General features: G+C 47.1%; 4 protein-coding genes across 4 annotated transcripts in view; 1 reads left to right on the top strand and 3 right to left on the bottom strand.

Annotated features, from left to right (window-relative positions):
- Positions 1-2,000, bottom strand: part of pnocb (prepronociceptin b) — a 4,202-nt gene extending 2,202 nt beyond the window's left edge. Inside the window, exon 1 of the mRNA XM_068754001.1 lies at positions 1,863-2,000. Within this exon, the coding sequence (XP_068610102.1) occupies positions 1,863-2,000 (138 nt within the window). The remainder of the gene's footprint in view (positions 1-1,862) is intronic.
- A 14,830-nt stretch (positions 2,001-16,830) lies between these two features.
- On the bottom strand, positions 16,831-27,519 carry elp3 (elongator acetyltransferase complex subunit 3). Its single transcript, XM_068753638.1, has 15 exons — positions 27,498-27,519; positions 27,068-27,167; positions 26,830-26,968; positions 26,678-26,748; positions 26,418-26,481; positions 26,146-26,214; positions 25,658-25,812; positions 23,768-23,929; positions 23,554-23,680; positions 20,871-21,064; positions 20,107-20,197; positions 19,309-19,374; positions 18,978-19,205; positions 18,785-18,866; positions 16,831-18,698 (listed from the first exon to the last, which is right to left on the bottom strand). The coding sequence occupies exons 1-15, from the start codon at positions 27,517-27,519 to the stop codon at positions 18,607-18,609; spliced, it is 1,662 nt and encodes a 553-aa protein (XP_068609739.1). The 3' UTR covers positions 16,831-18,606.
- A 1,020-nt stretch (positions 27,520-28,539) lies between these two features.
- On the top strand, positions 28,540-47,360 carry LOC137909566 (kinesin-like protein KIF13B). Its single transcript, XM_068754030.1, has 40 exons — positions 28,540-28,609; positions 29,373-29,466; positions 32,394-32,406; positions 32,522-32,582; positions 32,951-33,043; positions 33,171-33,351; positions 33,788-33,875; positions 33,989-34,123; positions 34,243-34,355; positions 34,466-34,577; positions 35,271-35,483; positions 35,571-35,681; positions 35,831-35,965; positions 36,066-36,196; positions 36,711-36,797; positions 36,908-37,098; positions 37,490-37,721; positions 37,809-37,971; positions 38,475-38,621; positions 38,714-38,863; positions 39,145-39,273; positions 39,369-39,542; positions 39,624-39,781; positions 39,854-39,986; positions 40,068-40,214; positions 40,335-40,364; positions 40,494-40,593; positions 40,793-40,919; positions 41,046-41,101; positions 41,204-41,322; positions 41,419-41,595; positions 41,702-41,794; positions 42,131-42,283; positions 42,594-42,671; positions 42,850-42,906; positions 43,305-43,398; positions 43,560-43,642; positions 44,281-44,346; positions 45,086-46,274; positions 46,355-47,360. Exons 1-40 carry the CDS (start codon positions 28,540-28,542, stop codon positions 46,597-46,599), a joined length of 5,928 nt encoding a protein of 1,975 aa, XP_068610131.1. The 3' UTR covers positions 46,600-47,360.
- A 3,180-nt stretch (positions 47,361-50,540) lies between these two features.
- Positions 50,541-57,057, bottom strand: LOC137909190 (homeobox-containing protein 1-like). The gene is made up of 9 exons (XM_068753622.1): positions 56,420-57,057; positions 54,968-55,053; positions 54,382-54,492; positions 53,046-53,199; positions 52,795-52,877; positions 52,316-52,411; positions 52,069-52,163; positions 51,277-51,360; positions 50,541-50,725 (listed from the first exon to the last, which is right to left on the bottom strand). The coding sequence occupies exons 1-9, from the start codon at positions 57,055-57,057 to the stop codon at positions 50,582-50,584; spliced, it is 1,491 nt and encodes a 496-aa protein (XP_068609723.1). The 3' UTR covers positions 50,541-50,581.
- Between the last annotated feature and the right edge of the window lie 12,773 nt (positions 57,058-69,830).

Genomic DNA, 69,830 nt, shown 5'->3' with positions numbered 1-69,830 from the left:
GGTTGGAAGTTAATGAAAATGTCAAAGTTATAGAATCTTCCCAGGTTCAGTCATTAATAAACAAAAAACAAGAGTCATCTGAGTTGGAACATGCAACCGTGGCAGAATTTATGTGGCAAATCCATTCCTCAGACAGCCCACAGCCCCACACGCTTGAATTTTGTGTGATGCATGTCGAAAAGGATTGCTACTGTGTGTGTTCATGCAACTGCAACATCATGGAACAAACCATCGAAATCCCAGCCTGAGGCACGACTGATGTCTGGTGTGTGTAAGGAAACACACAACAAGTTACACAGCTGTCCACAAAAGTGCAAAACAGCTGGTCTCCAACATCTGCTGTTTGTGTTAGAGCCGCATTATTCAGGTAACGCAGCCAAGAAAGGGATACAAGAGTAGGACATGCTTCAGACGTGTTGTCTGGGAGCATGTATGATTGTTCATGAGAGCATGTAGGCGCACTTCATAAATCCATGGGCTCATAACAAACACCGGTGGGGAAACAACGGAGTGGCTCAGTGGGTTCCATCTGCGGCTCAGCGGGAAAGCAGATAACACAATGAGGAACTGATAAAATATGTCAGCCGCCAATGGTAAGCCTGGGATGCTGATGATACTGAGCCCCAGTCAATTACAGAGTTCTATTACAACTCCCAAAAAGGGCCCAGCTGTCTCTCTCCGCATCATTATCAGCTAAATTAGCCGTCCTGCAGCTATCCATGGCCGCCCACGGATTATTTTTACCCGCTGATGTGTCTTTTGTGCTGCTTGGGAATGAGCTTGTGTGCTGCGGTGCATGGTGGCGTCTCTGTTGGTGTGCGGAGGACAACCGCATGCTCTCAGCGCAAGGCTGGCATCTTCATGTTAGTCACGAAGCATTGCACAAGTGCTGTAGATGCTTAGACGTGTGAATAACCCCCCCCCCCCCCCCCCCCCTGCTATAAAAGGGGAATAATGGTCAGTTGTGCAGCTGAAATCATTTAGCTCCAAGACAGAACACTTTTCTAATTATTAGGTAAGGTCGTCTTATTCCGTCTGTGCAACAGGTGGAACTTATACGAGAGGCTTTTTCCTTCGCTGTGGTTTTCTGTCAGTATTGATTCCTCACTATGCTGGGGAATAAATTGTTACGCATAATCTCCACGCTCTATCTATTCCGATGACAAAAATCCATGACATTTTCACCCACGGAAGTTGGAGAAAGAAAGGAATTTCCAAAGCTTTCATTCGTGGTATTTAAAGAATAAAAGCTTCCATGTAAAATGTGACTTTCATTTGCTTGTTTTGCATCTTTTAGCAGCAGGAATGGCGTATTCACATTTCAGGGCGACACCATTCATGCAAAACTGTCAAGGGTGCGGCGGACTCGCAGTCACGGAAAACGTTCCCAACATTCTAGACAGACTCATTTTCATGCCTGCTATAAATTTCCGCTACTCTGTTATCTGCCAATCAAATCACTGAGCATTACTCGCACTGATTTGATTGATCGTGACACATGCAGGCTGTGCCTTAGATATATTTCATTGATGCCAAACCACTAAGGTTTATAATCATCTATCATTGAATTATAGTGCCCCGTTTAAAAAGGAGTAGTTTTCCCAACCATGTCTGTTTGTTAGTTGATTCTTTCTTTGTTTATTCACAGGATTTCACTATTTAATGGAAGGTGTGAAATCCAAAGACTAAATCAAATGCAATCAGGTTAATTATTCTAATTAAGTAAGGAAACCCCAATATCAGGACTTCATTTTTTACCATGGCAACAAATGTTTGTTACACTTTGCATTTCAAAGAATGCAGTCCCAGAGCAAGTTAAAATATATTCTTATCACCAATGATTCACTCCTAGAAATACTCACCATGGTGTTGAAGGCTTGTTGCAGCTGCTGACGCTGCAAGAGCAGACCGCAGGCGACACACTCCCCCTGGCAGTCGCTGCATCCGGAGGTGAAGAGACATGCCAGCAGCACCACCAGGTACCAAAGAGGGATCTTCATCGCTCAGGAAAACCAGACGGGAGGGGGAAAACGGGGGGGGGCAACAGGTAGAAGGGTCTGAGCGACGGGTCAACAGCTGGAGAAACGGTGCGATTAAACCTAAATCCAAGATGAGCCTGGAGGGAAAAAGTGGACAGAATGGCAGAAACAGCCCATCAGTGCCACTTTATAGGGAACTTGGGTGGTCGGAAAACGTGAGGGTGGCGATGTGAAGTGTTCAGCCAATACCAGAAAATGGACAATGTGGGTGGGATGGAGAGAGCTGCACCTAAAGCAATAAATGTGAAAATGGGTATTTTCCAGTGGGCAGAAAGTGTCAGCTGCAGGCCGGAGGGGTGGATCGCTAATGGAACTCGTGAGCTGCAGTTATACGTTGGAGTGGAGTGGATCTGTTCTTCTTCACAGATGTGTGTGTGTGTGTGTGTGTGTGTGAGGACAGAAAAACACACAACCCCGCAGTGAAGGCGCCATATTGATGAGAGTAAATGGAGGTCTGCACGGAAAGTTATTGATGTGTGCGCTCAAGGAATAATTAAACAAGTAAGTACAAACCTGCCCACTGCGACCGTGGAGCACATTACCGCCGTCAATAGCATGTGAAACAGGTCGCGTGTGACGGCAGCCCATTTAGACATATGTAAATGGCTTCATGGGAAATCATTAGATAGACCTGTTTGTTTTGCATAGCCAGGATGTTTAGCGTAGCGGTCATTTAGCAGCTTGCTGACTAAGTCCATTTCACACTGTTATGTTGTCCCTTGAGTGGCCCTCACTAAGTGAGTTAAACAAACGAGCACAGCGTTTGTGGATTCATCGTGACAAAGATGTGGCGTTCCCACATTCATCTGGGATCGCTCTCAGCGCGCTGTCGAAATGTTTTCAAAAAGATGTGCGGCGTCCGCGTGAGCTTCGTAATCAGACAAAGACGTGTCTTTTGTCGGCCTCCACGCATTCAGAGGTTTATGTTAGAACATCGTGATTTATGTTTTTTTTTTTTTTTTGCTTTGTATTAGTGGAACACATTCAAGTTTTACGTAAGGAAAAGTTTTCATGTGAGTTGCATGAAGTTTTTCCTCTCAGTCCAGTTGACTTCATTCAACACGGAGCTCTACCGTATCCTGGATGACCTGAGAATCGCCACAGTCGGTCTGTAAAGATTGTTTTTTTTGTTTAGTGCTTGACTCAAACTCATCAAACCTTTCGTTTTTGGTACTTAGAAATATTTACACTTTTTGTTTTTGGAGCATTTCCATGGCAATTACTGTTTATAGGAGTGAGGTTACCAGAAATCTAATTCATTTTTGCTTTAATAGACTTCTCGGAGAAAGCAGTGGTCCATGATATCATCATCATTATTACTACTATTATTATTATTATTATTATTATTATATTATTACCGGTATATTTTGTCAATTCTTGCTTGTTTTTGAAGCCTTATTATTTTTTCAGAGTTCAGGAATGTCTGATGTTGCATTTATTTGTTCATTCTAGTTAGTTGAATGTTTGAAATCAGTCTTATTTAACTGCATGTAGTTTTTGATAGAATATTGGTCGAGTGATGCAAATCTCTGTAAAGACTCAGGCAATGAGCAACCAAGCTAACGCCCACCTTCATCTCCTTAGAATAGAAGCCATTATTGTTATTGAGAAACAATTGACAAGGATATTAAATCTTAATGGGCTTAAATGTCACGCAAATGTAGATGGCACAGAGAGGAGGCGGTAACGATTGGCATTTGGTCAACTCAAAGAGGGATTGAAATGATTGAACACTGATCTGTGATCTGTTTCACACCTCTCGGCCCCACAAAGCGTGGCACGCCTATTTTGTTACGACCTCAGAATGCTGAACAGTTAAGTTTACTACTCTAGAAATGCAGTGAAAGTGAATCTATATACCTTTAACCATCAAAATACGTCTACAGTATTTATACTCTATACACATGGAGAATTCTACAATACTACAAATGGGAGATCTTCTATCTGAGTTTCCAAATTTCTCTTTTGGGAATCCACAAACTGGAAGTCTCTGGCTGATTTTCATTAATAAAGAATAAGAAGGCCAAATGATATTATTTATAGTGATTAACCTGATAAATATATAGGCATTTAATTTATTTTCCTTTGTTTAGATTATGGGTAATTATTGGTTTGGGTAGATTTGTCACATCCTTTTCTGGTGGTAATATCAGAAAGTCAGAAAGACAAATGTTCCATATTGGTGTAGCTTAACTCCTCACATCTCTCGCACCTTGAGCCATGATCCAAACACTCTTCTTCTCTTCTCAGTTTCTGTAATGACTCATCTTTGGCCTTGAGATCACCACCGAACCATTAGAAAGTCACACTTGCCTGTGAATTTCCATATACCGGTACCTATTTCCCGCTATCTGTAATAATGTTTTGCATGATCAATGTTGGAGAGACGGCGGCTGACTCGGTGCTCGGGGCAGATACGGCACAGTGAGACACCCCCACCCCCCCAAAGCGCCATAAAGGCAAAGAAATACCTCAGAGAGCCTGAAAACTCATCAATGGAAGTTTCATTTCAAAATAGATCTCCATCCTTCCCAAATATAAACAGCCTTGCCCTTCTAAATGAACGGTGGCGTAAAAGCAGAGAGAACATGGAATACAGCGAAGAGCATGATGTCCTCCTGCTTTTAGATGAGACCGTTCCATTTTGCACAGATGAATGCTTTCATCCACTTCTATCCATAACAAATACTCTGCTTGTGGTTCCATTAGAGTTAACCAAGACCCTAAAAGCATTTTAAACAGAAAATGTATTTTCACTTCTGTCAAATAGAAAGACGTTGCAACTCTCAGAGAAGGACTCTGTACATTTTCTTTTGTTTTCCAAGCCTAATTTTTCTGCTGAGCCTAAAATATGTAAGAGCAGGAAAACCCGGAGTGTTGTTCCACCGGTTTATTGCCCTGTGGGGGGGCAGTTTGGAAATTATTTAAAGAAAAATCGCCTCCAAAATTATGTCAAAACCTGATTTCAAATTGTGCCTATCACATGAGAGACGTGAAATCCATTTCAATGACTGAATATCTTCTCATCGTCATGTCTCTCGCCCTCTCTGTTAACCCTCCATAAATATAAATCAAACCCATCAAATCCAGATTAGCATTCCAATTGGATCGTCCCAGTCTGGGTAGTTTTGATTTTAATCGGCCTGTTAATTCTAACTTAAAGAAAAAAATAGTCTAGAATCTGCACCAATACTTCTGTGAACCATAAAATGTAATCAGCTTCTCCTCAGCCAAAGATTCACAGCTACAAAAAAAGTAAGCAAACTCTTTAACCTATTTGTGTGTTTAATTTTTATATGATTTTATATGATACAAATGGACAAACATGAGCAGAAATTAGATTCAATCATCCTCTCAGTCTCAGGTCTTTATGCGCCACCACAAAAGCATGGCCTTTTAGCTAGCAAGTGACTGGACAGAATTCATCCAGCCTCCACGCCGTGAACAAAGTGGCTAAATGAACAGTAATGGTGAGGTAAATTAACATTCGTGTATTTATCGAAGGGTCGTGGGGAGACCGAGGTGTGAGCGGGGAAAAGAAAAGCACCGTGCTCGTCTCTGCCAAAGTGCTGTCTCATCCATTAGTCGTCTGCACAGAGCCGAAACGCACAAAGGCGTCTGCTAATGCACAGATAACCTAAAGGTCGCTCTTCTTCTGTTTCCCTCTTGATCCCGCTTCGTAGCACCTCCCCTACTCATCTCCCACTGCGTCTCCACCTCCGTGTCCCTATTCTCTAATATGGCTGCCATCTCTTTTATCCTTAATAACATGCACCGAAGAGGTCTCCAGTCTCCTCCGGTGTCTTAATTCCACTTCATTAAAGGCGAACCGGAACCAGGGGCCCCCAAAGACAGATGGAGCCAAGATGTGGTCACTTTGCGGGAGGGGAAAATGGTTGGAAATCCTGCTCTGCCCTTTTACACCTCACATCCTATTAATGGTACTTGATCAATTCTTTATAACCTGAGGAGATTGATGAGTGTTTTATCACCTTAGTCTCTGCAGTTGTGGAATAAGAGTGTGTTAATCTGATCTAATGGCCCAATAAAAGCGCTCTTGAGTGTGTGTGCATGGAGAGAGTGGAGGAAGACAAAGACCGGGTGATTCAGAATTCAAAGCTCCTGCTATCTGGTTCTGGCCCATAGCTCAGCAGGGAGTGTAAAATCGATATAGATTTGGTGTCACCATCATCATCATCATCCTTTCTCCCTCTATTTAAACAGAGCGGAGAAAGAAATAAAAGGTCAAATCCACATTTTCCTACAGACCAGTCGTCTCAGGATGCTTAATCTGGTGGAACATAATGACACCAAAATCTGTGTTGATCCAGAACAACAGAGACGATGAGTTCAACATGCAACAGATCATTTTTATTCTACCACTAAATACTAAGATCAGCAAAGATTCTTATTGTTGTCGTAGTTTGACAAAAGCTAAAAGCGGTAATGCCAAAAGTTTTTTTTTTTTTTATTACAGAAATTTCACAACCTTGTAGAGAATAGGAAGCTTTTATCTGTGCAGGAATATGATTTTAACACAAAATAGCTTCTGACATGGACAATCAAATGAAATCACCGACCCCAAAAATGACTGTAATTTGGAGACAAGCATTTGTTATCTGCAGTCAGACAGAAGTTGAGTCTCAGGCTTTTATCAAATTAATTCCTCCTCAGGTCCAATATCTGAGACCGAAGAGGAACAAGTTTCATGTGTGTTCCCGCTGCAGAAAGGAAAACACAACAGAACATTCATCTCAGGTCACATAAGTCAATCTAAAACACCACCACCGCTGTAACGCATCAAAAGCCTTCAATGCGATGAGGTTTGAGATGCTCCTCTGAAGAGTTTAGAGGAGCAGGAGGAGGAGGAGGAGATGGCAAGTTTGTGCCTTATCCTAAATTCAGGTATATAATATCAAAATGCAATAGTGTGAGATAGAAATGTTTTTAGCCCCCCCCTTATTCTGATCTTATCTGCTGGAAGAATCAAAGCCTTTAAAAAGTCTCGACTTAGACTCCAGAGCTCACAAGCAGTTTTTTCTTCTTCCCATTTCCCCCCCCGAAGGCTTCAGTCTCACATTAGCGCAGATAAAAGCAGCGATATGATAGATTCATATCTTGTTCCTTCTCGGGCTCCATCACACCAGATCAATTGAGCATATGATTAGCTTTGTTTTCCCATCACGCGCACTGGCAGGGTTTCTTTTAATTGCAGGCGCATTTTCACCTGATTGGTTGACGTCTCGTCTGAAATCATTCCCAGCATCTGACGTACAACACAAGGAAATCAAATAGCAACAATCATCTTGATTTACCCCCCCCCCCCCCCATGAAGCTGTGCTAATAGCCCCAAAATAATAACCCCCACTGCGCGGTTCAGTGATGACGGAGTAGAGCGCATCGATCCACGCGCACCGCCGCGCATGTTCGACTGATAAACTGTCATAGATGGAGGCGGGGTGAGATGCGTGGGAGATGGGTCCCTGACTCCCTGAGAGGAAAACGGGAGAGCAGGGAATTCGTCACTCTCCAGAGTTGCAGGGACGACGCGTCATGCGCTTGCGTGCGCGTGGAGGACGCGCGAAGCCCGATAATGCATTAAAAAAAAGTATAATAAAAGTAAAGATAAAATAATAATAATAATAAAAAAGTCATTAAAGCTAAATCAGTGCTTTTTGCAAAAACAAAAGTTCCAACCCGGCAGGGGCGTTAGAGCCTAAATGACGCGTTGAGTCCTGCGGGTGCTTCAGTGCAGCAGCTCTATTTTGCAGGGTGCCAGGCAGCTAATATGGTGTCATCATTGATCTGGTTACTGCGGTGACACCTGCGCTAATCCATTAGACACGGAGCCGAGAGGAAGCAGCGGCCGCGCCGCTTTTATTATAGGATGAGGCTGGAAGAAGTCATGACATTCTGGTGCGTCTGGGCGCAACAGATTTGGCAACTTCCCTTGAATTCCTCATTGGTTTATGTGCGTAAGGCGAAGCGGGGGGGTCTAAATGAAAACTGACAGGGAGGGGGGGAAAGCCTGTTAAGAGCTTAATCAGTTCGAGCGGCAGAAATCCTGAAAGCTTTTTTTATTCGCTGATTAAAAAGAGAACACCGATGACGTATAGTGGCAGCCTATTTCTGCTTCTATACTTTTTTTTAAAAAGAGAGACGAAATAAATTGCAGATGAAAGCACGACATTGGGTTCCATTAATGCGGGGCATGATTAGATTTTAATTTCAGGGAAAATGTGGAAAGAAATTAACAAAACAAAAAATGAGAGGAGTTTTTATGGCTCTTTCTTTGTATGATTTATATTGATTAAAAAAAAAACTAAAAATGTTGAACTTGGAGTTTTTTTTTTCCTTTTCATGCTAAGAATGTCTCCAGAAAATCAATAAAAGAAGAAAAGTCAATAGAAATGAGATAAATCTGGCCATTAACTCACTTAAATATATTTATGTCTAAAATACTCTCTTCTTCACCAAGCAACCCCCCAGCGTGGAGTCATTTATCTGTGAATGCAACATTAAGCATCCATTTTCTCCCCTGCACTGTGCAAAGTATCATCTTTACTGATAATGGGAAAAGATTATGCACATTCATTACCATCATCATTAAAATCGTCATTATCATGTTCTTAGCATAATAACGGCTCTGATTGACTTCTCGGGCTTTTTTGGATTGACTCTGCCGCTGCGTTAGGAAGAATTGAAACAGCTCTGGTCCATGTTGAAGCTTTCATGTGACGCGTTTAACCTGACACACAGCAGTCTGTGACTGATCAGAAGAGCAAGCCGCATGTAAGATGATTTCTGAGAGCGCTTCACTGACTTCCAGGAGTGCTGTTTAGACAAAGTAAGGCAGAATAGATGGGGAAACTCCATATTCATTATTTTATATTCTTTCACATGTTATGATTTCATCACATTTGAAGTTGATTTTTCTTAAATCCTCCAGCTTTAACCTCAGACTTTCTCTCCTGCGAACTCTTCTATTCATTGCGTACTAATCAGGTGCTTCTGATGGTGACTGTGATCCCTTTAAAAGGGGTTTAATGGAAGAAGAAGAAACCTTACTCCTCATGAAGGGGGGGGGGGTGACTTCCAGAATCACCTTCAAGGTGAAAGTACACAAAATCACAGCAGAAAGCGCTAAAGCAGCGGTGACGCTCTGGGCACAGAATGACAGAGGGAGGATCCTATCAATGGTTTTTATCAGCCATGCAGAAAACAAGTCCTCATCTCTCATTAACTGACTGGTCGCTTACACACAGGTAGCCTCAAACGCAGATGAAAGCAAGTCTTACTTCCTTACCTTGCACCTGTGACGCACTGATATTCTCCGAGTCCTCCGTCTGTGGCTACAGGAGAGTTTTGGTGTCTCAGCTCGTATCCTTAGGCTAAGGGTTTCAACCACTGAACGCATGCCTCCTGTGAGGCTTCTTATAATGGCACACCCCTTCCCTCCTGGCTCAACCCCTCCAGTGCCTCCCCCCCCCCCCTCTCCCTCCCTTCTCCTGAATATCACCATCACCACAGAGGAGAGATTGAAAGAGGGTGAATTTCCCCTTTTCTGTTGTGCACAACCGGACAGACGTTACAAACCTGGGTGGTGATGACGTAGGAAGCTTTTTTGCCCACGCCACCGGTTTCGTCTTCATTGAGTCAACTAATGGGGGTTCTAAAAATACGCATCATCCCTTATGAGATTGACCCGGGATTCTCTGAGGTGTCCATGAGACCCACAACGTCATGCAGAGAAAACAGGGGCACTTTAAATAAGAAGCTTCAATTAGATTTGTGCTCCAGAGAAGTTAAATATGAACTAGAAAATCCAATAGAGATTTTTATGGATCGATATGGTTGTTTGTGCTGGGATGGGGGGAAAAAATAAGCCTTGCTATTGTGTTGGAGGTGATGGAGGCACGCCTGAATAGTAGAACTTGTCCTTCTTGCCAAGCAGGTTGGGATGAGTCATACAGAAAAAAACACCTGAACAGGTTTCTAGGAAGGTCTTCAGTGGCCTGAGGTCTATAACGACGACGATGATGATGATGATGGTGATGATGGTGATGATGGTGATGACGATTAGAGATTGAATTAAATGGGAATAAAAGCAAATGGAAGCTGTCGATGCGCAATAAAGAGCCTAAAACAATGCTAGCAGCTCTGTTGATTGACAATCAATATTTAGAATAACAGCACATTCGTGTCAGGAGGCGGAGCTATAAGTGGAGGAGATGAAGATGCTGAGGTTCTCCTTGGGAGTGATCAGATTGGACAGGATTAGAAACGAGACAATAAGAGGGACAGTGAAGGTGAGACGTTTTGGAGACGAGGTCAGAGACCAGACTTTGATGGTTTGGACATGTCCAGAGGAGAGACGGGGACTATATCGGTAGGAGGATGCTGAGGATGGAACTGCCAGGGAGCAGGGCTAGAGGTCGACGCAGGAGAAGATACATGGACGTAGTGAGGGAGGACATGAGAGTGGCTGGTGTTGGGGAGGGACGATGCAAAGGACAGGGTGAGTTAATGATGAGCTTCAGCCAATCGCTTTGGCTTTGCCTGTTTGATTAGCCGGTAGCTCGGTGGATTCAGAGCCTGTCGAGATGGCGATGACTAGAACCACGTCGCATGACTCTTCAGAAGGTGATGAGCGATGTCACTGAGATTTGTGGAATTAACAGACATTGCTAGAATCACACCACTTTTGTGTCTCAGTTGTGGTTCAGCATCTAAACAAACCCCCCCCACTTCTACGGTCTCCAACTGGGCTTCCTGCTCTTCGTGATGTGGCAGCAGCTTTAGCTCGCTGTGAGAGAGAATGGCGGTCCCGGTCCTTGTCCTGGTCCTGGTCCTGCGTGCGGTCTGATAGTGACGGATGAATCGGGTGGACACGGACAGAGCCTTCCGTCCTGTTGAGATAAGGAGGCTGGAAGAATGGGCGGCTGTTGGGGGGGGGGGTCTGTCTGTCATTGATATCGCCGCTATCCACCGGCTGTCTGGTGTCTACAAACGTCTTCTGTGCCCCCCCCGGAGGCTGTGATTGCTGTGACGACGGGGAGCGGGTCATGCTCAACGTGGCGCCACATCACCCCAATGTGAAACCAGTAAAACGATTCGTGTTTTGTCTGCAATTTGGAGTGAATTCTATTGATTATTAATTACGAATGTGAGATGCTGATTTGTAGTAATAATGATGCATTTTATATATATATATAATTCATTTAATAACATTTCAAGACTGGAAAGTATCATCTTATTATTAAAAAAATGGAACATTATGTGTCGTTACTTTGAAAGGTCATCTTGAAAACTATACATCCAGCCTATCCCGGTGGGTACAAATCTGAGTTGTCGAAAACGAAAGCCTTCATCGTTCACGAGTTCTCTGCGAGGATTAGAACCAAACATGAGCCTGTACGGTAGAGGTGTCATTGGTTTCCAAACACTGACAGCGCGGCGTTGAAGCTGCAGAGGTCTCCTAATAAAAGCGTGACGATTTGAGTCGAGGAGAAGGTGATAAATATTTATTCTTACAATCACTTCAACTTATCTCTATGCCATGAACCAGACGATGAAGTTCAAAATGCTTTAACAAGAAATTAACATGCAACTGTTTTACAAATGAGTGACAGCTAAACCTTATTATGAGATCAGCATGAATGCATGGTTTGTCCCGAGACGGCTCACTATAATGAACTCTGTTTCCAATAAAGAGATAAGTACTTGGCAGAATGTACTCAGATTTGCATATATACGTGAATTAGCATATACGGTACGTTCCATTTTATCGGTTTAATGGCCGTGACGCCAAGTTGTACTTTTAATTCCTGCACTCACAATTAAATTGAGAGGATTTTCTTTTTTTTTTTTTTTTTTAGAAAACAAAGGTGGATAAATGCTGACTCTCTGCCAGAAGCGTTTGCAGAACTCATCGACAGCTGCAGCCTGACCAGCTCATTTCAGCTTGAATTCCACATCTCCTCTCCATCTCATCCTGCTGAGGTGTTTTACCGTCCTCCTCCACAATTAAACCCATTGATGTGAAACCGAAGGGTGTGTGTGTGTGTGTGTGTGTGAGAGAGAGAGAGCTCCAAAAGGTTTTTTACGGTTGCTCTGGATTTTTTACCTGTCGTAAGCGACTTTTATTAACTGCAGGGCCCAAAAAAATAAATAAAAAAATCAACATTTCCATTCCAAAAAAACCCACCTGAATTTTCCATGGAAGGAGAGTTACACCTCTGCTCCAAGGATCTATAGCACAGATCATCAAGAGACTTTGCGAGGATAAGATTCAGTGTTTTTTTTGTTGTTTTTTTGTATAAATCTATCTCATTTATTTTCGGTACCAGCGGCAGCTTGCAAGATACCAAGGAGCATCTGAAAGCCAGTGCATTCATACCGCTAACAACTGAAAAAGACATCGGGCTAATGACAGAAACACGAGCATGGTGGGCGGAAGCCGGGGCAGGATTTGCAAAGAAAGGCTGGATTACTGAGGATAGAAAGCAATCATTTATAAAATAGTGGCTGCTGCAATCGTGAGGAGGGGATGCTGGGAAGTTGCTTACTGATGACTAGTCGGTGTGTGAGGAGATAGATCTACGGATTAAATGCAAGGGTTTTGACCTCAATCAAGGAACTAATTACTGTTGCCCCTCCTGTTGGTGGACTCCATAATTAGCAAGCAAATACCCCCCCCCCCCCCCCCCCCCCCCCACCTGGAAACACGATTAGTCTGCAAACAGAGGTGATTACAACGATTATTCTCTTTTCACTCCTTAACATCTTTTTTTTGGGGGGGGGGGGGGGGGGTGTGCCTGGAATGCTTTATTGAATTTGTCAGGAAATTATATTCTAGCCGTCTATCTGTCAAAGCATGTGAGATATGATAATAGAATAGAGGGCATTTGCTCTGGGGTAAAAAAAAAAATAATAAAAAAAAATAAGTCAAGTGTGACTGACTCTATCTTCCTCAAGTAATGAAGACGCTGATAAAAGCGACGGATCGTGGAGGTCTGCAAACACATTCAGATGCGCGTACCCTTCAAAGATGCTTTTCTCCATCTTTTCTTTTAGAGAGTGCCCCAGTGCAAGGAATTACTGTGTTTCCTATTATATTCTCTCAGAACAACAAACACACACACACACACACACACTGTTGCCCATGCAGTCGATACTCATGCAGCAGCCACTCATTGGGTCTGAGTGCACAGGTGTCTTTTCTTCTGCCGGTCTTTGGTGAATAAATGGAACTGCAGTAATAATGGAAGTCTGGTGTTTTGTTTTTGCATTCTCAATGCTTTTAGTCAAAGGAAACGGATCGATTAGAAAACTGTCGCGGTTATTAGTGGACTATTGATTCAGATTTGGCATGTTTGTGAGACAATCTCAAGCAAACCCATCGTACAGTAACGCGCATGTCGTGTCCGTCCTCTCGGTGGCAGACTTTGGTCTCAGCAAGATGGTTGAAGGCGTGATGGACGGTGACCCCCAGCAGGACACTCTTGACCTTCACCTGCGGTTCTGCGGTTCTGGAGGTGCGGGGCGGGCTGCCCTACTCAGCCCAGGCGGACGTCTTCTCGCTGGGTGTGATGTTCTGGGCTGTGCTGGAGGGACCACGCAGGATGAACACTTGGCTAAGTGTCTGGTGGAATCAGTAAATACCTGATCCCTCCTCTCCTGAAGGGGGGGGGGGGGACTTGGATATTTTCCCTGCACGTGGGGCAGTTTTAAACGGCGTCGGATGACGGGGCAGCAGTTCTGGCATGTTGTCACCCCCCCTCTCACTGAAAGGTTGAGTGTGGTCGGGCAGGTTAACGACGCGTCACGCTGAATCGCGCTTGACTTAATTAACTGGCACCTATTAAAAATGTCACGTATTCATCATCCACACAGTCATAAATCGAAATGGCAAAGAGATGAGAGATCTATGCGATGCACTTTCTGCAACATGAACGACAGAAACTCTGCTTCTATCATTTAATCCGACGGGGCGTTGGCAGCATCAAGTGTCTTTATGTTAATCTGGCGACAGCGTACTTTATTTTGTAATCTGATTACTCACCTTTTTGCGTCTGTCGCAAGAGGATTTAATCGCATCAGCTTACTTGAAAAAAGGAGATAAACTGCATTTTGGATGGTAATGAGATGATTTTAGTTTGTCACTATTGCCTCATTAAGTGCGGGGGGGGGGGCTACCTTTTATATGTTAGATGATGGTTAACACGAGGAAAATGCTGCCATTGGTTCTGCTGTGGAGCTGTGTGTGTGTGTGCGTAGGAGTTAAGCCACGCCCACGGTTAGGAGAGGATGGGGAAGCGAGCGCCATCATGAACGTCAACATAAATAATGTATGTTTTATTTCCTCCCATTTGGGTCCGGCAGCAGGGAAAACATTGTGTTATTTTTTTGTTATTTTATGTAATAATTAGTCCTTTTTTTTTCTTGTGCACCGACTGCAAAGCTCCTGCTAATTGAACCTGAGAGAAGTGGAAGCACTTTGCTTTGCATTCTGGTGTAGCACTGCAGAGCAGCATTTAGATTCTAATCTCTAGTATTTTTTTTTATTGTCCTATTTCCTGTCCCAAACCCCCATGTGGCCACAGGATGACGGAGCGTCTTAATGGACACGGGGCTCGGCTCAGCTCTGCATCCCATTGTCCGAGACTAAAGAAACGGCTGTAATACAAATGTCTAATTTTATTCACAAAAGATGGGTCCGACCAGAGACGACCTGGAGGCAAGGGGGGGGCTATGAACCATTATCCCCCAAGTTTAGTGCACGAGGGCCTCCCTGAGTCACTGATACTCCATTAGGCTGAATGGAAATGGTTCTGATTGGAGAGACAGAGGAGTTTTCACATAATAAAAAGAAATTAAATTTAGTAGCGCCGATCACAATCGTCTTCTCTCAGTGAGAGAGGGGTTAGAGGCCGCCGGAGGCTTTTCACAGAGACATTAAAAAAAAGGTCCATTATGTCCACACACCTACACAGTTATGTGGCTGGACGGGAGGGACAGACAGGATGCTTGGGTATGGTGTCAGTCGGGGGGGGGGGGGGCTTGTTCTCTCTCGACAGACGGCGACGTGACAACAGCACTCAATTAAAATTCATTTAGAATCTGAAAAAGGGGCAAAAGAAACCTTGATGAGGCAACAATTGATGCATTTTAATGACTTTCACCGAGTCCCCTGCTAATTATTTTAGGCTGCTGCATTTTAGGGATGCGACTAATGATTTTATTCTCTTCATTAAGCCACTCATTTTTTTAAATCAATCATTCCGTCTAGAAGTTGTCAAAGATAAATGACCAATTCAGGTTTTTTTTTATCTTACTTTATTAATGATTTGCAGCCAAAATCACAAAGTATTAATTACCTCCGCCGAGGCGTCGCGTAGGTTTATGTAATCGCCGGCATTTGTCTGTCCGCCCGCCCGTCTTTTAGCAAGGTAACTCAAAGAGTTCTGGGCGGATCTGGATGAAATTTACGGGAAATGTTGGGAATGTTATCAGGAATAGGTGATTAAATTTTCGTGACAATCCATAAGAGATCCAGATTTCAATTAACATTGCAGTCAATGGAGTTTAAAAATTTGGGTTCATTATTAACCGATGTTGAAAATCCCATTTACAGATTCAAAAAAGTTGGCGTTTAAAGATACCAAGAACAATTTAGAACCTTTTGATGATGATCCAGATCACTGTGTGGACGGTGTAATTCCAATTAGGAGGGGAATGAGCTGCTTGGCGGAGGTCTGCGCTCTCAGAAATTTGCCGTCCATCAGGAACTTCCTGCCGGACGACTCGCGGTTTCGTCCCCTGTGTATTTTTTTTTCATCAGGTGCTCAACCCGATGCAAGAGTCGCTCGGGTTGGCTGATGCCGCAGGGGGGAGCCTTGTGGGAGAACGCCGACCTCCGGCTGTGCATCCCTATGAAGTTCACCCACCCCGTCCTGGTCCAGCCATGTGCATCCTGCTTTTAGACACGCTCGCCTCGAACCCTGATGCCCGGCCACCAGCTGAAGGCCAGAATGCAGTCCGCTCTGAGAGAGAATTCCCACTGACACAGCGTGGGCTTCAGAGATCCTAACGGCTAACCACTGCAGTGCTTCCCTACATGCACTAGCCTCTTTCCTGCCACAGGGAAGCATGGATAAATGAAAAGGATAATTTGGTTGTTCCTGTCACAGAAACCGAAGCTTGAATGGTTTGGAGCAAACCAAGTAGAATGAATGAAACACCAGAGGTCCTAATACAGATCCACTTTGAAGTAGACTCTCTGGAGCTGGATGTGATGGAAGCATCGTTTGTATGTGCGGCTGAAACGAAATGCTAGCGTTCACCGCCGCTGCCGTTTAGTGAACTCAGTTAATTTTGATTTGTTGATATTGATTATTTGACCTGTTTAAGAGGTTCCTACTCTTTTACTGTGCTTGCGTATATTTCCAGGCATCCAAACAAAACGGATCCAAGAGCTCAGTCTCCCAAATAGTTAACCCAAAAGACTGCAACGTTACAAACTGTTGCTCGCACAGCTGTCGCCGTACCCTGGTGTGCGCCACAGAAGATCGATGGTCCTGCGACATCTATTGATCATGAATGCTCCTGACTTGAACTCATTTTGACAGCATGTCTTTTATTAAACGACGACATCGTAGCCTGTGCTGTTTTGTCGTAAAAAATGCGAGATTGTGAAAGTTGAGTCGGACTCGCGTCGCTGTGTGAGCATCTGTGTGACCAATGATCGCTAATCTCTCATGAAGAGGAAATGAAAGCCAGGCATTAGAAACGTGGCTGATCATATCAGCAGCATTTATTACTGGTCATCGGTCTTACTGACATTCAGATCAATACCTCAGATGACATGCATATTTCAGAATGCCTTTATCACATGGGAAAAAATTATTTATATATGATATGAAGAGGTGAATTTTGTCCAGAGGGTCTTTTATTTATTAAAATCCTTGCTACCCTCTGCTACATCAGACGACCTTTGACCTTCCTTCTTCCCAAGTAGAGTAACATTTATTTAGCATTTATGTCCTTCTACCTCTGTCAAACACATCCAGATTCCTTTTTTGTGAAACTGAAAGATGAGTGAGAAAACAAGAAGCTAAATATTCACTTCCTTATATTCCACAAATCTTTCTGGAGGGGCGGGGCTTGGATTGTACGCTTCACAGATACTGTAAATTATATCACTCAAAGAAATGTCATTGATGTTTTTAGAAAGGGACTGACGGCGATTCATCTACAACAATGAACTGAAATGAGAAGCGCACCCCCCCGGTGATTGCTGCAGACGGGTTCTTTAAGAACCGTCACTGGAGCAGAGTCTAACTGGACCTGCGACACTTCAGCTCATGTTGCAGCAAGGATTAGTCAAAACCCTGCCTCCTCCTCCTCCTCCTCCTCTTCCTCCTCCTCCTCACAAATCAGCTCGGCACAAACTCAGCAAGTTTAAGGGGAGGGGAAAGTCCTTTCAGATTTCACAACTGATAGGAAGAGCAAGCAAGCATGGAGAGAAAGCCGCCCCCCCCCGATGTCGCAGCCCCGGTGGTCACGACACGAGGACCGCATCGAGGAAATGACGCACTTTCCTCGTGCAGCTGGGATCTGTGCGAGCCGTCGGTCTCTACGTGAGCTTTATTGCCTGCTGACGAACCATTTCCAGTCACGGCGAGGCAGAAGAGTTTAGTTAATGATCAATCGGCAGGTAAGTGATGACGATGTGACTGGAATGAGCCGGTAATACAGCGTCATAGGGCGATCATTAGGGGGCGCCGGCGCCCCGGACACCGAGGCGCACATTAGAGGAGCCAATCGCACAAGGTGACCTTTCATTTTTAAAGTCTTTGTGGCTCTTCCCTCATTTAGGTTTCATCATTGAGAAGCGTCCTGCGCCGCCGAGTCCCTCCGGGCACGCAGGCAGTAAACAAACAGAAATACACTTTATTCCTTGAAGAACCAATCAGGTGACGTGAGCGTCTGTAATTTACCAGAAGACACGAAGCCCGGAGAAAGCGTGACAGGAAAAACAAGAAATGGGATTAACAGCGAGGTTTTAAAAAGCAATTTATGTGACGTACGAATATTCAATTTCCTGCCCCACAAATTAAAACCGAGCAGTTACGCAACGGCTGCACGCTCGCTCGTCCACCGCCAGCGCTTCCTGAACGCTCGGCTCATGAAGAGTTTCCAATTTGCAACAGCGAAAAGATTCACTCTGATGCCAAACCGGTTTCTCACGGCAGGAGAATATAAAAACAATTATTTAGGGGACGGCTAGTCTTTCGGATTCTTCGGATTTAAAAACGTCTTCTTGTCAGAGTGGAGGCGTACCGCCAACTGCAACCAAAGCGACAACATGCTAGAGCTTAAAAAGAAAATTATGTTTGCATCTGAAGCCGACCTTGACTTCTCCTTCACAAGACGCTCCGGCCTTGTCCCGGTTAGCGCCGTTGTTGTCGTTTGCCCCCCCCCCCGAGGAGGAGATGCTGCAGAAATGCTGAAACAAAATAACGCGAGCGGTTTGTCGATTGGCCCCGATAAAAAGCGTCCAGGTTCAGTCCGTTCCGGGTCCATGCAGGTCCTTCACCATATACGGCCCCTCCAACTCGTAGCCCATCTTTCTGTAGTAGTTCCTCGTTCCTACGCCTGCGAAAGCACGACAGAGGAAAGCAAACAGGCTCGAGCGTCGACGCTAAAGTCGGGAACGACTGGTAGCTGTTTTCGTGCCTCACCTGAGATGACGGCCAATCGGCTCGAGCCGTGCTCATCTCTGGCGATCCTCCTCGCCTCCTCCATCAGCATCATGCCGAACCCCTGAGCAAACCGAGGCAGAGGAACGAGCCCATCATCATCATCATCATCATCGCTTGTAAAATCAGAAGCCTGGGGCGATGGAGGAGTCAGAGCACGCGAACGTTTCGCCACCTGATGCTGGAACTTGCTGGGGTCCCGGCTGCTGACGGGGACGACGCTGCCGTAAACGTGCAGCTCGCGGACGATGGACACGCCCCCTTTGAGCTCCGGACGGAAGGACTGCGGCGAGCAGCGACGCAGACGCAGCAGGCCAATCAGGATGTCCTGCTCCGGGTCCTCGTAGGAGAGGAAGGTCTCCCAGCCGCCGTTGGCCACATAGTCCCTCCGGACCAGCTCCACCTTGTGCGCACGCACACACACACACACACACACACGTCTTTGTTCGTGCACGGTGAGGACACACAAAAACAAAACCACGGCGATACCCGAAGCCGTCTGTTACCTGGTAAGGCCGGACTTTATGGTGGATCTCCTGAATGCCCACTTCTCTGGTTCTCACATCTCGACACTGCTCAACAGAGAACGACGTTACGCGTCTCCAGAACGAGATATGAGGAACTTCAACAGTCTGCACCGTCCCTCGGGGCCGTCACAGGTATAATCAGGCCCGTCGCCAAATGGAGGCCGAAAGCAATAATTTATTAAAAGCTCTAGGGCTCGCAGAGGAACAACAGCTCCTTGGAAAACGTACCAGGACGCTTGGAGAGTCGCATCGAGGCGCTACGCCGCCTGCAAAAGTTTCGAAAGCTCAGCGGGAATGATGTTGAGTGATTTGATCGCGGTAAAAGATGACGTTTGGTGGAAATGAAGTGGAACACATCGGAGGCGGCTGCCGTCACGGCGCACAATAACAGCAGCTCGGGAGGAATAGCAATTCTTCAAGCGGTCGCTAATAACGACTGATGCCATAAAAACAAGTGAAGGACAAAGTGAAAAGTTTGCTGGTTTATCCGACAGCCTTTTAATCCCAGGGCTTTTCCTACGGGAGCTGGTGCTCGAGGAACCTGGCGCTCTATGTCGCAGAGGGGACATAGAGCCCCCCCCACCCACCCCCCGACCGCTCTTAATCTATGCACGACAGGTTCTTTAATCTGCCATTTTATTCCAGTGCAAGCAAATGATTCAGGCCGCTGGCAGCAGAGTTCTACCTGTCTGGATCGCATCCCAGCTGGGAAAGTCTATTAGCTCCTGCGCTAGAAATAAGCTGACGCAGCGGGTTTTCGTAATAGAAAAGGCTCACCTCAGTGCCCATATCTTTCATCCTGGCCAGCGCCAGCTCTCTCAGGTTTCCATGCTCCACTCCAGAGCTCACCAACGGCATGGGGATGTCCCTGATGGGGGGGGGGGGGGGGCAGAGAAGAATAGCTTTAACGCAGGTATTACAGTCGGCAGCGTGAAAGTAAAGCTACATATTCAATTTGTTCTGTAGGGATGAGCATTGTATTTGACACAGACCAGCTACCCGGTTGAGCATCCATAACCGCGGGACGGCGTGATTCATTTAAGTCTCGATGCACGGCGTGCTCACAGCAGCGGCATTAACTTCAACTTGAGAGTTCTGTTTGTTCCCAACCCAAAGTGTCTCTCAGCCTCCAAAGAGGAAACTCTTCGAGAGGGACTGCTGGTGCCGCATAAGAGGGCTCCTCATGCCGAGATGAGATCCTCTTTGAGCGTGGCCCCAGGGCCTTTCCCCAAATGGAGGCAGAGTGTCGAGACAAAACTCGAGAAGCAGCGACAAATGTTTCTCAAGAAGTTACAGACGGCTCTTGGTGAACTTTTTCCAGGATAGGTTGGGAATGTTACCAGGAACAGATGCTTTAGTGACGATCCAGAAGAGATCCTGGCTTCTGGATCACTTTGAAACTGTCTTTAACATTGCAGTCAATGGAGCTTCAAAATTAGCTGAACTGATTTGATTGAAATAAATTTGAGTTTGTGCAGGACACCAATCAGGACGAATCAATCATTAGAGTGTCATCGCCATTAGTGTAGTCTGTGTCTCACCTCTGCACTCGGTAGACTCGCGTCCAGGGCGGCACCAGCGCCAAGATCCTGGCCACCAGGTCCACCAGGGCGCTGGGTGTGTAGCTCTTGTACCGGCCCGTCTTCCACAGCTCGTACAGACCCGTACCTCGAATCACCAGCGTGGGGTACAGCTTCAAACCGTCAGGCCTGAACGCTGGATTTTCAAAAAACTCCTGCAGGAAAACACATTGAAGTTTTTTTTTTCCCTTTCTCAGCAGCCATGTTTAGAAGCTTTAAATTAAGGTGGAGGGGGGGAAAAGTGCTTATAAAGAAAAGCCCGCAGAGCCGATTCCATTCATATATGAACAGCGTCAATGAGACAGAACATTCGATACCAAAGGGTCCATTTACTAAGGCAATGACTCCTCAAGTTAAAAGCAGACATGAGATTGCACAAAGCAGATTTCCGACATAAAGTGCTCTTATTAAATTGAAGGAAACATATTTCGGCGTCTGGTTTCGTGCAGTGAGGGGAACCCGTGTTATTTCCAGTCATCCTCTTCCTCCCCAACCGGAACCGTAAAGGTCTGGAATCGAGGCGCATTCTCCTTTATCAGTATCTCATCATCTTCCTTTTCGTCACAGCGAGGACATGCCCCACATAGCTCTGCGCTAAACCAAAAAAAAAAAAAAAAGAGCCCAGATAGTATTCTGCACCCTGCTGCTATTTTGGGCCACATATCAGGGATCCTGTGGGTCGATGGAGAGGAAACCTGTTAAGGATGCCCTCCTCCCCGCCCCCTGGGACAGGGAGCATCTGTACAAGAGAGATAAGTGAGAGAGGATCTCGGGCCGGGAGGAAGTCGTAATCGAATTCCATTATCAGGAAAGCTGAGATAGAAGCAACATTCTCCTGCTGCTGCTTTCTGCAGCTGGTCTGTGGTCCAAACTGAGCAGGACATCACATACGAGCTACAGATGAGAAGGACGACGTGTGTATGAATGGGATTCATGCAAACGGTAAAGAAACCCCAGATATGTAACTAGATGCTGAGATCCGTACAAACACGGCCTGATTACTGTTACCTTTTTATCTAAGCATCGCTCCTCTGAAATCATGCAGCATTCGGTTCCCATTCAGGCACCATATTAGCTCAATCAAGTCATTTCTATGAGCTGAAATATTTAGGCTTCATCCTTTAAAAAGGTCACATTTTCATCCAATTATACCACCTCTACAATGAAAGTAATTATTTAATTGTAGAACACAGAAAGTCTAGTGGAAAAAGGAACAGTCTGTGTTCCCCTTTATTCTCAGTGTCATCTTCATCTTCTAAATGACCCCTTCCGAATCCTGCAAATATGGGTTTTTATTTTTTATTTTATTTTTTACTGACAGGCAGATAGTTTACATTTTAAATAATTCATGAAACAAGTTAGATGTGTTTTTTTTTAAATATTTTTCCTTGCTATTTATTGCTTGTGTTCTGAGATGAGAACTGACCTAGTTCTACACGAGTCACGTCTCCTTTCCATTCAATGTATTTTTACATCTCCTAATGGCGGTAAAAAAAAAAAAAAGCAACAACAATACACTAATTGAGCCTCAAACCGAGTCGTCATTAACATCCTGCAGCCTCTGCAGCGTAGTCTTGCGCGTGCGCGTTCGCACAAAGGCTTGGCGCTTCCAATCAGGGCCCTGTGTTGAGAGACATCTGACGGGATTGTCTGTGGAGTCGCGTCACAGCTGGGACCTGCGACTGTCACAGCGTTTTCACTTCTATTTTAAGCTGCTTTGCACAAAGGCCTTTAATTGCTGCTATCCCCGCGGCGAGATAAGTAGCGGTGATGCTACCCAGACGCCAAAGCGAGAGGAGAGGAAAACGATCGTGCGTGTCAAACGCAATAAGTTCACGATCAACTTACGACATGACTTTGCTGATGCCGTTTCTAAGTCAACTAGAAGAAACTGTTATATATATACCCCCCCCCCCCCCCCATTCGCTTCAGGTAATACAAGCCCTTCTAATATTTTACACAGCGTGCCAAATCCATTTCAGCTACTCAGTTAACAGGCCATGGATTACACATTTTATCTACTGGTATTCGTCACAGGTAAAGAGATTTTCATACAGGCCTATCAATCATCGCCAGACAGTTAATATAAATGCCATTCTGTGCACGAGGCCAAACTATAGTTGGGCGGCTTGTTATCTGTATAAACTTGGTGAAAGGATGGGCCGAGCGCCAGGACAGAAAGATAAATTTTGGGTGCAGATCCTGATAAAAAGTTAGATCTCAGATTATTCTTCTCCACTTTCTTTAAAAAAAAAAGCCCCCCCCACACACACACACTTTCATCCATTATTCTTTGGACTGATAATCCATAAAGAATCCATAAGTGCATACAATTGATTGCATATTGCAGCGAGAAAAAGCATGGGATAAAAAGCACCGATAATAAATATAATAAAAATAATACACATATTCTAAGCCGGTTTCTTACATTTATGCACGTGTGTAGAAACACAGCGGTGGATCTTAGCGTTTAGCATTGACGCTACAGCAACCTGAGCAAACGCAAAGGTTATTCAGCACCTTAATCAGAGTGTGACCTCCTTCACGGGGAGGAAAGAGATCAGTCTAGGAAGAGATAAAAGGATCTCTATGGCGCTGGGACTGCACAGATCTGAGGGGGGGGGGGGAGCACCCTATTGCTTACAATGAATTGCTCCACATCTCTTTCCACGCCCACGTTGGGCAGATCCGGCATCATGTGAGCGACCACTTTAAAGCCGGCGTCCTTCGAGAGGTGGAACGACTCGCAAACGGCTCGCACCGTGTGGCCTCTGGAACAAAGCACAGATTCAACAATATGCAGTAACACAAAAACAGGAAACACACACACCCTATGATTCACCAATCAGTCCCCTCACCTGTTGGTGTCCCGGGCCACGTCTTCATACACACTCTGGACGCCGATCTCCAGCCGGGTGCAGCCGTAGCCCAGCATATCGCTGAGGTGGCGCTTCAGGCAGTAGTCGGGCCGCGTCTCGATGGTGATCCCCACGCACTTGGTGTTGCTGCGCTCCGAGTACCTGCAGAAAGAAAGCGTCTGGGATCATCCTCGTGTCCCCATCAGGCCATTCTCACTTCACGCAGGACGCGGCGACTACGCGGGACTGCTCGACGTGCCGGGATCGTTTAACAAACATCGGTTTACTGCACGGCTCATTATCCAGACAGTTAGCGCTACCCTCACATCAAAAACACACTGATGCAGTGAAGGAAACAGACGAGGGCAAATGAAAAGGTTTCTGATGCAAAACATATTAAATGAAAAATTAATGAGAGTTTAATTTGGGCCAAAAGCAGGTTGAACACTTAAATGATTTGTTTATTAGTCGTGACTGGAGATAATATTTATGTTGTGTTTACCCCCCCCCCAAAGAAAAAGGTACATTATGCCACACAACAGAAGATACAACAACAATTCCAAAAGGTCGGATCATTGGATAAAATGTCCACAGAAACAGAATAGAATGATCCTTTATCTTTTTACCTAAATACAATTGAATAAAATACAAAGACAAGATATTTGATGTTCCAGTTGAAAGACAATTATTTTAAAGAAACTCCCAAACAGGTTTGTGATATTTTTGCTCCTCGCAGCTCTCTGTGTTTACGAGGAGACGACGGAGACTGTTGAAACTTCCACGGTGGAATTCTTTCCCATTATTCATTGATGCACGTCGGTCCGGTCTCCCCATTGCCCCATCTGTGTGGGACCAGACTACTCCCTGGAGTCAAGCTCTTTTGATCATTCCCAACTTTTCCAATGTCTTTTTTTTTCTGTCCAAAACTCTTGAGATGTAAATGTATTGCCGACATTAAATTCAGAATAAGCAAACGTATATTTATAAATAAATACAAATCAATGACGCTGACGACACGCAGTCATTGTCAGAATGATTCAGCCAGCCTGAATACGACTTCTAAACATATTGCAGTTGCTGATGAAAAAAACAAAACAGAAGAAGTGAGCGAACACGCGCCTCATCCTAGAACACCAGCCAGCTGCCATCGTCTCCTCTCCAGCTGCTCCAGTGGCCATTACCCCCCCCCCCCCCCCCCCACCTCATGCCAGCTAATACTCATTCTGCGTTTCTATCTGCCGAGCAATAAATGTCCATCTTTCACAGTCTGCCGCCTGATTTACACCAATTACATGAGTTTACGCTCCAGAGAGGACGAGCAGATCGCCAGAGAAGAATCAATAAAAAGTCTATTATCTCGAGCGATCATCTGGAGTCGTCTCACCGCCGTGATCTGATCAGGAGTGGAGCGAGCGCGGTGCGAAGCAGAGTGGCGAGCATCGTGCGTGCACACGTCTCCCGTTGGAGACGCGAACACGCGTCAGAAATATCACAGTCTGAGGCGCGGACGGGCCGCTTCATGGGCCGCCTCCTCCATCAAGTTGAACAGCAGCCGCCGCAATTACCCGAGACGCGGCGTCTGGGTGGGAGACCGCCGACGGATAAACTGACACAGAGGTAGAAACACAAACAAATCAGACCCCGGCCTTATCGGACTTTGGAGAATTAAATAAATGAAAAGCTACAGATGATAGAATGGCGCCATCTAGTGGAGATTATTATTATTCAGATGTCTCAGATCGAGTGCGAATGACCGTTCAAGTCCAGGATGAATGGGAGCAACCATGAAAACGAAGGAGAAAGAATCTGTTTCAGCTCGCAGGAAAAAAGGAGGAATGTAAGGGGGGTTGGGGGGGGGGGCATGGGGTGAAACGTGGAATCGCCGAGTACCTGACGGCCTCGGCCACATTGTTGGAGGTGTGTCCAGACAAGGCGTCGTGCAGATTCCTGATGAAGCCGTCTCTGTACTCCTCCGGCAGAGCCATGAAGGTCCCGCCCATGACGATGAACTCCACCTTGTCCACGCTGTGACCCAGCTGCTTCAGCTGCACGTCACACACAACGGATTCAAACCCGCAACGGAGCAACGCTTCAACACCGAGACGTTCTACCAGCTTGGGAGTAGAATTGAGGTTATTACAACCGAACATAAGTATCCCATCAGCCAAAAACCACAGTGAAAATAAATAAAAATAAACGGTGCTACTTTGCTGCGTTAAACAAACGTGTTTGGTCTGGCAATCATTACTCTGTAGTTGATATTATAATAATCTGATGTAAGGAAAGGCAGATTGTTATTAAACAGGAGCAGATATAACAAGCATCCAGATTAAAAAGATTCTTAAATTACAGGGTCTACACTTCAGGGTTCCACAGACCTGCTCCACCCGATGCCTGGTCTGAAGGTACGGGTCATAACGTGCTCGGATCGCCCTCATGGACGTTGGCTGTCAGAAAAACCGAAATGAGAAAAAATCATTCCGAGATAAATAAACAGCCATGAGTACCTGATGGCAAATGAAATTCAACAGTCAAGAATCTCCTAATGATGAATGAACAATGGCAAAAACAAAAGTGATGAAAGGGGGGGGGGGGGGGGAGTGGAACTTTATGGTGACTTTAGAGGAGAGGCAGAATGAATGTGGCTCACCTCATAGCCAGTGTACGACTGTGTGGAGTACTCAAAGTCTGAGTCTGGCCCACCGGGACAGTACCTGACAGAGAAGAAGTTGATGAATTAATTACATTAAACAATAAATATTCCACAAACGTAATTCCCTCTTGATGGTTTCCATCTTAACATTTTGCAGTTGTTGTTGTTTCATTATATAAATCAACAATCATATATTTCTCACACCTACACCTAAATTAAATCAACATAATTTCTTTTTTAAATAAAGCCACACTTACACGCAGATGTTTCCTGTAAAGTTGATGTGGGGACATCGATGAGGTTTGCACATCACAGCTACGACCGCGATCTGCGACAGAGACAGAAGCAGTCGTACGCAGGTCAAAGTTCAACCGCTCAAAGGTCACAGAGGAGGTTAAAGGCTACCTACCCCACTAGCGGTCCGGATGGGCTTAGCCTTTAGTTTGGGCACCAGGGCACGGCGGTATTGTGGCGGAACTGCTGCGATTATATCGACCAGGCGAGGCTGGGCTTCAAGTCCATATTTAGCTGAAGTCTTTGTCTTCACTCTTTTGAAAACACAAGAATCAACATGAATAAATGAGTTGCTTTCAGGGATGGGATGTGTGTGTGTGTGTGTGTGTGTGCGTGTGCTGGTGAAGACTTACTTGTTCAGATTGATGTCTTTGCCGTCTTCGTGAGCCTCAACCAGCTGCCTGATGACATCGGCGATGGTCATCATCATCAGCTCGGCTCGGCTGAGATCGCCTGGCGAAACAGCAATGATCGGCGTTAACGTTTTACCTCACCTTCAGTGCAGACGCAGCTAGTTTAAAAGGCTGTCTTTACAAGCTACAGCTAAGGTTAGCTAGCTAGGTAGTTAGTTGAACTGTCAGGTTTGCAAAATCAATCCTCAATAACTGGAACTACAGTTTTAGCTCGCAGCGTCCAAACTATGGCCGATTAAAAAAAAAAAAAAAAAGAAAAAGTAATGAAACAGCTAAACACGAGTGAGAGACACGCTTTAGCAACAAGCTACAAGCAGCTAGCGCAGTTTAGAAAGTCTTTTTCATCTATTCCGACCTCCCACGCACTCACTTCTTTTCTTCGGCTTTCCCATTTCTTTATTTTTTTTGTCACGCAGATCAATTTCCTCCGCGCAGATCCAGGATTAAGGCGTCACAGTTATAACTTTCGCACCCGTCAAAGGCACACGATAGTAAACAACAACTCCACGGGTGCGTCCCAAAATACGGCTCGTGTCGTAAAGCACTCCAAACTGTCGTAAAATACAGCAAACCCACCCTTTTACCCCCGAATTAACAGCTGATTATTGACAAAATCATTCAACGACAACCCCCCGGGGGTGAAACGAAGCACAAATGATGCTGTTTTTATCCGTTTATTTTTTTAACTATTTTGAGAAAAGCAGAAGCTCCGCCGCCTCCCGGAGGTCCACGCCGTGGCGCTGCATCACCCCACGGAGGGAGAACCGGGGAGCTCAGTGATAAATCCCTTTAGCTGCGAGCTAGCATGGCTTGACTGATCTCTGTGGGAAGTTTCGGGAGACGCGACAGGTGGAGGAGCCGAGGAATGAACCGTCCGCCGTCGTGAGTGCGTGTGCGTGTTTCTTTCTTTCTTTCTTTCTTTTTTTTTTTTTTTTACAACTTACAAACCAACGCGTGAGGCACCACGGAGTTACGCGTGTTTACCAGCGGTGCGTTTGAAGATGCGTAACCGCACGTTTACTGTTCTCCAGCTCTCGGTAGCGTCCAAGCTAACTCGCTACGGACACTAGAAGGCGTCGGACGGGAGAGCGGCTGATTCTTTCACACGGTTTGTCTCTTAACCATAAAACCTTTTATTTTCTTTTTTTTTAAAAAAACGTGTTATATGTAGTTTATTTTAAAACTTGTTTACACGCTGTTTGAAGCTTAGTGTTTATTTACAGAGGCAGCTCGCGTCATGATGCGTGGAAATAACAAGGAGGCGTTCAGGTGTAATTCGGACAAATAAACTTAATTCTTTTTTTTTTTTTTTTTACAGCATGCACGATTATTTACTTATAATTTTTGCTACAAACTGACCACTATTGGGTTTTTGCTTGTGTCGCTCCATTCATTTGGAGTCAGGTGGCACCATGGATGACAACAGCCTCCATGACTCAAACGTAAAGGTCGCGGTTCGAGTGCGGCCGATGAACAGGAGGGGTGAGTTCCCGAATCTCGTGGAGTCACTTAAAGCGGCCATTTGTGTGTTTATTACAAGCCAACAAAACGTTCATTGTGACTCTTCCCGCATTCCGCAGGGGCTTTTCAACAGCGCACCTCCCTCTGTTCAACAGGAAAACATTAAAAAAAAAAAAATTATGGGATAGACAGTGATGTCACTTCCGGGGTCAAATGCACAAGATGCATTTTACTGGTTCTCTAACGACATCCGAGCAGGAACTGATGTTTATTGTTACGTGTTGCTTTTCCAGTTGGGTTCCCCACAAAGGGTGAAAATGACCTTTTCAAAATGAACTGGCAGGAAATCACGCGCGCACACACACACACACACGTCCATTGTTCCTGCTTTCACCGAGTCGGGCTGTCGCCACCTTAAGAACCCGCCGCGCGTAGGAATGAGGAAGAGAAACGTGTCCTTGCTCTTGAGCTTAGGGAGCAGCGAATGGGCTGTAAAGTTTGCACGGGGCAACCGTGCATGACTCACCACTAATAAAAGTGTTTCCTGCTCCTCCGTATTGGGCTGTTTGTGTAATGAACGCAGGACACACACACACACACACGCACGTATGCCACCTGTTGTCTTGTGATGACAGTTGTGTCGGTGTCCGTTCAGGAAAGTCATGATCACCAGCGCGTCGACTACACGAGCTTCCCTTTGGCTGGCTCGCCTGTCGAGCTACCCTTTTGTTTTGTTTCCGGTAAAACGTCCATTTTCTCATTGCTTTGTTTTGCTTCCGTGCAGAAAAAGACCTAAAGTCAAAATGTGTGGTGGAGATGGAAGGCAACCAGACAGTTCTGCATCCGGCCATCACCAACATGAACAAAGGAGACCCCCGGTAAGCTGCAGAGAGTTAGTCTGCCTCGGTTTGGGGACGGGCTGTTTACACACAGACCCTAACCAACCCGTCTGGTTACCTTACCCTGCCCCCACGCCCTTAGTCCCGCTGTTACACCTATTTCTATGTCTTCCCTGCATCATTCCTCTCTTTGCAAATGGGTGTGTCTGTTCCAGCTCAGTCATGCTCAGATTAGTCAAGCCAGGATCTAAAAAGCAATGAAAACAAAGGAGCGGGTTATATCGAGAATCACTTTTAAGAGCTCAGAATCCGAATGAACATTTCTGCACCCAGTCAGTCCGTGGATTTGTGCTCGGCTCTTCTTGCACGATGCCAACGGCCACGTTGGCTGGATCCTTGGGGCCTCTCTCTCCTCCTGTTCATCAGCTGGTCGCAGAGGTCGATGCTCCTTGGAGGATTTTAGTTCCTTCTCAGGTTACCTTTTTCAGAAAATACGCCTCAGGGCAATCCCCTCCGGACACTCGAGCATGAACTCCTCTCCTTGTAGACGGATTATCCCATTTCATATTTATCCTATGAATTGTGTGTGTGTGTGTGTGTGTGTGTGTGTGTGTGTGTGTGTGTGTGTGTGTGTGGCTTCTGTCCCGACATGCTTCAGCTGCACTATGCCTTCTCTCTAGGTGTGAACAGGTTTTACAGGCTCGGAGCAGCACAGACAAGTACGGTGGCAGAAGTGCGCTGATTTTGAGCAGCAGCAAGCATATTGATCCCTTCCAGCAGAACATTCTTGATTACTTTCCCAGATTAAATTTATTCGGGAACACAATCAGTATTACAGGAGAGCTTTTCTGCTTGGTCAGCGCGCTGCCTGGTAGGTTTTAGTCGCTGCACGCCTCTCAGGAGGTTGGCATGTTGCCTTTGGTAGCTGCACCCAGACAGAAGGCAGTGGTTTGTCAGGCCCTTTAAGATGATTTGATGAATTTAAGCCTCAGGGTCTTCTACTTTCATAACTGTGGCGCCTCGCGTTTGACTGCACATGCCGCAGGGTGACCTTGAATAGTTGGAGGCTTCCTCATCGGCCCGGAAAAGAAGCTACCTCTCCTTATCTGAATGGGATGTTGATAAGAAGCCTTTACCGAATGTTTATCGTGTAGCAAAACGCGTGACTTTTGTGAACTTGTGGGTGCAGGATCTGTAATGTGTGCGCCCCCCCCCCCCCCCCCGAGACGGTTGTGTGTTATCGGGTCCCTTTAATCAGGAGTCGCCTGGTTGTGTGTGTTGTTGGTCACGGACTTGCTGACCTAAAGTCCTCCTCCCTCTCCTTGGGGCTGCAACGCTTTGCCAGTTATCTTAGGAATTTTCTTGCCGGCCCAGGAAAGCAGGACTTAATGTTACTCTTTCATGGACCAGCAGAGTCTCGCATAGGGAGGCCTTGTTTTATTACACTCCCCATGTGTGCGGTCGGCACTAAATTTGCAGGCTGGTTGCTAAGAGACTTCTTCAGGGTGGCACATCCTTCTCCCACTTCTCCTCCTCTTCTAATCCCGATACCGAAAAGGAGTTTCATCATTAAAGACGAAGTTGCTTTGAGATTATTAATGTATCGGCCAGTGAATTAACCGTTTTCAACTCGTGGGATGCTAGAACCAATATTGTCATCAGAGTTTGAGGATTTCTGCGACAGACTTATTAAGGAAAACAGGCGGAACTAAATATTGATAAAATGAGAAAAAAAAAAAGAAAGTAATGAATGGCGAAATGCTGACTCAGCACTGCTGTAACACATTTTCTAATCAAACAATATCCATTTGTGATTCTGTAACTCTTCACAAAACTTTATCAAATCTGATTAAAATAGTTCATCCACATTTTTGTGGCTCTCTCCTCCAGTCAATGTGACGACGTCCAGTAAGACATAAAGACACATCGCAAGTAGAGTAAACAGAAAGAACACCGGCTGAGAAATAGGGCCTAGATCACAGCATCATTATTTATGGCATCCTCGATTATTTTAAGACAGATTTTTATCACCAGGCTCGAACAAAAGTCCAGTCGACGCAGTATTTGTTCGGTGATGGACGGATGTGAATTCGTCACCAGATGGGGCTCTTTCCTCGAACAAGTATTCCTGTTACCATTGTTCATGTGAGAATAATGACAGTATCATAAAATACAACTTAATATTTACTTTTAAAGTACCGCTGCAGATATTATTTGTTCATGGTTGGGGTGCAGAAACCGGTGATGGCAACATCGTGAATCTGCACCGGAGCGCTGAGCACGTATTTGATAATTACTTTTGACGTTGATGGTCATATTTAAACGCAGCGAGCGGGGCTTTGGTGAGAATGCAGAGATTAAGGCTCAGCCCGAGTCTCAGGAAACCTGCAGAGCTTCTCAGACTCTCGCTGAAGGTCACATTCCCCTCTCCACGTTCACAAATAGGATTAGTCACCTTGACAGATTTGAAAGCTTTTCGCCAATTAAAGCAACTCTTGGCTCCGTATCCTTGAAATTCTCATTTCTTACTCCGCTGACTTTGACCTCGAGTCGCATCGGATATTCAGCATCTGCGAGCTCTGCTGTGTTTTTTTTTTTTTCTTTTGTGCTGCAGTAGACACAGAGACATCACGTGTCAACGCATTGATCTGTTATTCGTTTTAATGAGTTACTGCTCGCTCAGAAAACTGCAAAGTATTTTACAGGAAAAAACCCCGCCAACAAATGGGTAATAAGTCATAAAAACACGTGTCATAGACGTTTGTGCTTTTATATCTACCAGCTAAAATCAGCTGGTTACCCTGAGCCTGGGAAGCAGAGGCCTTCAAGGTTAGAGACGTAATCTGGTCAGCAAAGGGTCGCTGGGGTCAAGACCGGCTGGGGGGAGGGGGGGGGGGTCTGTTTTCCTTTCTGTTTACACCAAATATAGGAATCTTGTAGTGACATTTTTTCTGTCTCGTCCTCAGGAGTCAGCCGAAGGTGAGTACTGAATTAAATACACAACTTAGACAACGCAGTTCATAAATACGCCTTTTATAGCACGCTTTGGTCGTGTTTGACTTTGAATCTGTCGGAACTCGTTTGCTCTCCGCAGGTTTTTGCGTACGACTACTGCTTCTGGTCGATGGACGAGTCTCAGACGGAGCAGTTTGCAGGTTAGCGCTTTGCTGCAAGTCTCTCCCCTGAGTGTTTTGTCTCTCCACATGATTCTCCTGCTGTTTTTAGAAGTCGTGTAACTTTCGCCTCTCGGTGACTCATCTTTTTAAACTCATCTCCTCATGGAGCGGTTCCCGATCTGATATGCTGAGTCTATTTACGGAGCTGAAGAAAAGAAGTGTTGAACAGATGCGCTTTTTTTTTAGCCTTCAGATTGGTTCTGTGCGACTGTGGTGTGAGGAGTTGAGCGCATCGTGTCAAGCGCATATAATCGGAACAAAATCCTGTCTATTCTGAGTTGCGTATGCAAATGTAGGTAAATGAAACGCCTCCTGTTGCATCGATGTGCTTTCTGGTGTCTGTGCAGGTCAGGGCGTCGTGTTCCAGTGCTTAGGGGAGAGTCTGCTGGACAATGCCTTCATGGGATACAATGCCTGCATCTTTGCTTATGGACAGACTGGTAGGATCTTTATATCCGTTAGCATCGCCTTCACTCGCTAATAAACCGCCCTGGTCATTCACTCAGAGACGCTCAGAGTCTATTTTGATCAGGTTTCCTCCCTGATAAACCGTGAATCCATCCGCAGGCTCTGGGAAGTCGTACACCATGATGGGCTCAGAGGAGCAGCCGGGTCTGATCCCTCGTCTTTGCAGCTCCCTGTTCAGCAGGACTGTGAAGGAGGCCCGGGAGGGAGAGAGCTTCACCGTGGAGGTCTCCTACATGGAGATTTACAACGAGAAGGTCCGAGACCTGCTGGACCCTAAAGGGTGAGGAACGCGTTGATCCAGTTGCCTTTTAAATCGGGGGGCCACACAAAGAGCATCTGCAGGGTGCTGCATTTCTCAAGGAAGCAGCTGTTCTTTATGTTTTCTTGTAAACTTAGTTCCCACGTTGAATTAATTAACGACAGAACCAACGCTAACTAACGGAGAACTCCATTTCATGGAAGTTCTGACATCAGTTTCTTCTTCTTCCTCTTCCTCTGCTTCTTGGGACGACAACATGTCCTTCATCTCGACAATCTATCGGTTAAATGTATATTGTGCATCCCTAACTTCTAAATGTGACTGAATGCCGATTTAAATGTTTGATGTTTCTTTGGGAAGGGAGACGGTCCAGTTTATTTTCCCATGTTCGCAGCAGCCGGTGAGAACGAGACTGAAGGGCGTGGGATTAATAACGAGATTAATCTCCTCTCTGCAGCAGTCGACAAACACTGAGAGTGAGGGAGCACAACGTTTTTGGGCCGTACGTCGATGGCTTGTCTCGTCTGGCGGTGGCCGACTGCAAGGTAAACACACGGGCGCCGTCCGCTCTCCGCTCTCATCATTTCGTGCTGCCAAGAGAAACGAGTTATTGGGTACCAGCGGCGTGTTTGTTTTGTGGCGTCCGCTTCTCTGACAGGACATCGAGTCTCTGATGTCAGAGGGGAATAAGTCTCGCACAGTGGCGGCCACAAATATGAACGAAGAGAGCAGCAGATCCCACGCCGTGTTCAACATCATCCTCACGCACACGCTCATGGACCTACAATCTGGGGTGAGACACACACGCACACACACACACACACCGATCAACGCCTCCTGAGTGAAGCTTCATCATGCGAACAAGGTTTTGTCTCTTCATGCATATTCCTGGCTGTTGCTCGTCCGCACCAGACGTGTGGGGAGAAGGTGAGCAAGCTGAGTCTGGTGGATCTGGCCGGCAGCGAGAGGGCGGCGAAGACCGGCGCGGCGGGCGAACGGCTGAAAGAAGGGAGCAACATCAACAAGTGGGTCGACAGAAACTACATGCGTAGCACACACACACTTCAATTGAGTTTTTTATGCATTCCTTTGTTACATCCCCCCGCCCTCCCCTCTCTCTACGCCCTCCATCCAGGTCTCTCAGCACCCTGGGATTAGTTATCTCGGCCTTGGCCGACCAGGGAGCCGGGAAGAACAAGAACAAGTTTGTTCCCTACAGAGACTCTGTCCTCACCTGGCTGCTCAAGGTACGCGCAGGAAAACGGGACAGCGATTCCTCTGTTTCATTTTGCACTGCACGTCCACCTCATGAGGACGATATGGTCCTCGCACAAAAGGTTTTCTCGCTTGCTTTTCTTGGGTTCAAGTCCTGCCGATTATTTTTGTTAGCTCTTCTATGTTGGGAAAAGGTTGGTTTCATAAATTCGTGTTTAAATTGGTTCGATGTAGCATTGGAATAGCTTTGGATCTAGCTTTGCGTTCTCATGAATCACGCACTCGACACATATTTAATGACGGATGGCGTCTCCGTCTGGCCTCTGTGTCCTCTGAGTTTGTGGAAATCAAGCATCTGATTTACTTCTGCGTGTGTCGCCGGAGATCCAAGAGGAATCCGAATTGAGTTCGGCGTTAATAAAAGTTAAAGCAAACAAGCTGAGGCGGGGGGGGCACTCGGTGGGTGAGACGCGATGACGAGGGAGTAAGAGTCTGAAATAAATCTTGTTGTAGATGGGGTGGAAAACGAAGCGGAAAAAAATCCCACGCGCACGGAAAAACCCGTGACCTTGACAAGCAAATTCTCTCTAATCAGATTTTGGACGAGTGATTCATGAGAAAAGCAGCCGCATCTCTAATTTGAATAAATCAACATTCTACATGCCATGTTTTATTTTAAACCACAGCGTTGATGCATCGGTTTCCGGCTGCGTTTCTACCCGCAGGACAGTCTGGGAGGGAACAGCCGCACCGCCATGGTCGCCACCATCAGCCCCGCAGCGGACAACTACGACGAGACGCTGTCCACCCTGCGCTACGCCGACAGAGCCAAGAGCATCGTCAACCACGCCATAGTCAACGAAGACCCCAACGCCAGGATCATACGAGAGCTCAGGGAGGAAGTCGAGAAACTGAGGGAGCAGCTCACGGAGGCCGAGGTCTGGGGCGACTTCAGCCCGAGCTGGCAATGCTCTAATAACCCTGTGAAACGAAGGGAGTGTCACGCAAGCCTCTGTTACTCTCAGTCCATGAAGGCCCCCGAGCTGAAGGAGCGGCTGGAGGAATCTGAGAAGCTGATCCAGGAAATGACCGTCACCTGGGAGGAAAAGCTCAGGAAGACCGAAGCCATTGCACTGGTAAACGTCCCGAATCACGAGCACACGCTGAAGCCGTTCAGATCAACAGGAAAAAACAGCTGCTCGGGCGATTTTCCTGTGAGGCGTTATCAATGAAGCCGTGTGTTCAAGCCAATCGGTGTGTTCGGTGTGACTTGTGTTTACCGCAGGAGCGTCAGAGGCAGCTGGAGAGTCTGGGCATTTCCCTGCAGTCGTCTGGGATCCGCGTAGTGGACGACAAGTGTTTCCTGGTCAACCTTAACGCCGACCCGGCCCTCAACGAGCTGCTGCTCTACTACCTGAAGGTGCCGCCCGCCCGCCCGCCCGCCGGCGGCCGTTTCCTCTACCGTGCCTCTGCATGTTCTGCAGCGGTGCATTTCTCGAACGCTTCTCCTCTTTCGTCAGGACCACACCCGCGTGGGCTCGGCCGACTCTCAAGACATCCAGTTGTGTGGGATGGCCATCCAAGCCGAGCACTGTGTCATCGACGTTACCGAGAGCGGCGGCGTGGTGCTCAGTCCTCACCGCAGCGCCCGGTGCGTGGCAAAGACGTCTCAGCCGGACGCTGGCTTTTATTTTGGGTTTTAATTTGTACATATTTCATCTCAGCTCTCGGATCTGCCAACATCAGTAGATTCTGGCAATGAGGCTGTATTTTATGGTACAGGTGTGTAAATGGCTTCATCATTATGCTTTCTGCGAAACAGCTGTGCTTTCAGCTGAAGCCATTTGAAAATAATTAACTTTTTTTTTCCACCCAATCCCTTCCCAAAATTTTCAGTGATCCAAATCAGGAAGTTTGTAAACTGGGAATATGTAGATATTGAGATTTAGTGCTCTGGACATAATTCAATCACAGCATCAACATGTTATTGTTTTACTCTGTTGTGACAAAAGAAAATGCCCCCCCCCCCAAAAAAAAACAAAATCTGCAAAGACATTCAGTATTTTTACCGATAGAATCAGTTTGTCAGCTTTATTGTTAGACGTGACAACAGCATCACCTTCTCTCTTGTAAAATGTGTCAATCCCCCCCCCACCCACCTCTAGAACATGTGTGAACGGAGCCGTCGTCACCAGTCCGGTGCAGATTCACCACGGCGATCGGATCCTGTGGGGGAACAATCACTTCTTCAGGTCTGATTCATCTCTCAGAACTCTCCTCCCGTTTCTGATACTCGCGCGTTTGCATTGCACTTCCTCTACCCTTCACTGAATCGTTCACATACCACACACACACTCAACAGGATCAGCCTGCCAAAGCACATGGTCCACGCGGGAGGTGAGGACGAGGACGGCGCCGCTGCCATAAAGACGTGTTTGAGCGCCGACCAGCTGGACATAGACTTGGACGCGTCCAGCGACGTGTCCAGTGAGCTGAGCTTCGGCTACGAGTTCGCCCAGGCTGAGGTCATGATGAAGGGGATGGGGAACAACGGTGAGTTGGAGTCTACACTTGGTATCGTATTAAAAAAAAATGACGGTTGATTATTTAGTATATAAAAAAAAAAAGAGGCAACTTAAAATCCATGAAAATATCAACAGCTAGAAAACTTTGATGTGAAATTCAAAAGGCGCATTTAGCTCAACTCAGGTTGAAAGATTTGATCAATGTTAAATGGGTTCATGTGCAGATTTACTTTGTGTGAGCTAAAAAAAAAACTTGCCGTGGGAGTGGAAATCTGTAAACCCGTGTATTTTTCTGACCTTTCATCGGACATGTGAACCGCGTCGTTAAAAACAGACAGCGAAAGAACCCAAACGCGTTCTTCATAACCTCCTCTTCCCTCCATCATCCATCATGTGGCTCGGCTCCTCCCGCTCCCCAGACCCCTTGCAGTCGGTGTTGCAGACCCTGGAGAGGCAGCACGAGGAGGAGAAGCGCTGCGCCCTGGAGCGGCAAAGGCTGATGTACGAGCAGGAGCTGCAGCAGCTCCGCCAGAGGCTGAACCCGGAGAGGCGCCCCCTACTGTCGGAGCCAACGGGCCTGTTGCCCAACGCCACCGCTGGCGCAACGTCACCCAGCTCCGGCAAACGCAAGAGGCGCTGGAGCGAGGACAGGTGGAGACGCTGGCGGACGGCTGACCGTTTCCTGTAGGTCCAGACGCCCGCGGGCGCTTCGTGAAACTGTTCGTTTGTGTGCTTCAGGGAAGCGATGATGACTCGCAGCCTGCGACGTCTGAAGGAGCAGATCGTTCGGGCCAACTTGCTGGCGCAGGAGGCGGGCTTCATAGCCGAGGAGCTTAACAGGAGGACGGAGTACCTGGTCACTCTGCAGATACCTGCTGCCAACCTGGACGCCAACAGGAAGGTAGGATGGGAGGCAAAGATCAAAAGTTGCTTCTAAAAACCTAAGCAATAAAACAGCCATCTCGACACTGAGATCCTGTTTTAGCGTCACCATTTTAAGTGGGACTCTGAAGTGGATGTTTATTTAGGTCCTCCGGAAGTGAGAGCAGAAGGACTTCATGATGAGTCCAACTAAAATGCACGTCCTCCGCCAGCGCTCAGATTTGACCCAGAGAAGGAGCTCTGAATTGTGAATGTGAAAATGCCGCAGGCGTTGAAGGTTTTTAAAGCTCTTTAATTCCCTTCTTAAAGCCGCTGCTTAATCTCTGAGCGCCGACGCGATTCCCAGATATTCTCTCTGTGACGAGAGGAAGAGCGCGTTGTCTGTGAAGAGGCCGGCACCCTCCACAGAGCGAGTGTTGGAAAATGGATGGAGTTGTGTTCCGTTTGGCTTTTCAGGCCAGTGTGAATAAAAGCAATCGATAGGTTTCTGCTTCCTCCTCCTTCTCTTCCTCCTCCCCGCAGCGCGACGCCGTGCTGAGCGAGCCCGCCATCCAGGTTCGGCGTAAAGGCAAAGGGAAGCAGATCTGGGCCCTGGAAAAGATGGACAACCGGCTGGTGGACATGAGGGAGCTCTACCAGGAGTGGAAGGACTTCGATGAAGACAACCCTGTGAGCGAATAGAGATAGGAGCCTGTTTGGTGCACAGGCGCATCGGATCGATCGATTGGTCGTTCACACATGACTCTTTCTGTCTGATACAGGTGATGTGGTCCTATTTCAAGCGTGCCGACCCGTTCTTCGACGAGCAGGAGAACCACAGTCTGATCGGCGTGGCCAACGTCTTCCTGGCCTGTCTGTTCGCTGACGTCAAGCTGCAGTACGCGGTGCCCATCATCAACCAGGAGGGCGAGGTAAGGGCCCCACCCCCCCCCCGAAACCAGACCGGTTCGCAGCGATACGGACGCCACTGTGCGGAACATTTAACGGTTAAAAAAAGAGAAGCGGGTGTTGTGTTTGGAAGACGGTGGAAACCAAAACGGAGCTAGAAGACAGGAAGTGGGAAAAGTCTGCAGGTTTGAGACGACAACATGAGAAACGTAACCATTAAATGGCCACAAGTGACTTTTTAACGTGACTCTAGATGATAAATAATAAGTAAATAAAAGTGTGTGTGTGTGTGTGTGTGTGTCAGGTGGCTGGTCGGCTGCACGTGGAGGTGTGGCGGGGTACGGAGGGCTCCGAGGAAGGAGATCCACGTCAGACGGCTGCTCAGCAGAACGTCACGGACAGAGATCCACAGGAACGCAGACTGGACTGTGTGGTGAGAACATAATGTACCGGATTATCACGCCGTTTAATCTGAATGAGACCAATCCAGAGAGAAAGGAAGTTTCCTTCACCTTCTCTCTCTCTCAGGTGAAGATCCTCCAGGCCAGCGGTCTTCCTCGCCACCTGTCCAACTTCGTCTTCTGCCAGTACCACTTCTGGGGGCTGGAGGAGCCGGTTTTCATCGCCCCGGAGGTGGAGCCGTCCAGCCCGCCCTCCACCTCCAGAGACCCTCAGTGCACTGTGGTTTTCGACAATGCCAAGGTGACGCCAACCACCCCTCTTTTTTTTCAGAATCTCGGCCTCTATTTATTCACTCCTGTCCTCGTTCGAATCGCGTTTTAGGAGCTGTCGGTGTCCGTGACGGAGGACTTTTTGGAATTCTCCTCGGAGGGGGCGGTGGCCATCGAAGTGTACGGACACAAGCAGGCCAACCATCGCAGGAACCTGGCGCTGTGGGACCTGGGCGTGATCCAAGCCAAGACCCGGTCCCTCAGGGAAAGGTGCGGCGTCGCCTCCAGAAGGCGCACAATGAAGAGAACTATTCTTCATTGAACACTGACCCGCCCCTGCAGGTGGAGCGAGGTGACCCGCCGGCTGGAGCTGTGGGTGCAGCTGATGGAGCTGAACGACGCTGGAGAGTTCACCGCTGTAGAGGTCCTTCCTGCTAAGGACGTACGCACAGGAGGGATCTTCCAGCTCAGACAGGTATCGTGACTCTCTTTTACTTCCTGTCTGCGATTCCACTCCGCACCTTCGTGACCGGGGTGGTCTTCCCGTGCGAGTCAGGGTCAGTCCCGTCGGGTCCAGGTGGAGGTGCGTTCGGTACCAGATTCGGGCACCATGCCCCTCATCGCCACCTCCATCCTCTCCGTGTCCATCGGAGACGTCAAGGTCCGGCAGGCACGTCTCTCCAAAGGCAGTGAGTCGCAATGGGTGAGGAGGCCATCGGGCTGCTATCAGTTCTGAACCCTGATCTTTTCATTTTAACGGCACCTTTTTTTTTATATATATATAGTTTGATTTAAGCTGTTTCTTTCTCAATTAAAACGACAGGGCGGAGACGAGGACATGGACAGCTACCACGTAAGTAGACGTCCAACCACGAAGAGCCGTCATTGCCCCCCCCTTTAATCAAAGGAAATGGCTTCCTGCTCACCTCTGGGAGTAAAGCGTTGTAATAAGAAGCACTCCTTTACATCTGCTCTGAGCCAGGAGGTGGACCTGGAGAGGATGCGGGAGCAGTGGCTGGACATCCTCACCCAGAGGCAGGAGTATCTGGACCAGCAGCTGCAGAAGACAGTCTGCAAAGCAGGTAGAGTTGACGCACACCTGGGAAGCAGAAATGATTGACGGGCACCAGTGTCGCTGCAAAAAATGTAGACAATATTTATATGTATGATCCGTGCCTGATTCGTTTGCCGCTAACACGAGAAGAAGACTCGCCGGCTTATCTGTCGTTTGTGTGTGTGTGTGTGTGTGTGTGTGTGTTTGTCTTGTGTACGCGCGTGTAGATAAGTCGGAGGACGACGTTGAAAGGGAGTCCCAGCTGCTGGAATGTCGACTGACGCTCACCGAGGAACGAAACGCCGTCCTGGTGCCGTCGGCCGGCAGCGGCATCCCGGGGGCTCCGGCGGAGAGGTGGGCGTATTTAAAGCTGTTAGAAAACACACCGTGGTGGAAGTACTATTACAGTTACTGCGGTAATTACCTCTGACCCTTGCGTCAGCCTTATCACTTCTCCCCACGGCCCTGCTTTCTCCACAGGGTTCCCGTTCCTGGGATGGAAGCACACGTCCCCGTCCTGTTCCTGGACCTCAGTGGTGCGTTATCCCGTAGCGTCTCTTCGTCTTTGCTGCTCGGACGCCCAAAAGCATCCCAATAGTGATTGAAGAGCTTTCCTCCTGGCTTTCCTTCCTCTCCAGCTGATGACTTCCAGTCCAGCCTTACGGCCCCTCTGGCTGGGGGGCTGGATGCGTTGCTCAGTGGGGAGGAGCACGGCGACTCCTTCGACCTTCACGTTGTTAAACGCTACAATCCAGAGGTCAGGTGGAGACGAGCATTCAGTGTGTTGCGTCTCGGTATGTGGATGGAGGTGATTTTTTTTTTTTTTAGCTGCGTTCTTTCTCACGTGGTCCAGGTCAAGGTGGAGGCGTCCTGGGACTCGACGGTCCACGAGTGTCCCCAGCTGAGCCGCGTGATGTCGGCTGACCAGCGGATCTACCTGACGGTCACCGCGGGGGTTCAGCTGAGTCACCCGGCCCACATGCAGCTGGTGCTCAGGAAGCGCGTCTGCGTCGCCGTCGTCGGGAGACAGGTGGGGCGTCCTCGAGACGTTTATTCTGCCCCCCCCCCCCCCTTCAGAAATCACATGGATGGATGCATTGATGCGGGGGGGGGCGGGGCATGTGGTTGTGCGGCAGGGCTTCGCTCAGAGTCTGCTGAAGAGGATGTCTCAGCGCAGCACCATCCCCGGCTGCGGGGCCACCTTTGAAATCGTCTCTAACATCCCGGGGGTGAGTTCCGCATTGAAAGTGTTCACGGGGGCAAAATAGGCAAAAACAAATCAATAAATCCTGAATCACGCTGAAGATATTCGATAAAAGCGAGGCACCAGACGTGTAAACAATCGGCGATGGCGTTGGTTGTGCACCGTGGCTGTTATTGATCTGTAATTACATTTCCACTTCAGCTGATAGCTTTAATCTGCAGTCGCGTCAGCTCGATGCTAACGTTTGCGGTAGGCGGTCATGTGACAAGCCCGTCAGCAGGGCTGAGACAGGAGTCGACACTGCGCACAATAAATTAGCATCCTGTCCCCTTAATATTCTGCCCCCCCCTTCTTCCTGCAGGACATCCATGGTCCGGAGGACAGGGAGATGTTGGCCAGGCTGGCCGCCAGCACTGAGGACGACCAATCAGCCGATAGCGAGGCAGCCATAGAGAAATATCTCCGCAGTGTCCTGGCCGTGGAGAACATCCTCACGCTGGACAGACTTCGACAGGTCAGGACAAAGTAGTTCACACCTGACGAGGACGGACACCGAATCGGCTCCACTGCCTTTTTATTTATTATCGTGATGTTTGCCATAGACATACGGTACGATGAAATAAAATCAAAAAGGCATGAAGTCGCCTTGCAGGGAGAACAAACATAAACTGTTTGCTCTGGTTCCGGCCTCGGATGGTTTAGGATCAAGTCCAGAAACACAGAATCGTCTCACTGAAGCTCTAAATATAGTATTCAGGACAGTCTTGTGTTTCAATGAATCACGCATTCAGTCCCCGTGTGTGTGTGTGTGTGTGTGTGCGCAGGAAGTGGCTGTGAAGGAGCAACTGGCTGTGAAAGGTAAAGCTGCTAGACACTGCCTGAGCTCTCCAAACATCAACCAGGTGAGGGTGAACATTGTTGTGTGTGTGTGTGTGTGTGTGTGTGTGTGGATTTATTTACGCTTTCATAACCGTTTTGTTTTGCTGCTTCCTGTACTCTAGTTTCTACCTCCCTGCTAGTAACCAGCCTCGCTGCTGCTAACCTAGCTCACTAACCTTGGCTCTCTAACCCTCTAACCAGCTGTCAGCCAGCAGTCTGGAGCTCCATTCCACCACTCACACACTCAATGACTTCAAGGTGAGACGTAAACGTCACGAGCACAAATCATCCGTTGTTGTTGTTGTCGTTTTCTGTTTCTGGCACGTTATTTACGCTGGATGGGTTTCGGAGGTCGGATCCAAGAATGTTCACAATAATATGTCATCACTATTATTTTTATCCACACGGAGAGTAAAATTAAATGTATAAAATGTATATTTGATGGCTGCCTAACACGCCACCATCGCTTCACGGTGCATGTCGATACGCCCTTTGTGTGTGTGTGTGTGTGTGTGTGTGTTGTTCGCACATCTGTGTGTACGAGTGAAATGAATAAAGTCCATTCTCTCATGTGCAGCTGCGAGTTCCTGAGGGTCACCAACAGGGGCCGCTAATCGTCAGAGATGCTCCTTGAACAAGCCGTTTTGTGTTTGCAGGGCTGGGAGAGCCACCATGACCTTTCTGTGGCGGCGCCTTCGCCCAGACGCACTCTGCCCGGGTCCATATCCCAGAACCTGAACGCAGAGACGGGTTGGACCGATAAACCTTTATCTTCTGATGGATTCTTTCTCTGCCTATTTCCTGCCTTTCATTCTCATTTTACTCTTTTACTCTCAATCTAAATTTGGTACTTTGCTAAAATACCTCTCAATTTCCCTCCTCTATCTCTTTCTCTTCCTCCTCTCCATCAGTGAAGGCTGTGCCCAAGCTGCTGAAGTCACTGCTTCCTGTTGGGAAGGAGGGCAGCCTATCCCAGACAGCTGTGCATCAGCAGGTAAACCCAGTTAGCATTCTGCTTCCTGTTTAAACAGGGATTGAACGTTTGTACGTCTCGCTAGCAGCTTGAGTCTAAACATCCCCTCTACTCCTCGTCCCTCCGTCGCCATGGAAATGGGGCTGATGTACACAGAAACACAAATAATAAGTGGGGGGAGTTTCCACTCAAACACTCCAGCGTCTGATTTGACTGATTAGCACTCTGAGCCGCGCAGGGAAGCTAATCCGGGGGTGTCGTTTGTTTGGGACGGAACCTGCTGTGGCGTTTTTGGTGTCTCGTTTGAGGCCATCGCCATAATTAGTGCTTCACGTATCCCCCGCTTCTGATGTTTAGAAATTTAGGAAATCATTGTCGGTACGATGAAGAGACTTGAAATGGAAACATCTTTTGCACCTTAAACACTTAAATCCTCAACGACTTGACATCCTCCCCTCAAATCTCTCCAAATACGCACAAATAAAAATACTTCTCACTCCTTTTTGAACAGTACTTTTGTATTACTTGTTTATTTTGAAAATTATTTTTGATTTTGTACTGTGACTGTTCACTTCGTCTTGAAACTCTGCTCGGCGACCGTTCAGGTTTCCCCGTCGTTTAAAATGGCGTTAACGTTGAAATTGTCCTCCTGTCTTAAGGGTTTGCCTCGCATCATGGTGCAATCGGCCAGCGTTGAAGAGGGAATGAGCAAACGGCAGCAGCCGGTAGGTTCTCCAACCACAATTATACTGCTTTAATCTTTTTTTTTTTATTGAAATATGATGTCTAGACAAGTTTTCTGGTTTATGGAGGGGAGCTACCAAAGCAGTTTTGCACTTTCATGTTTCTGTGCACCTTTCTTTGTGCTTTTCCTGTGATGTAAGAACTGGGGGACGCTTAGAGAAACCACAAAGCCGTATATTTCTCTCAGAAGCTGAAGGATGAAGGGAAAGGCCTACAAGACAGCGGCGAGGCCAGCCATGATGGACGGCTTAGAGGCAGTGGCTCTAAAGGACAGGAGGCGGAGCTAAAGGTGGCGGAGATGAAGATGCTGAGGTTCTCCTTGGGAGTGACCAGGATGGATAGGATTAGACATGAGACAGTAAGAGGGACAGTGAAGGTGAGACATTTTGGAGATAAGGTCAGAGAGACCAGACTTTGATGGTTTGGACATGTCCAGAGGAGAGACGGGGACTATACCGGTAGAAGGATGCTGAGGATAGAGCTGCCAGGGAACAGGGCTAGAGGACGACCCAGGAGAAGATACATGGACGTAGTGAGGGAGGACATGAGAGTGGCTGGTGTTGGGGAGGGACGATGCAAAGGACAGGGTGAGGTGGAGGACGTTGTCTTGCTGTGGCGTCCCCTCAGGGGACAAGCTGAAAGTACAGCAGTAGTAATCGCCGTTTGCACCCATCTGGCCCAAAAAAAGTCCGATCTCCATTGCCGTGGTTTCCATTCCAGGTTCCGATTGAAGAAATCCTTCCTCCTGACCTCCCGAGAGAGAGCTCCAGGTCTGTGCCCATCCCGCCCCCAATCATCCCGGAAACAGAGGAGTCCACCCCCAGCCCCGTCAGCGAAGTATCAAGCGGCTACATCTCCACTAGCTTATCTGCAGCGACGCTGTCGGACGTCTACACTCTGAGCTGGGACCTGCCGCCTTCATCCGGCGGCTTCGAGTCGGTGCCCGATGAAGAGGAGGAGAACAGTAATCCTGGATCTCCTCTCGTGGACCAATCGGAACCTCGGGAGGCGTTGCTGGTTTTGGACAATCAGGCAGTTGAAGAGAGGACTGAGTCGCCACCATCTAAACCGGATAACACCCCAGCAGAATCAAACCCGAGTCGGCAAGAACCAGAACCACGAGAGCCCGACGATATGGAGCCTCTTGAAGATTCACCGACGGTAGAAGAGAAGGAAACCAAACAGACAGACCAGTCCGAACCGGAAACCCCTCCGAAAGGAGGACTGGAGCTCGCCGAACCTTCACTCCAGGACAACACGCGTCCAGCTGCACAAGGAGATCCGTCTGAGACGATTGGCCCCGAACCACAGGAGCCCGGGAAAGACCAGCCAAGCTTAGAAAGCCCCCCAGATCCGGCTTCAGTCCCGATCCCAGTTGCGTCTGACGTCTCAGCTCCACCTGGAGATCTGCTTCTTCCAGCGACGTTCGAGAAACAACCTGCCGAGGTGTCAGACTCCAACGATCCCTCCGTCCCGGCTTCCCTTCGGACCGCAGAGGTCCGGGCCCCCGTCGGTGCGTCTCCAGGGGCCACGAAAGATCCAGATCCTTCTCCCGTCAGTGTCCAGACTTCCACACCCGACGGCTCGTTGGCGAGCCCCTTCAAGATCCAGAAGGTGAAGTCTTCAGACCTCAAGTCCTTTCAGCGTATTCTGGGTAAGGAGGAGGAGAACCCTCCCCCTCCCCATCCCCATCCCCCTCCCCAGGTCGACTCTCTGCCGATGGAAAGCCTGGAGATGATCTCCGACGCCGAAGAAGGAGACGGAGCCACGACTGCCGTCCTTCCTGGTTGGTTGAAAGAAGGACAGTTTGTGAGTGTGGGGTCGAATAAAAGCGGAACCGTGCGCTACGTTGGGCCCGCGGAGTTCGCAGAGGGTACGTGGGTTGGAGTCGAACTGGAGGTACCGGCAGGTGAGTAGAACACATGACCTCTCCGTGCGGCCCAGTTCACCCCCCCCCCCCATCACCAAAACCTTCTCCGCCTTTTTCAGGAAAGAATGACGGCTCGGTGGGAGGGAAACACTACTTCCATTGTAACCCCGGTTACGGCGTGATGGTAAAGCCAGACAGGGTGAGCCGGGGCGGCACCAAGCGCCGTCGGCAACAGCAAAAGCGCCGCAGCGCCAACCTGTCTGGATCCAGCCCAAACCTGGCAGCCCTGACCGCCATGGCCAAAGGCGACTCGGGCGGGGCGGCGGCCGGGGGAGGCGAGAACCGGAAGTCGTGGAACACTTAAGCGGCTCAGCGGCTCATGAAACGGCTCGTCGCCGGACACGCCCACTGATTTTTAGGGGTTAACCTTTCGGTAAGAGACACAGGCGGCGTTTTATTTTGTGCAGATCTACTTCAGACATCAGCGAAGATTCGGGCTGACAAGCTGTCGATTCATCACATTTGTAATTGAACGCTGCATCGAGCAATGTGAATGTTTTTAAGGTATTTATACAAGTTGAGTTTTAAAATCGATACACTTCCACGTGCTAATTTCTGCTAATGCATTACAGCTGCATGCTGCGATAGAGGTCAAGTAGCATGGACTGCTTGTGCTCAGTGGTGTTTTATTGGATGCTGATATGCTGTATTCTTGTGCCTTTGAAATATTGTGACTACTACTACAGCAGATGTGCCTCACTACTCCACCGCCGGGGTTCCGCCCCGTTAACCGGAGCGTTAGAGCTCGGAAATGTTTCTTCCTGCTGTTGAACATACAGATCTTGCACTTCCTTTTCTGAAAAACACTTTTTTTTTTGTTTATCAGCTTTTGTTTATCTGCCCAAGTAGGTGTGTCAAGATTGAGATTGTGTGTAAATCAATTGGTTTGTGTGTAATAAGGATATTTAAGGGATTGTAATTGCAAGATTTTATATTTGTGCATTCACATTGATCTTTTTTGCTGCCTGGCTTATTTATTTTGAAATAAATCGAGACTGAAAAACAAAACCCACTTTTATATTAAATTAAAAGGTCAACTGTTGTGCGATAAATGAATATTTGTAATGGACAATGTGGTAAAACCAAAAGACATCTCATTGATATAGCTTTATTCTCTTGTACATTATTTATATATAATCATACTAAAATAAACACAAGTTTTAAAAAAAATGAACAAAGAAACTGTACATAAAAAATGTATATATACTACATCTTAATTACAGAACAGTCTACTGTCCAAAAAAGGCACTAAATTCTGAAATGGGTAACAGTAAATTCAAACGGAATCAGACTTGAGATCGACACAACAGCATTTAGTCCTCTTTTTCTAAGCTCTACTGGGACACCACGAGAGGACCCCCCCCCCCCCCCATTTAAGAGCAAGCGCTACCACTGGAGCACACGACGGCAAGTGGGGGAGAACCTTTTCAGCTTCGGGTGACGGATTCTAGTGTTCTCTTGGAAAAGCACGGGAACTTTACTTCACATTAAATACTTCTGGATTAAAAACTTGCACCGACACGTCGGGCCGTGGCATCTCGAGACGCCTCCTTTGAAAGTGTTTTAAAGTGAGGAAGATCATCTCTAAGTGCACTCGTCGTTTCCTTCCTTCCCTCTGCAATTTCTTCACCGCATTTAACAGACATTGATCTTTGCGAGGGAGGATATGACATCACACCAAACTCCACAGAAGAACACACTTAAAAAGCCAAAAAGGTTGAGGCTGTTTTTCCCCCTATAATTTTTTTTTTCTCAACACACTGTGCAACATGTGAATTCTAATCATGTTATAGCGGTGTAGTTTCTCTCCATAATTAAATTCTCGAGTCGTTCTTTTACAGTTCCGCATATGGAGCACATTTTATGTGCGTTATTGCAATTTAACAGAGTGGAACTCTGTGTTCTAGTTTCACTTAAACCCAAACGGAGTTGGCGTCTATTCATAAGTAACACGATCGTCTTCATTCTCGACGAACTGCTTCTTCATTGTGGAGTTTGGGTTGCTGTTATTTTACTAATTTAACACCGCATGACGTGAGAGAAGCAGCTGTAACATCATCATCATCATCATCATCATCACACCAACCCCGTTATAAAATATAAAACATCTGCCACTTCAGAAACGGCTCAGAGGAAGGAAGGTTCAGCTTTCAGCTCACTGGAGAAAGATCCGCTTTCATTAAGGTGCATCATCGTTACGTTTTCACAGAGGAGCTTTGCTACCCCCCCAGACGCAAACAGGGGGGGACTGTTGTTCATCCAAATCAGGGCCGACAAAGAAAAGACAGCTTAAAAGAAAACAGGACAATTAAAAAAACACGACTAATTTAACGATAAATGCATGTTTCAGGTCTTTTTTGTACATTGCCATTAAAAAATGAGTATAAATACATCTTTGTTCGTTATTTCTTTTCATGTTTAAACCCTTTCTTTTCCACCGTCCCAGTTCTGAGTCGCTGTATTCGCATCTTTTTTTGCACACAGAAGCGATAGATTTAAGTAGAGCTTTACTAGACGCGAGCCCGGGGCTGGGAGATATTCTACAGACAGCAGATTATCAGATTAATCAGCACTCCGCTTGAAACTGAGGAATTACATTCGATTTCTGTCCAAGCGGTTCAGGCCAATTGCTCGATAGAATACTTCCCCCTGTTTTCCAAAACCATCGCGAAGGCAACAATATGCTTACAGGCTCAGATTTAATCCAAATTTCTACCTCTACTCAGGGACTCGGGGTAATTTGGGTTCTGTAATTTCAATTTTTACTTTGTTTAAATAAAAATATATCCAGTGAATCAAAAAGCTTTTGAGGCGCATACAGCAGTTTCCCCAAGCTTCATGGTGGGCTAACAGTCTCCGGATTCAAGCTATGAACAGACATGGGGGTGTAATCACACCCCCCCCCCCCCCCGAGCTCTGGATGGAAATGTACAATAAGATTAGTTCTCAAACAATCCAAACTATCATCAGTATGAAACGGCTCTGCTTGAGACATCATGGCGATGTTCATATAAAAGATGGCTTTGGAAAACGTACACCCTGGGGCCAAAACAAAGAAGAAAAGAAAATGGTATTTTAAAAAAAAAACGAACTTTTCAAAGCACATTCTTTTAGGCGATTGATAAGAGGCAGAACAAAAACAGAGCAGCTGAGGGGCGTTTCTCTCACGACAGATCTGGCTGCTGCAGCGTCCCGCCCAACGCACGCCAACGGAGCTCGCAGAAATGGCTTCGGACGAACGGCAACGCCGCGATGACACCAGTCGAGCTTTTTCTTTGCCCCAAACAGCTTTTCCTTTGGCATCAATGACGTTTAAAACAAAGCACGATTGCCCTCATTAGATTAGCTTAAGTTTAGGTTGATTACCGCGTCAAACCTCAAATACCGAGGCAAAATAACAGCGTATGGAGTCACCGTTTGGCTGCTGGCGGATTTAATTCTGACGTGGTGCGTTTGTCGACATCCTGGGAAGAAGACCTGCTGCGTACTAGAGGAACTAAAAGGTGTGCTTCAGTCCCGTGTGAAATTAAAGCCGACTTTCTTTTGTGGGTTTTTTTTGTGTAGTCTTTCATCCAACAGCAGGTCTCCCGAGGAAAACAAAAACAAAAAGCTACTCTGCAGAGGAACGATAAGGGCAGAGGGCAGAGGACAGTGACTGGACAGCTCCATCTGTGGATGTGATCCTTCCTCGCCGCCGCGATGCCGGAGAGAATCCATCTTCCCGCAGGTGACGGCCGAGGCTGCTCTTCTGACGGAGAGTTTTAATTCTGAGGAGTATGCAGGCAGGTAGGTCGGTGTGACTGAGAACCATAAACAGATATTCTATATACAGTACACGGTACTTTTCTGAGGTTGACGCTGAGGTGAGATAGACTGAGGAGCGGCTCAGACATCCAGGCTGGGGGGGGGCTGGGGGGGGCGTCCCGACGAGGACCGCCCTTTTAGGGTTGAACGGACCCCCCTTTGAGTCTTTCCGTGCATCTTTTATGAAGATCAGAGGACTTATAGTGACTCAATTCCACCGCATATGTCAATAAATTGTATCGGAAGGCGGAGGGGTGGGGGTGGGGGGTAATTACTGTTTACATGGACTTGGTGGGGGGGAGGGAAGCCGAGTGGGGAGGAACAGCCGGCAGGGACAGATTCAGAGGGTTTAATAAGTCAAATTGTTTTGATCTCTTCTCTTTTTCCACGCCTTGTTTCCCCACCTTTTTCATTCCACCTTCCCTTTGTCCTCTTGACTCTCTGGTTTGCCCCCCCCCCCCCAATCCCAGTTTCCGGGCAGTTCATTCGTCCTCCAGCGACTCCGTCTTGATGTCGTTGGGGACCCCCCCGGTTCTGGACAGCGCTAAGATGGTGTGGTTGACGGCAGCCATCTCCACAGCCAGAGAGATGGGGTCCTGGTGCTCGCCGTGCGCCGCGCTGTCATCCTGAGACGGGGGCGGGACAGAGGGACATGTCGGAACGCGAAAGACGAAGAAGGACTCACGGCCATCCTTTACCGTCCTGCCTGACGTACGTCATCTGCCCTGATTTAATGCCATGCAAACCGACCAGCAGGAGCGCCAGTATAGCCGCTTAGCTAGCGCCCCTGTTTTACTGTGGTCTCCGTTTAATGCTACCGTTTAATCTAGATCCTCTTCACTCTGACCCGGCGACGCCGCTGAAATATTCTGTTCGAAGGAGACGGGGCTTCCTGTAACCAGACTCAAAAAGGCGAAGGTCAACTCCTGCAGAACGATGAAGATCCAGATGGCCCAAAGATTTCAGAACTCTTCTGCTCTTAAATAAACTAAACTAGTAAAACTAGCCAAATCAAGGTTACTCGTCTTCACTGGTTGTAATAAATATAATCCATCCTCTCTGCAGAAACGGATCTTCATTCGGTCTTCCTCTCAGCATAATGACGCGGGAACAACACGGCGGCTGTTGTGCCGTAAACGTGCGGTCGACGTACACCCCGTCCCCGGCGTGGACGCACCTGTGTTGGCGAGGTGGGCTCCAGCCGGTAAAGGCCAAAAGGTCGGCTAAGAGGTCTCTTGTCAAAATAGGGCAGGTCGCATGCCTGCAGAAACAGAAGCAACGCACATTTAGCTGCACATTTGACGGGACTCTATAGTTTTGCATGTGTCCAAAACACGAGAGCGGAAGGAGTCGAACAGCCTCCTTCAAACAGCCATGCGGAGCGCCGCCGCGTCCGGCCGCCGCAGCCGGCCGCCGCAGCCTCAGTTCTCATCGGTTCCACGGAAAGAAACGAGAGAACATTTGTTCATGAATGCGTCTTGAGCTGGTTAGGGTTTCGTCTCCCGCTTTGAACATCATAAAATGTCGTTTTCATGCGCGTTCCATATTTGGGGAGAGTTCATTTGAAGTCGCTTCACATGCTTTGCACATTTGCAGTTGTGCGTGTGTGTTTGTGTGTGTGTGTGAATTGGTGCCAGCGAGGCCACGGGGTCGAGTTCCAAACAGCCTGCTGATTTCAATTATTAACACAACTGGAACCAAACAGAGGAAGAATAATCGGCGAAGTCAAGCGGGTGTGTCGTTTAGCTGGGATGGAAGGCATGTTAAACGTACGGTCACGTTTGACTAATGAGCGAAACGCTGAGCGCCGTCCAAAATCAGCCTTTTAGATGCGTTTAGTGAGAAGCCAAATCCGCGGGACAATAGCAAAACAAGATGGCGCCGTGCGTCTCTTTAATCAGACCAGTCACCGTCGGGAACATAGATCTGGGTTTTATGTGCCATTCGGGATCCTTTAATCTGTCTCTACCTGCTCCGAGAAGTCGTTCCCGTCGATGTCGTCACTGTTGGAGTGTCCTCCCGGACTCTGGACATCTATCCCGTGACTCTCGAGGATTGTGGCTTCTTGGAGAAAGAGGATAGATAGATCAGCCCGACTTTTGGGGGGGATACTAGGAGTTAACTCGCTCAGGACAGATGCCCTCTCAATCTCAAGACTACTTATCATTGGATTAATGGCTCATTTCTCAGCAACATATATTCGTGGTGCACATTACCAATGTTAGCCCGTCTCTTGATCTCTTTGCGACGGTTGGCGAACCAGTTGTAAACTTTCAGGGAGGTAACCCTCTCAAGATCCGACAGCTTCTTCCCTGAAACGAGAGTCCGATCACTCGTCACGCTTCCCCTTACACTCGACGTTGTCACCTCTTTCGTAGCTTTTATGCCGAGCGTCTCGTAACTGAAAGCGTTTAAATACGTGTCACACGGGCATAGCTTGATCGCTGCGAGGACCAGATCACGCATCAAATGTGACGCAGGATGTTTGGGCCGAAAAAACTTTAAACAAAGTCCAAAACAAAAAAAAAACAAAGTGTCCACGACAGACAAATATTATTCACAAATATTACTCAAAGGAATGATTTTACATACATTTTCTACTGCTTGTCTGAGCTTTGTAAACACACATTACACATTACGCTACCGCTCTTTACACATAAACATCAACCAGTTGTTGCTGGCTCCAATGGTTTACCTGGTTTCTGGATAACAGCATTGCAGGCATTTGCAGTCTCCTCCCGTTTGGCTTCGTCCGGGTACTGGTTGTCATTGAAGTAGCTATAAATAGCAACAGGAGTCACACTGATTAAATTCATTCCTCTGCCCAAGGATGGTGTCGACAAAGCAGAGTTACTGCGGCTCGCCGAGACCGAGACTCTGACGGGTCTCGCAGGGTTGCCGTGGAAATAAAAGACGAGTTATGAAACGGACCGCCCGCCTGCCCACCTCTCCATCACAGCCAGACACTCTTTCCTCCAAGTGAAGCGACTTCCTCGACGCAGGCGGAAGGTCCCGGGGGCCGTGGTGATGGGAGGCGGGGTTTGTCTCCACTCCATCTCCTCCATGGACAGCGGAGCAGGCCTCATGTTTAGGGTGGCACCTAAGAGGTTTGGAGAATCACTGGTTTGTTCCAAAATGAAGGGTCAGCCACAGCAAAGGAAAGTCTAAAGAACATGCAGTCATGAAATTCATAGAGGCTGTTTTGACAGAAACCGATCGCGGCAACACGACCGACAAAGATTGTGCTGCCTCATCTCAAGTCATGGACGCAGCAGAGCTGAAAACCAAACTCAGAAAACCCGCTACGTCTGCGGCTTACAGCCATCACAGGGCCGGACGCTCACGTCAAGCACCTAATCCGAACAAGGTCGGACCGCGTCACCAGCGATCCAGTCTGTGAAATCAGTTTTCTCTGCAGCAGCGATGGCGGCACGAGTGGGGGTTTTGGCTGAGCTGGGCCGGAATCAGCCTGCCCATAAATAGCTTAGCGCGGTGTTTGCGCCGCTGTCAGTGTTGGCAGAGCTCCACGAAAGGCGCATGCCGCAGAGGACGAGGCGTGGGACGCCTGCCGTGCCGTTACTATGAAGTCCATTTCTAAGGCTGTGTTGAGACACGTCTGTCTTCACAGGAGCAAATTAAAGCAAATTAAATCCAGCGTAGCGTTTCATTCATCTGCTACTTGTACTTTAAAAAGGCAGGAATTGCCATTTTACTTAACAACTTACTTTTCTGGTTCCGTTGTGGATTCAGATTACGGACCTATCAAGCAACGCTGACATGAAAAAGCAGCTTTTAATTAATAATAATAATAATGACATTAACTAATGACATTAGTGATGGTTGTGTTCCATTTAGTGAAGCAGCAAACCAACGTGCGAAATAACAGCAGCCTGCCTCCCGCTTGGCCTGAATGGAACTAAGGGGGGGGGGGGGCTGACGCGGACAATGAGGGGAGGATGCGTGTTCACAACTGATAAGAAAGCATCAGGTACACTCTAATGAATAAATCTATGCTGTCCAAACCCCAACGCCGCTCAGACGACTCTCTAGGTTTCCTCTACGACACTGTGACATTATATACAGCGTCTACTCCTAAACACCTCATTAAGAGGAGAGGAAAGATAGATTGTTGTCCTGTAGCCGTCATCCTGTTTTAATTCATCCATCTTTAAATCCGACTCTTCAACCGAAGGCTACAGGTATTCACAAAACCTTTGCATCCATTTCTCCCTCTCTCTCCCATTTTAAACAAAGTGATGGTGCGAGGGTGGGACAGGTGTACCCGGCGTGGTTTTCTCCAGCGTGTACCAGCGGTAAAAAGCCCTCTTCTTCTGCTCACTCAGGTCGGAGCCGTGCTGCAGCAGCCAATGGGAGATCCGGCTCTGGCTGATGCCTGGAAAGCAGCCAGACATCGAATTACGAGAGCATTTTGCACCGAGCCCTCTGTGCAATTTGTCGACAACCCTTTGGAAGAATCCATTAGAGACAGAAGGGAATACAGGGCGGAAAAGGTTTCTCTCTCTCTCTCTCTCTCTCTCTTTAGCACTGAATCTAGTCTTTCACCGATCTCTCGTCTCTCACAGAAAGCCGGAAGCTACGGGAATGCTGCCGCTAAATTGAATCACCTTCTACTGGCTGTCTCAGTTTGCTGAACTGGAATCCGGGATGGTTTAGACCGATGCAAAGCAGGTTTGTGAAGGATGGTAAACATGTTCTCCCTCATTGGGACCAAGAATCCATCTTATGTTGACTTTTTAAAATGGTTATTTTCATCCTTTAAATATCCGAGACGTAAATGACAACCGGACAAGCACAGAATGACGTGACGCACATTAAACGAAGGCGCCGGCGCCCGTGCGGCGACTCACCGGTAACTTGTGCCACCACTGCCTGAGAGATCCTCCTGTTCCCCAGGAACGCCTTGATCTCCTCTTTCACCGTGCTGCTGTCCCTCCTGTAAACACACGAGCACACACACACACACACACACACACACACACACTACATGACTAAGAACAGAGAAACGCCTCTGAAGACGCCGCCTGCAGGAGAACCGCATGAACCGAGTTGCTTTAGGCCAGAATTCCAGCTTTTGATCGTTTCGCTTTTTAGCAGGGATTTAAAACGTGTTCACTGCAGTTTCAGGATCACGTCGCTTCTCGCCGTCGCTGCTGTGCGCTGACTCGTTTTGTGCCTCCTCGTGTAAAACCTGAGGCTCCATTTTGACTGCATTATGGATGTATTGTTCCTTTTTTTTTTTTTTATGCCTCCCACTCGATGTTGCGTTCCAGAGGAGACACAAAAGGCAAGGGCTGCATGAATTTAAATTCAGCAGCAGTCAACTATTAATAAAGTTGGCAGGAATGTTTCTGCTATCTCCGTCCTCGGCAGGGGAGCAACAAAATTCTAACACGCAGAGACTTGAAGGATTGTCGGGTGGCGAGTGAACAGCAGACCCCACCCTGCTTCTTGGCTTGGAGCCCCGATCCCTCCCCGACAATGACATGAACACTCGAAAGCTTCTCGGCCTAATCCCTCATCCTGATACACATCACGAACATGAATATTTCACTTTTTGCATTTACTTTGAACGCCTACCCCCCCCTCCCCCCCCCACCCCAGCTTAAACAGCTCTGGTGCTCAGACCATGCAATCACAGCACCCTTTGAACCAGATGCCAGACACAGTCAGAACGGCGAGCACATCAAAGTCTCTTTCAGAAATGAAAATGCGTCACCCTCTTGACATCCAACATCAATATCCTCCACACCAGCCTCTCGCGACGCAGCTAAAATTAGAGCTCAAAAACGCCGCTTTGCATCGACACACCAGTGAATCGATGGAGCACAAACTGCCGTACGAGTCTGAGGGAGAGTTGCAAATGAAAGCGGGAGGACGAGGGAGCAGAGGGTGACGCGTTCGATGCCAACTCTAAGGCCGAACTCCTGCAGAGGCGGAAATGTGCACTAAGAAAGGGAAAAATCAGAAGCGCAATTGCGATTTCCAAGTCTTCTTATTCCTTCTGAGGACGCATCAGAATGATCGCTGAAGTACATCACAATAATACGACACCCTTTTAATGCAAAGCAACTAAAAAAGAAGAAGAGAAGAAAGCTAGCAGTCTTGAAATGAAAATCTCCATGGCAACAATATCTCTTTTCTTATTGTCTCCATAATAAAAAAAGAAAATATCACACAGCTAGCGCTAAGCCGACGCACTGATGTGCTTGATGAAAGGAAACCTGGAAATGTTGACTTTAATGGGCGATAAATCCATTTGCTGAGTTACAATCAAAGTTCTAAAGCCCAATTCTACTGACCGCATCAGCTCCTCCACTTTATCGTCGATGTCCAGGTCCTCTTCCGTAGCCTCGAACCCAAACGCCCGCGCTGCGGCCGCGCTGTTCACCGGGTATCTCGGAGGAGACAGCTTCCCGTTGGGCGTAGCGGCTAGGCTATCCCGACCGTTCTGTGACAGCGCCGCAAGCGACACTGGCGAGGGCAAGATGGCAGAAGGCGGCGGTGGGCCAGGAGGCGGGGAGGCGTCATAGTTGTTGCTAGGCGAGGGCGAGAGACCCCCTCCGCTGCCGAACTGCGTCTGCGTGGCAGTGGAGATTTTGGAGGTCGTGGAAGACGCGGCAGCCGCAGTGTGATCGCCGACGCCGCCGTTGCAGGACGCCGAGGAGGCGGCGGTGGCCGAGGCAGTGTTGTTATTGTTGAATGATGTAGTGGCGTTGGAGGCAGAGTTGTTGTTGTTTGCCCCGCCTCCTCCATAGGAGGAGGAGGAGGAGGAGGAAGAGGTGCGGCGGCCAAACTTGTCACCGTGCTCCCGGTCCAGCCGGTCCAGGGTGTCGAGCGCGTGCAGGATCTCTCGCTTGGTCATGCCGGAGCGACGCAGCCGCTGCAGCAGGTCTATTTGCTCAATGGTGAAACGGGGCTCCTCGTTGAACTCAGACATCCTGCTGCCGGGCAAGACACAAGACAGGCAGGTTGTGAGACAGAGGAGAAAAGGAAAGAGGAAATGCAGGGGGGGGGGGGGGAAGAGCTATGGAAAGGCAAGTTAGAGGGTATTCCAGCTATAGGAAGGAAACTGGAAGAGAGATGAACAGGAGGGGTGAAGATAAAAGTCATGCAAAAATGAGACGGGACAAAATGAGAGGATTTAGTAGGAAAGATTGGGGGGGGGGGGTGTTAACTGATAAGAATGTAAGAGTGAGGTAGAAGAAGGTAGTGAAGGAGCTTTAGAGGGGTGAAGTAGAAAGAGAATAGAGACCCGCAAGAAAAAAAGAGGCGGCAAGTAAGAAAAGGAAGATAAGCGTGAGAGACGTGTGAAAGGAGGAGGGAGGGAGGGGCATAAAAACCAGCTATTTCTGGGACACACGCAGAGTACCAGAGTCACCTTGACAGCTGATGCCGTCTTAACATCCTGACTGCCATTCTTTAAGAGCTGCAGTGCATCCCCGGCTCTGCACGCCGCCCACGCCGCCTGTATTTTCATAAGCAATTTGCTGCGCTCAAAATCAATGCAACTGGAATCAGACTGCGGCAGATTTGCCCGTCATCTGTGCCAGCCCGGCCGATGCAGAGATTAGAAATGGATTAAAAGGGGGTCACTGGCATTTTCCTAAAGTCCAAGATGAAGTGATGACAGAAAAAAAAAAACGCCACAATATATAAAGTATTACGAAGTTATCGTGAAGAAAATTAAAACAGAGCTCTTGAGATGGGGGGGGGGGGGGCATTCCAGACTAATGCAGGGGAACATCACTTGGGGTGAGTCCTGACTTACATTACGCCTGCACCGCAGGGAAGCGTCGCAGCGCCGGTGAATATTAACTCATCTCTTTAGTTTTCATTAAGAATTCATAAGGGAGGCTGCTAAAGCTGTAAACGACCAACAAGCACCACGCTGCAAACCCCCCCCCCACGCTAAAGAGAGGAGAATCGAAGCACTTCCCACATGCAAGAGGCTTCACTAAAGACCACTCGTGCTGTGTGATTGTGATTTTTCTTTTTAGACAGAGCCTCATTGTGCTCGAACACTTTGAATCATTACCCATCCTGGTCAACTATTTCCAGGGCTCTCCTTGGCTCGGTTAACTAATTATCAAACTTGGATAATTAAGGTTAGTCTGTCTTTCCTAGACCACAGTAAGTATTAGCCTCATCGATGACTTAACAGTAATAAAATGAAGGGGGGGGGGACCGGTTCAACAACTATTCAACCCACAAGGGTGAAAAAGCAGATTCACAGAGAGAGACAATAGAGTGCTGCATTCGAGTGACACTTCTGAAGTATGTTATTTCAAGCTAGTTTCTTTGGTGGTAAAGGGCTGGTTTTTGTTTTTCTTTTCATCTTATTCTATCCCTCTTTTCTCTCCATGTGTTTTTGTTTTGCTGACTATGGGGGGGGGGGGGTCAAACGACTGGCGATGCCAGCTTTCAACGCCCTTTGCCCCAGCAGCTAACGCTAGCAAACGTTCATGTGGCAAACGGGAAATGCCCATTTTAACGCTGAAGCTAGCAGCATTTTTGTACGATTAGCATAACATGCTAGTCATGACAGCGTCACCAGCAGGCGGATGTTAGCCGCTCTCGCGGTGCTAGCAAAGCCTTTGATATAACATCACTTTTAAATGTACTTAAATTACTTACCTCCGTTCCAATCGCCAACGTAACCATTTAACTCAAGAACTACAGCAAAGGCCCGCATGAGCAGCCGAACAATAAAGGTGATTTTCGATCCGATGCCCCCCCACCCCCCGTCCGACCCCCTTTCCAAGGATTTCTAATCAGAGGCGAAGCATTTGCCTCTCTGCTTTGTCTGTCTGACAACAGCCATATTGACAACTAGCACCTCCGAGTAGCGGAGAGGGAAATGTAGTTCTGGCCTTACTGTAAAGCCACGACGTTCTTTACATTAAAGACTACAAATCCCTGGCGCAAAGCGCGAGGGAGAAATGGGTGGCTCGCCGAGCTCCAGTTGTCATATGAGGCGATGCAGTTTTTAATGTGACCACTGTGGCTGCCCCCCCCCCCCCCCCCGTCACACACCTACAATTAGAGGAATGTCCCCCCAAAAATAACTAAAGTTTGGGAATAAAGAACTCCCAGCTATTCTGAAAAAAACACACTTAGTGTATACCTTAAACAAAATGTTTGTGTAAATAATAGTGTCCCTTTGGGTAAAAACAATATATTCCATAATCCCTATACAAAATATAATATTTTAGATAATACACTTCATTTTATGTAAAAGCTGAGATAAGAATTCTTGTTAAAGATCAAATAGAACATGAGTTCCTTGCCCCAAGTAATATTTTGGATGAGGCATTGAACAAATACTTAACTGTATTTGAAAAGGATGGAAGAGGAGACGGAAATCACGAGGCCGGAGTTCAATAATGATTGATTTGATATTTGTTATGATATGATCATGAGATGCCAACATGAAAGTCTGATGGTCTGAGGGGACTGGATAGCTACTCTCCACAGAAGACTTGATTTGAAAACAAAGTACACAGATTTTCCAGGAAGTAGAAACCCTTCCCAAATAGTCACAATTACTGCATAACCCAAACTTATATTTCAATTAATGTAAGAATGTGAAATGAAAGTCATGGATATTAAAAAGGCAGGATTAGCAACCGTGTGAAGCAGATAATTACCACAGGGCACCAGACCCTCAGCAGCTCCCCCCAGCCATGCATGTCAAAAAGCAACGACATGTAGCTTCTACAAAAAACACCCAAACCTGAGTTTAGTCTCAAGAAAAGACCAAGACAAAGCTTCAAAAATGCATATTTTAGAAGCCTCGCATTTTAGATATGTATGAGGCTGAACTCAGTGTTGAGAAGACATTAAAGCAGGCGTAGTTCTGCAGGAAACACGGATCCGAGCTAAGTTAGCATGTCATCAATTGGACATTTTGACTGTGAAATAAAATGTATTTAATTCATTCATATTCTTCACTGTGTAATTTCTGTTTAATCTCAGCCTGAACCTGGTTTACTTAGGTATAGTTGCCATAGTTACGCTCCTCACATCATTCTTTGTACATGCCAGAAAAACAAGTTTGGCATCTTATAATGTTGGCCTTTTTAAAAGCTGAACTCATATATAAAATTTAGCTCAGCAAGTCAAATGACTTTTGATTCAATAAATGGTTTGTGCACATTAGAAAGGAATGGTTTAAAAAAAAAAAAAACAGTATCATGTGAAATTCTGTGGGTGGGAATGGGTTGAATTTGATCCAGAGGTCATGCTGAGAACATCAGAACAGAGTTAAGTGAATAATAAGCACCCTGTTCCCCTGTGATGATCGTCAAGGTGCATTTGAAGAAGACTGAATACCCAATCTGTCTCACTGAGGGCATAAATGTAAAGTCATCACAAGCCTTTTGAAAAATGCTTATTGTATAATCCGTCTTCGACTGCTACAGAGAATGTGATCACACTGCCCCCATCTGACAGCTACAGAGACCAAAGATTGCAAAGTGCATTTTTTTAATGTTCTTTTGAAAACTGTTTAAATTGGGTTTACACATCACACGCTGTGAAACTCACAAAACAAAAACAAAACATGGAATATGGAACACGTCCATCCATCCATCCATCAACGCTTATTCTGGACTGAGCAGGGATTTCCCGACTTCCTTTTCCCCATATATCTCCTCCAGCTCTTCCGGGGGGGGGGGGGGGGTCCTGAGTCTCTCCAGTGTGTCCTATAGGTCTTCCCCGAGGCCTCCTTCCGGCGGGACATGCGCGGAACACCTCCAGGAGGCGTCTGAAACAGATGCCCGAGCCGGATGCTCAGCTGGCCCCTCTTGAAGAAGAAGAAGAAGAAGAAGAGGCTTTACTTTCACGTAAATCCTTCTGCTCAAATTGTATTTGGCATCATCTCATTTGTTTTCCCTGAAGCTGAGCATGAGCCTCTTGGAGGCATAGCCATACATAGCTTCACTAGGGGGCAGTGTTGTGCTTTCAGTGGCCATATTTCACGGTTCCCATCTTGATACAGTACTCATATGAGCTATTCAGTTACACTAATGCATATATGTAATAATAGGTGTTCACACACTCCCTCTCATTCAGCTAATCTTTTTTAAAGCCAGTGTTATTACATATATCAATGATAAGTTAATAAAAATATTTTTGTTTTAATAATTATCTCGGCTGAATTTGGTTTTCTTTGTGATTTGCTACTTTGTTTTCTTTTTTTTTATTTTTTACTCCATATAAGGAAGTAAAAGCTGCTCTCAGAGCAGTTATCTTACTCGGTTTCTGCATTTGAAAGAGAATGCAATCAAGAGCCGAGCCAAGTCGGGCCTACTGATTACATAAATGTTTCCCGCTCCTTTTAAGTGAACCGTAGTGAACACAGTCATTTACGTTTAACACAATCCTCTCCGCTCCTTTATAGCCCCCCCCCCCCCCCCACCACCATACCCGCTGTCCTTAATGTCTGTGAATCCCTCCATCCTGGCCTCCCAGCCCTGAACAACTGGCCCAGACAGCTGACTTGAACAGCTGCTCGCCATCTCATTTTTTTTGGACCCATCTCCATCTCAGGCAGGGTTTTCCATACTGTTGTCTTTTCATAAAGCGGCGTTCCTGTTTCTAAATTGGTCTTTAGGCTTTCTGCGTGTCACCATTCAACCAAAAAAAAATGCACCAAAGCCCAAGTTTCTGTGGGATCTTTTATGACACCCGGAAGCGTATTTGCTGCCTCCGTTTGCTCGCCTTTCTGTCCATCTGCTGATAATATGCTGTACTCTTTCCTGAGACCCTCAGACTGTAATCTGCATCATCGGCACGCTTTGGCCGCTGTGGTTGAGGGATTGAGCCGTCAAACGAGCGGCTGACCTGAGCGACCTTGTCACGTTGATGATGTGCAGTTGTTGGTCTTGTCATTCGTCTGGTCTTTCTGTGCGCTGTGTCCTGTGTTGTTTCTGTCCCTCCTGCTCGGGGGGGGGGGGGGGGGGGGGGGTGTAGAGGGTCATCGGGCCAGGAGGCATGACTGCTGCACACTTTACTGTCTATAATTCAAACTGCTGCACTGCGTTTGATGTTGCCCCTGAAGGATTGGCGACAGACCCCCCCCCCATGGATCCTATCACGGTATCTGGCAAACCATTCGTCACACCAGCTCCTATCTCTTGGCCTTTACGGACCTCATAATTGAAAGCAGCCCGTCCCAATCGACTCTTCCTTTAGTTTTACTGTAATAAAAATCAGTCCGGCCTGGTGCTCCTTAAAAAGCGTATGTGATTTATTACAATCTCCAGGCAGTACGGTGCGCTCTCAGCGACCGGCCCTGCAGAGGGAGGTGCTCAGAGCGACAAACCGGGTCTCTGTCTTTTGCATTATATTATATTCCCAGAGCCTCGCCACTTTTGGCTCGCTCACAGCTGTCACTGATTGTATATCTGATATACTGACGGATGCCGAATAGGAACAGGTGTTGTGTATTAATGTCACTATTTTATTCCACCCGTTTTCTCTGGCAAAAAAGTCTCCACAGAGGAGCAGTCCCCCCCCCCCCCCCCCCCACAGAGAACAGCATCATTAGGATTCGTTGCACAACCTGAAGAATGTTGCCTCGCTGAGGGAAGCTACAGGGCCTTCCTTCCTCCTTCCAGGGGCCTGAACCGGGAGTTCAGGCCCCTGTCGAACTGTATTTGACTCAGCCAGGGGTTCAGTTACCCCCTGGTCTCACCGTCCTGCACACAGATGGACCTTCAGGGCTTAATAGATGGGCGGCTTGTTGAGGCAACATCAAGGGCTGATGCATCAGTAACCAACTTCGTGAACATTGCAGCCTGGGTCTGATGCGCTCAGCCTGACTTTGTGAAATCTATATTTGCTGGCTCTATTTTTTTGTAATTTGGCCTATGGTGGAGATTATGGTGTGTCACAAGTCACATAATTAAGTCCCTTTATAAGTCAGAGGTGAAACTCCTCATTACGCCGGCAGGCCCAACCTTCATTCTGTTCATTACTTCTTCTCCCGGTCGTCTCCGTCTGATGTAACCTCATTGCCATGGCCTGATTAAAAAGGGGTGGATGGTCGAATGGGAATAAGTTGGCAGACTGTAGTGTCGCCTTCACCTTGCATTGTCCGAGGTTTATCAAGAACAACAACATCATAAAAACGACCCAGTTGTTGTTGATTAGAGGTGAGTCAGAACATGGAGACACGCGCTCTGGTGCTGCGTTTCACATCCTTGAATCACTTCCGCCTCTGCGAGCTCAGTTTTCCTGTCTTTCGTCCTTCTCTCACTTCGACTTCTAAGTTAAACCCATTAAATAGTTTTTAAATGCAATAAATAGTTACAAAACAAAGCAAATCCTATTGATTTTGTTAATTAAAACTTGCATGGAGCCCTGCACCCCCCCCCCTTCCCGGCTTTGCTTCTCTAGTTTGATAATTATTCACCGTGTCATCCTGCAAAGAGGCTCACATTATGCACTCCTGACCTCCTCTAATCTGACGGACAGAGCAGTCAAATATCCCTTTATACCCCCCCCCCCCCCTGCCCCCCCTCACACCAAACTGCAGCTTAATCATTACAGACAAGCCCCGGACTGTGCCAATTTCCCTACGGGGTAGATGTAGTTCGTCCCATGGCAAGTAACCAAGATGCTAAACCATCGGAAGTGATTGAAAAGAAACGCGTGTGTGACTAATCTGTGGATCATCCCACGTTTGCCGCCCATCTTGGCAAAGACTGAGGAGATAAATGTTTGATAAAGCTTTCATCCTGTTCTGCCTGGAGGCTCCATGACAGGCAGAACTGAAATTTGTATTCTTTTTTCTACTTTTCAGAAAATACCACTTCCGGGCTGACGGTCTGTCTGAAACCGTCTTCACTCGTCCGTCACACACTATCTATATTACATGACTCAGCCCCTTAGTTCAATGTTTAGAAGCCGTAAAGGCCCCTTATAGCCGGGAATGTGTCCTGAGACGGAACAGAGAGGCAGCATGGATGGAAAACTGGACCTTAATATTCACAGAAGGAGCGCTGGCTTGTCCAAATCCCGACTAAACGTTTTCCTCTTCATCGCTGCCAGAACGTTGGGGGGGGGGGTCAACTAGCGGCTGGCTTTAACTTTTCTTTACTTCATGCTCCCCCTGCCATTTCTTTACTATTGGCAAGCTAGGCATTTGCCACTGCCCCCCAGTTAAAAATGGCCCCATAATTAAAAGCATTTAGCTTCAGCTAGCTCTACCTCTACAGTACTCTTCTGAGTGTATTTGGTGCTCCCCTTTTCAACTCGGCCTCTTCCCTCCGTAATGTTCTCCCTCTGCGTGCTGTAAATCGTCTCAGGGATCCGTCTGCTTTCTTGCCGTAGAACAGTTAAAGGACTCTTCATCAGACTGACACAAAGCAGAGAGGGCCTAGAAGGGGGAGAAGGGGCTCCCAGTGAGGGGAGAGGGAAGAGGAGCAGTCTCGGCCTTGGCCCAAGCCACTGGCCCTGGGTCTGTTGTTAGGGGGGGGGTCACGATGCAGAGCTGGACACGTACATACAGAGTGATAGATGGAGGCAGACCGTGGCAGAGGGTCAGCCTAATCCATTTCTTTTTATTCACTTGGTGGAGACCTTTGTGTAGCTCGAGTTCCATCCATAAATCGGACTAAAAGGCTGTCTGCCTTTAGAGCCGCTGCCAAGCAAAGCGATTTACCGTGCTTCCCTGTCGCCATTTGTCTCTTCATCTTCTTCTATCCTTATTTAATTTGCCCTTCTTTTTTCTCTGCCTTTTTGCTGACAAGATACTTGTAGTCTGGATTTCACTGGTCATTGAGTGACTTTTATTTCTTTCCTTTTTCCTTGTCTTGTTTTGTTTTAATCTCATACTTATTGTTCTTTCTCATCCTGCCGCTTCACCTTTTCTGTGTGGATTAAAAGATTCTCTATAAATCAAGATGAATAAAATGTCAATGCTCGGGGCAGTCGGTGTCGGATTCAGGTCGATTCAACCAGCCTTGCTTCCATGAAAAGGCCTTTGTGCAGTTAGTTGTTCCAGTTGCATTAAGAGAGTCAAGCCTATTAGGCCGTGTGGCCTGCAGCCATGCGGCTCGCTCTCTGAGAGCATCGGAGTCCACACTTGTACCGCTGAATGCACACAACTCCTTGGCAAGTCCTCCAACTCAACACTCTCTAGCGTGTGTGTGTGTGTGTGTGTGTGTGCTTGTCCTTGTGTTTTTGTACGCGAACACATACTCCATGTTGTATGTGTTAGTGGGCTTGAGACGATTGGCCGAGGTTTGATGACATCAGACTTTTCCCTGTTCTTTCTGACGCTTTGTCTGCTTGGATCTGAGCAACTTATGCTACAACTCACCCCCCCCAGAAGAAAAACCCAACAGATCATAACATACAGGATGTGTAAAATGTAGTCTTACCCCTGCTCGTGAGGTAATGCTTTTCTTGGCGTTGGTTTGCCAGTTAGCAGGATCACACTGAAGTGGTTCATTGAATTTCATGAAACTGGGAGGGAGGGAGGGAGGGAGGGTTGGGAGAAGGAGCCACTAAATTCTAGAGTGGACCCAGATCGAGGGCCAAAAACCAGATCTTTTTTTTTTTAATCTGTTTACTTTATCACGGTGAGATAAGCCATCTGTTATGCAGAAAGTACCTGATAGACTTTCATTGACTTGTTGAAAGCCCGGGACGTGTGGAAAAGTGAACCGCAGAAGATCCATGACCTGAAATTTTGATCAGGGTTTAACCGAATTAAAAAGAACCGCTGGCAGGTCAGCTAAACACCCAAAATAACCCCAATAAAGCCCTGAAATATTATATTTCTCTGCGTTTGTCAGCCCTGGTGAAGCAGACTCTGCCGCTGCTTGGAATCAGCCGTCACTTTTTCCCTCGTAAGACGTGGAAAGTGTCGCACATCAAGGTACTGTGCTGCTTATTCACGGGCAAACTGTAGCCTGCGCTGTACATTCGACGCCTCTGGACAGCGTCATGGCCAACCTTTCCTTTCTGCTTCCACCGTGAGCCGTCTGGCCCTTAGCGCAACCACAGGCACTCGCTCTCGATCAACCACACAGTCCACTACAACCCCTAATCTGGCAACACAATCCCGTGCATCTGTGTTGATGGGGGGGGAAGAGACCAAAGTTTGCCGGACCGGCATCGCCAGACGTGAAAGTCTTCTCATTATAACGCAATTATCAGAAAGGATTTATTGAGGTGTAACACAAAGGGAAATCTCCTGTTCCAAACTTTAGCAGGGTGATGTGTAATCAAAGGCTAATTATTCCCCACAAGAGCAACGAGGTAGCAGTATTCTGTTACTGATGGAGTGTGCCCCCCCCCCCCTGGACAGATTGTATGTAGAAATACTGCTTGAGTCAGAGTGCGGTCGGGTCTGGTCTGTGTCACTTGTCGGTCCAGAGCCGTGCCATCCCTTCTCTTATAAGCACTCTGGAGAGTCTTCGCTGCGTCAGTCCTGTTCTTCATTTAGGAGACTGAAATGTCATTTATGGCGCTTTCGTGTTTGGGGTCAACCTCATACGCGTTTATTTATTGAGTAACAGCGTTTCAAGCTAATGCCGTGATTACCATGGCACGGCATGAAGGGATTCTTTCCATGCTGTCAGACAATTAATAGCACAATGAGCCTGAAAGCGAGTGCGTTAGGTTTATGTGCATTCCTTCCCCGTAGGATCCAATTGTGTTGTTATCTGTTTTATCTGCTTTATCTGCTCTGCAGATTTTACTTGTTGTTTTGATTTGAGAAAACGTAATGTTGGGAATATGCGGTTCAGTTCTATAGTTTCCATTTAAATGTCAATTTTAACCGTTTACATCCAAGTTTATCATATTTGGTACATTTGGCTTTTCAAGATTTTGAGACATATACGTCTTAAGTTTGATCTCTTTACAGCTATTTTTTTTTTAAATTGACTTTAATATTCAGACTATTAAAATCATCCTTCCACTTGGAAAATAATTTGATGATTCCACTACAATAAAACATTTGTTTCCATTCCCACAATAATTCTGCTTTAATAATAATGAAACATTGAAAATCTCATACTGTAAATTGTACGTGCCCTTCTCTTTGAGTTTGTCGTCTTTCCAGAAGTCTAATGGCCTTGCTCTTCATGAGAGAATAACTCATGACTACAAACCTGCCGTCGTACTCCCGTCTCCTTCTCATGCACTTCCTTCACGCGCTTTCCTCCTTCCATCCTCTCTTGTTAGTGAAACAGAGCCGTCTTTGTTTTTTTAAATAATTATCACTTGTGCTTAAATCACATTTCCAAGGCTTGGAGGTCACAACAAACTTCCCCTTCGGGGTTTGATTTAAGTGCCACTTAAGCCGCTACTGTAGCTAATCACAAGGATTTATGGCGCGCATCGCCGAGAGGCCAGAGGACCGAGGAATGTTTGCCGGAACCCTCCTGCAGGTGTGACAAAACTCTGTTTCTTTTGTCCTGTCCCTCCTTCCTCTCGTCGACTATAGTTGCTGATGGAAGGCAGCTGGAAGACCTTGTTTGTTCTAGACTTTAAAAAGGGGGTTCTGTTGGTGGAACATAACGCTGGCAGCACTCTCCTCCTCCTGCCACTCCCCAGTCTGGAAAATCCTTTGTGTAAAGTTCTCATAATTACATTGATCTTTAGAGCGCCTTTTAGGACCTGCTGGCGCATTCAATCACATTTCAGCACGGTTTTGTTAAGAGCTTCTGTGTTTTGCATATTCAGGTTCATGTCCGACCTTTAGCACTTCTCGTGTTTCTCGTAATTGGGAGTTTTCGCATGGCCCTAATGGAGAGAGGGGTAAAGGATGAAGGACATGGGGAGTGGGAGGAGGAGGAGGAGGAGGAGGAGGAGGAGGAAGGGAACATAAGGGGGGGAAGGAGGATGGGATGTATGAGAATGTCAGAAACTCCAGAGTCATGCATGACAAGATCCAGATGTTGGAACCTTCAACACGCATGTGTACTGTACAAATGAGCAAGTGACAAAAGAAAAGTTTCGATTTAAGTTTGGATATCAATTGCATCTTATTTGGAGAGTTTGAATTTGACTGCTTTATATTTTTGCCATCAAAAGTCGATATTAATTGCGACACAATTATGCCAATCCAGCAGGGATTAGTACCAAGACGGGCGATTAAGTCAAATGAAAGTCTTTTTGGGCTAATCTCTTGCTAACCGTCCCCATTGTTTCGCTTTTTTCTTCTTCTTACTGGTCTCTGTCCTATTTCCCATCCTCCCCTTCCCCGAGTGACCTTTGGAATGAGAGGTCAGTGCTGTCTGTGTTCCAGCAGGATGACCTTTGTGAATGAGGAGGCAGGTTAGTGAGCAACCTGGAAGCGCTTTGTCCGCCTCTCCTGGGAACACAAACAGTGGCGTTGCGAACGCACACAGGAACAGCGACGGTCGCTCCTTTAACCTGAAAACACAGAGAAATAAATCAAGGACAATTCCCCCCGACTGATTCTCCTCAGGTTTCGGGACGCTACCTGTAGATTCTCCACGATCTTATTCTCTGAAGTCAGCTTTGCAAGTCAGTAATTAATTTATTGATATCCGGTGGCACTTTTTCTTGGGACCTAGTTTAATGTCCTTTATTTTTTAATGATCTAGAACTATTTTCCAATCTCTGAATCCGGACAAGATGTTATTAGTAACTCTGGGGTGAGTGATCTAGCCACAATGCAATGAGATCACAGGTGTGGATGTTGGTGGATCTGCCCTTTCCTGTGCATGTGGGTGTTCATCTGTGTTTTTTTTTTTTTTTTTTTTACCAAGGACAGGGGCAGCATACTCCAGAAATCTGTGTAGGCAGGTTCAGTCAGGAGTTGTTGCTTTTTTTACAGTTTGTAATGGGATTCAAATCGATGGGTGACGTAATTCGAAAGTTCGTTCATCCCTTTTAACCTTATTAACCTTATTCTGTTGTTACTTCATTTGCTAAGTCTACATTACCATGCCTGCCTTTGGTCTTGCTGCTCCCTTTTGCGACTCTCTCTCTCTCTCTATCTCGCTCTCTCTCACGCTGCTGCTTTCATCGCCGCAGATCTCCCATGTTGATATTCCTATGTCATCCGATACTGTGGCTTCTTTCTTTTTTTTGCCGTTTAGAAACTGACTGATCCTGTATCAGCTCCTGTGTGACTCTCAAAAGCAATTTAAATATCTGGCATTAAATCAGACAGCAGGAAAAAGTGAATGGGAGAAGCTTCCTGGCTGCCATGAAGTATAAAGATTGCTAATCTGCTTACACGTCTTATTTTATGTCCCTTTTTTTTTTTTGCTTTGACTTTTCTGTGCATAAGAGAAAGTCCTTTTTTCGAAATACACATAATGTTTCACCGGCTTATAAATTCATGACATATTACTGACCTGCCAGCGGAAAACATTGAGGATGGGCCAAATAGAAAAAGGAGTCTTAGGAGAAATAGCAAAAACATCACAATAACTCTTGGCATTGATCCCTTATTGAACAAGCAAAGTTTTCTCAAGGCTGCCTGCCATTGACTTTCCACGCTTTTCATTTTCTACTTGAGAGCGGCACAGTTATGAAGCTACTTTGATCCCTTACAATTGGGAGCGACTTCCATGTACGCAGAGTGAGACGGTAAGCTCTGTGGAATCCTATGGGCATCAAAGCATCTTTGAAAATAGTAAAGGAAGAAGAGATTTCGGGCATGTTCAAAGATGGCGGCTTCCTCTCTCTTCAGATGAATTTTTTTCATCTTGATAA

This window comes from Brachionichthys hirsutus, chromosome 20 (assembly GCF_040956055.1).
Source record: "Brachionichthys hirsutus isolate HB-005 chromosome 20, CSIRO-AGI_Bhir_v1, whole genome shotgun sequence".
NCBI classification, from domain to species: Eukaryota; Metazoa; Chordata; class Actinopteri; order Lophiiformes; family Brachionichthyidae; genus Brachionichthys; species Brachionichthys hirsutus.
This window is presented reverse-complemented; position numbering and strand designations above follow the sequence as displayed.

Coding starts and splice junctions, on each gene's coding strand:
- elp3 (XM_068753638.1), bottom strand. CDS start 27,519: ATGGGAAAGCCGAAGAAAAGAA. Junction 23,930..25,657: donor AATGTGGCCGAGGCCGTCAG/GTACTCGGCGAT, acceptor TTCTTTCTGCAG/GTACTCGGAGCGCAGCAACA. Junction 23,681..23,767: donor GTGGCCCGGGACACCAACAG/GTGAGGGGACTG, acceptor GCTTTGTTCCAG/AGGCCACACGGTGCGAGCCG.
- LOC137909566 (XM_068754030.1), top strand. CDS start 28,540: ATGGATGACAACAGCCTCCATGACTCAAACGTAAAGGTCGCGGTTCGA. Junction 40,365..40,493: donor AGGACATGGACAGCTACCAC/GTAAGTAGACGT, acceptor GCTCTGAGCCAG/GAGGTGGACCTGGAGAGGAT. Junction 44,347..45,085: donor TGAGCAAACGGCAGCAGCCG/GTAGGTTCTCCA, acceptor TTTCCATTCCAG/GTTCCGATTGAAGAAATCCT.
- LOC137909190 (XM_068753622.1), bottom strand. CDS start 57,057: ATGTCTGAGTTCAACGAGGAGCCCCGTTTCACCATTGAGCAAATAGAC. Junction 52,878..53,045: donor TGTCTGGCTGTGATGGAGAG/GTGGGCAGGCGG, acceptor TGCTATTTATAG/CTACTTCAATGACAACCAGT. Junction 50,726..51,276: donor AGCCCACCTCGCCAACACAG/GTGCGTCCACGC, acceptor CCCCCGTCTCAG/GATGACAGCGCGGCGCACGG.